Raw genomic sequence first — 72,089 nt, 5'->3', positions numbered from 1 at the left:
CTGTGACCTCATTGACCCACAGGTAAACAAGTCCGTGGTCACTCGTGACCAGAGGACTGTGACAAGAAGAAAAGGGGGGGGGGGTAGAAAAGGGCACATAATTATACAGGCCGAAAATAGTGGGGTAGGCATGCGAGACTGATTCTCGGGCCTAAGGATGCATGGTAACAGCACAGTATGTGCATAACCAAAAACAAGCATAATTATAATGTATATATATGTGCACATATGCACAGGTAAGGAAATGATCTAGACGCGAGTAGGTCCAGATGAATATAAATATGAATAAATAACAAATGCATAAATAGACATTAGGATTAACTAAATTGTAAGGTGGATGTCCACCGTTGGGAATACAGTCAACATTGACGAGTTATTAAGGAACACATGTTCATAGAGATTTACAAATATAATGTTTGGAAGCAAACAAGTATTAAAATGGTAATGATACATGAACGTAAATGTTACAGGCGAAGACACACTAAATAACAATGATAAAGTTTTTCCAACTCACCCGCTTTGCCTTACACAAGTTCCCAAATGAATCGTTGACTAGAGAGTCTTCTGACTTCTCAGTGATTCAGATCTAGAATGGCATTAACCTGAAACTTTCGTCTCCGGCTTTTATAGGTTCCCGAACGGTATGTTAAGAGTAGTGATGATCCAATGGCCAGCGAGTCTTTTGAGTTTAGAATTGTTAAATTGGACCAATCTTTTCATTTGGGGCTCATTCACCTGACTTTTTTTAACCCGCGACCCGGGGGGGGGGGCGAAGGAGGATGAAAGCGGAACCATGCAACAATTATCAGGCTGGACCATCGCTCGATGGTACAGCGGACGAGAACGATTTGAATGGCCCTGGGCGTTAGAAGCGTCGACTCAAAGGGATGTACGTGGACACCAAAATTTAATGTCCCTGGACTTTACGGTTGCGTGCTTTTGTTTCGGCGTTTGGGGCGTAACTTTCAATTTTAATGTTCCTGAACTTAACGGCTGCGTACGTTTGTTTCGATGTCTGGGTGTAACTTGGGATGTGTGTTTATGGCCTATAATTTGGGGGTTGGATCTAACCTTGGTGTAATAGATTGTTTGTGTTCTACCCTGGTCAGTTTAGTGAAAAAAGGGGCTATACAATGCTAACTAGTGGTTGAGAGGGGGGGGGGGTTAGTTCCGCACTGGTCAGTTCTGTATTGAGAAGGGACGCGTTTCGTCACACACCCCTCCGCCAAAGATAATGCTTTGTAAAGGCATTATTCATTTCGAAATTCCGAACTGACCTGTGAGAGGTTGCCTAGTTGATAGAGGGACATGCGGAGCCTCTACGTAGGAGCGTGCATTCACTGATCATATCATCAGGTCCAGCGTGAGCTGGGATGCTATGGTGGATATCAAACTCCACTACAGGATCTAGGGCTGATTTATTGGCAGACGCGGTTGTGCACCAATCAAGGAAGGCGGGATTTGCTCCCTCTTTGTGACTGCAATTAGGGGCAAGAGAGTGGCTAAATAGTAGTAGCCGGGGCTGGGCATTCAATTTGTTTTCATTGTGTTGAAACTGCGGAAGGCCCTTCGAGAACCTAGGCATGGTTAGAAATACCTTACGCCTGCTGCAAAAGTGTGGCCAGCTTATTCTAGCAGACAGATAGCCTAGCAAGAATGTAATGAGCATGAGTGTTACCACCAGTGCTAGTCTGGGAGGCACATGGAGAGTTGAACCATCGTGTGAGGGCCCTTGTGATGCTTTAGGGTTTGACCAGTAGTATTGCGCAAGAAACATCAACGAGACTACTAGGCACAGAAACTTTAGACAGATTTTGCGGTCTTCTTGTTTATCAGCAGAGCTAAGTTGCAAGTTTGATAGTCGGCTGGGTGGCGGGTCGCTTTCACTTAGAATGACCTCAGCGTAGTTAGAGGGTAGCTCATCTATGTGGCTTAAGGGCGGATGCGGTTTTAGACCTTCGGCGTTGAGTAGGGGTGCAGAAATGTGTAAAGTGGGGAACAGAGACACCTCACTATGCGGCTCGAGGGGGAGACATTGTCTTGTCTCATAGCTGTTTGTACAGGCGCTCCTCATGATGAGCGGCCTGGGGTCGGTTTCGGTGGACCGTGAGTCGAGGGCGGCACCAAGGGGTTTGATGCCTCGCACGATATCAGGTGCAACCATTGTGGCGCTGGATGCGATGTCCATTACGCTGTCGATGCCAGAGTCCTGCAGAAGGACGATGGCGGCAGTGCCAGTGCCCTGTGCATTGATGGGTGCGCTGGCAGAATGGGTGCTTCGCTTGATGGCGAGAGCGTTGAGATTGGCGGCCTGCATGGCAACAGTCGTGCCGCTAGAGTCAGCGTTCTTCGTGATAGAACTGCTGATGGGATTCTCGGCCTTTACTCCTCGGCTCTGTTTAGAGTTCTGGGAGTTGGGTTGGCCAGTTTGCTGGGTTTGAGGGCCGAAGCGCTGGGACTGGGCCGCGTGGCTTCGTGCGCCTCCCTCCCCGCCCGAAAGGTGCTGTGGGAGGCCCGGTTTGCGAGCTATTGGGCGCCTATGGATTTTCGACTTATCCCTTTTCACGGGAACGAAAATCTTTGCAGACGATAAATAGCTTCGTGGGTATTCCTTGTATCCTCTGCGGAGAGAGTTAAGGGTTTCCCTTGCGCCATCCTGTGGAGCCTGGGCTCCAGTAATCACAGGGAATGCGCTGATGTGGTCCGTTTCAGGGACCGAGGGGTTATTTGTATTGGGGTTCACCGGAATGACCTCTGAGGTAGTGAACCTTGGGCCTGTAGGAGTTCCCAGGAACACGTATTTATCACCAAGCGTTAGATCAAAGCATGGATTGTCCATGACGGCCGCCTCTATCCTACCGTTGACATATCTAGATCTCACCTTTATTCGGGCGATCGGAAGGGTGAATGGGGGAGAGTTCAAGTCTGCGCCTTGTATGGTGACCCATTTATTGCTAATATAGCGGGGCTTTACCAATGATTTCCTGACGATTGCCGAAAAGGAACATCCGGAATCGTATAGACAATTAGAGGATATTCCGTTCACTAATACCTTTTCGACTGTAGGGGGATGGTTACTCTGTGATGAGTCTAGGACGGGAGTTGCTTGCGTTATCACCATCAGTGGTTGGGCTGAGTAAGGGCGGCTTCTATTATGACACTCGCTGGAGTCATGGGTAGGAGAGTTATGGAAGCTACACCATTTCTTTTGCTGCCTCGGCGGGTTGGGAGGAATGGGGTGGCGGGGTGCTTGGTTGTTGGGCTGGCGTGTTTGTTTGTTGTTATTGTTATTGCTGCTACTTGGAGGGTCGGGCTGCTTATCTACCTTCGCTATCGATGGGCTTTGGTCTGATGTTTTAGTTTTCTGCTCCCTGTGGGCTGCTAGAAATCTATCAGAGTAACTGACTATTTCTTGTGGTGTTGTGACACCGCTTTCATCTATGAAGATGCGAAGGTCAGGGGCCATACATTCGCGGAGCTGTTCTGCCAGAATAAGGTCTTTTAGGCCTTCATAATTTTGAGTGAAGGGACTTAAGGATAACCACTTATCCAAGTATTTCTCTAGTCTAGTAAAGAGACTGGAGTACATCTCGCGTCTTTCAAGGCGAGAGTTCCTAAATTTCTTATGGTAGGAGCTGGCGGTCAAGTCGAACTGGACTAGCAGTGCGTTCTTGAGCGCTGAGTAGTCGTTTTGACTAGATGAGGGGAGCTTAGCATACACCTCGTAGGCCTTACCCCGAAGAGCTTGTGACACTCTAAATGGCCATTTGCCAATTGGTAGCTGGTTGTTGGTAGCCACGTTTTGAAACCTTTCTAAGAAAGTCTCTATACTTTCTTTGGTTTCATCGAAAGGTTCTAAGTTGAAGTGAGGGGTTTGACAGTTAGGGGAGTTTTGATCGGCAGCATTTGTTGTGCGCGGTTCGTCGTTAGCTTTTAATTTTTCTAACTCTATCTCCTTCTCTTTCATACGGAACGCGTGAGCTTCCCTTTCCCTCTCTCTATCTAATTTTTCTTTTTCCCTTTCCCTTTCTCTATCTATTTTTTCTTTTTCCCTCTCTCTATCTATTTTTTCTTTTTCCCTCTCTCTATCTATTTTTTCTTTTTCCCTCTCACGATTTTCCCACTCCTCGAACTTAGCCAGGACGAACGTCGGTCGATCATCAGGCCTGATACCTATTTGGTCTGCTAGCTCGTTGAGCTCGCGAATTTTAATAGATTTAGATGATTCGGCTTTTGATCTAGTGCCTTCAGCCATTTTTGTGGGATAGAAGTGATGGGGAAATATGCTCAGAAGCTGAAGCGGGTGAGAGGCTAACTGAATATTTATTTAATTATGTCTTCACCTGTGTTTTTATCTAAATGTGATACAACAAGTATATAGTTAATATAATATACTATACAGCATTGACATAATCAAACCATACTGAGCAATATGTAGTTCTATGTTATCAATATATATCTATAGGGTCTAGTGGGTGGAGATTTGTGAACGTTCTGCTTATTGCCTTGTGCCTATACTGAATGAGTTAGGGTTTTGTGATCCCGGACTAGGCGTCACAGTTTACCCCCGTTGTGGTGGAATAAGTCCGCCGATCGGTTCGTTTGCACTTCCCGATGGGGACGGTGGCCTGCGACTCCTAGGGGTAAAGTCTTAGAGCCACAACGTGGTAAATATTTGGTTGATGTTATATAGGCACATAGACAGGCACAAGCAAAACGCAAAGCTTATTGGTTTTGTGGAAGAACAAGTATTTAATAAAGATAAATTAAGAAGAAATACAATCGGTGAGTGAGGGGGGGATGTACAGGAAGATTTAGGACTTTTATGATAACGCTTAAGATAATATCATCACTGGGATATTGCTCATAAAGATTCGTGTATGGTTTGCTTATTCGGCTGTCTCTCACTTATCTGTCATGCAAGGTTCTCCTTCGGGGTGGGGTAAGTTGAAGCTCTGTTGTGCTGTAGCCAGTTGTTGGTGCCCTGCAGGTAGGCAGGCGCTAGTGCGATGAATATGAGGATGCCACGCGGTGGGCTTACTCCTGCGGTAGTTGCAGACCGGTCCTGGGACGTCAGCCTGGAATGCCTTCGATTCGGGTCGAGGGTGATGAGTGACTCACCCTCAACGGGAATGTGCGGAGAGCTGCTGAGGTCTGCCTTCAGGCAACAAAACACGCCAGCCCTGGTGTAGGAGGCTATGAAATGAGACATGAGAGGAGCCTGAATCATTAAACCATACAGGCTGGTTGGCGAGGGGCGCATCCTTGATAGGAGCGTCTCCCTCAGACTAACTAAGATACATGTTAACGACAATTCCCTAAGTCTGGTAATAATTGCTATACAAATAATACAATAATAATAATAATACAAATACAAATATAAATGTACAAGGCAGGGGCATAAATGAGGAGGGAAACAGGGGGACCATATTACAGGGTTGTAGCCCCTGTGACCTCATTGACCCACAGGTAAACAAGTCCGTGGTCACTCGTGACCAGAGGACTGTGACAAGAAGAAAAGGGGGGGGGGGGGTAGAAAAGGGCACATAATTATACAGGCCGAAAATAGTGGGGTAGGCATGCGAGACTGATTCTCGGGCCTAAGGATGCATGGTAACAGCACAGTATGTGCATAACCAAAAACAAGCATAATTATAATGTATATATATGTGCACATATGCACAGGTAAGGAAATGATCTAGACGCGAGTAGGTCCAGATGAATATAAATATGAATAAATAACAAATGCATAAATAGACATTAGGATTAACTAAATTGTAAGGTGGATGTCCACCGTTGGGAATACAGTCAACATTGACGAGTTATTAAGGAACACATGTTCATAGAGATTTACAAATATAATGTTTGGAAGCAAACAAGTATTAAAATGGTAATGATACATGAACGTAAATGTTACAGGCGAAGACACACTAAATAACAATGATAAAGTTTTTCCAACTCACCCGCTTTGCCTTACACAAGTTCCCAAATGAATCGTTGACTAGAGAGTCTTCTGACTTCTCAGTGATTCAGATCTAGAATGGCATTAACCTGAAACTTTCGTCTCCGGCTTTTATAGGTTCCCGAACGGTATGTTAAGAGTAGTGATGATCCAATGGCCAGCGAGTCTTTTGAGTTTAGAATTGTTAAATTGGACCAATCTTTTCATTTGGGGCTCATTCACCTGACTTTTTTTAACCCGCGACCCGGGGGGGGGGGCGAAGGAGGATGAAAGCGGAACCATGCAACAATTATCAGGCTGGACCATCGCTCGATGGTACAGCGGACGAGAACGATTTGAATGGCCCTGGGCGTTAGAAGCGTCGACTCAAAGGGATGTACGTGGACACCAAAATTTAATGTCCCTGGACTTTACGGTTGCGTGCTTTTGTTTCGGCGTTTGGGGCGTAACTTTCAATTTTAATGTTCCTGAACTTAACGGCTGCGTACGTTTGTTTCGATGTCTGGGTGTAACTTGGGATGTGTGTTTATGGCCTATAATTTGGGGGTTGGATCTAACCTTGGTGTAATAGATTGTTTGTGTTCTACCCTGGTCAGTTTAGTGAAAAAAGGGGCTATACAATGCTAACTAGTGGTTGAGAGGGGGGGGGGGTTAGTTCCGCACTGGTCAGTTCTGTATTGAGAAGGGACGCGTTTCGTCACAGGTACGTCTTCCGGGGAAAATTTGGCCTAAGAAAGACGCAAGAATCGCATTGGCGAAGACGTATCGCAATGTATTTTTAAAAAATAGAGTCTTATCTTATAAAATACAGACGTTATTTAAAAAAAAAAAAGAAGATGCTTACGTTTCTACTCGATTTTTTCGGAGAGAGGAAAGTGTTACTAAAGTGATGAAACGACGTCACTTAATAATTACATTTTTGACACATTCCTAATAATGTCGTCTGTATTTGATTTTTTTTTTTATCTTTATAAGGATTTTTACTCAACTGCAAACAGAATAAAAGCTTTTGTCAGAACTTTGGAATCTCTAAGGGGGCGCGCCCCACAGTCTGAAAAGCGCTGACTTAGTAAGGTCTACTAATAGTACTCGTTCATATTGGGTGTGTTCATGATAATTGTGAAAAGAAGTCCATTTATGAAATGTTTAAAACGTGAGAACCCCTGTCCTAAATAAGGGATCAACGAATTCATCAAATAGTCACTACTTGCGTCTCACAGGTGTGTGATCATAATCACGTCTAGGCAGCTTGTGTGTTCAACAGGTGATTAAGTCCTTCGTCAGTCAGGCCTACCCCCCCCCCCCACTACTTAAGTCAACCATCGCTTTACAAAAATTCGAATGCGAATTCTTTCTCACCCCCCCCCCCCCATTACACCAGCGAGTCAGCGTCGTCTGCTGGTCGACATTGTGTCCCAGTGTACATGTGTGCACGCACAGTGATTGAATAATTAGGTCAAGCAATGGAGTGACTGGACATGAAGTACAAGTCAGTCATTCTATGAATAATAAATGAGTCAGATGTAGATCTCGTTGCTAATGCGACTAGACGTATTCTCGCTTTAATTAAATACATAAGTACCAGAGTCTGGTTTCCATACAGTAACAATTTTAAAACGATAGAGGAGTTAGGCCAATGGCCTCGGTTAAAACGATAGAGGAGTTAGGCCAACGGCCTCGGTTAGGTCAATGGTCTCAGTTAGGTCCAATGGAAGCTGATAGAAGAGCTTGGTGCACTGGTAGGGGATGTTCCGTTTTTTTTTTCAAGTCACGTGGTGGTGGCGTTTACATTAATGACCTCATTTCATTGTAATTTGAAAAAAAAAAAAGAAAATTGTCTAGATCTTTACATCTTTGAGTAATAAAAAAGGATGTTCCAATAATTCCCTGATTGATATGATTATTTAGTAGATCTACTAGATCTAGGCTAGTACAAGGTCTAGATCTACATCTTAACATAGCCATTATTGTTTTGTAAAAGACCAAAACCACGTGATATATTTTAAAGTAGGTCAGAGATTCGGAACAACCCCATTCGTTCCACTGCAAGTTGAAAGAACTGGAAAATGATGGACAGAAGAATGTTGTTTACTAGAAGGCGATGGACAGAAAAATGTTGCAAATTTTGAATCTAAAATGTCATGACATTTGAAATAAAAAGGAGCGATCGCATAGTCATATATAACAATCGGCGTTAAGATTAAATACTGTTACGATCATCTCTACCAGTCATGATGTAAACACTGCTAAACAACGCAACAGCACATCTAACACAAGAACTTGACAACAAGAGCTTCAAGTAACAAAGTGGCGGTTTAATTACAAATTCATCAACAACAGCCAATTCAACACAACTGACTACATCAAATTCAAATGCTGTCTTGAACTTAACAGAACTGCCTAACTAAACATTACAAGTCTCTCTAGCGCGTACAGCTACATTTTCGAGGACTCACAATGTACCACACAGTCCTTACTGCCTTGCTGTCCTGGACGTAACTGTCTATTGTTACACACTGGCTGGCTGCCTGGTCGTGTGGTTTGCGCGCTGGACTGTCGTTCGGATTTATAGACGGTCGAGGGTTCAAACCCTGCCCGCTCCCATCCCCCGTCGTCCTGCTGGAGGTTTGGACTAGGAAGTAAACTATCTTCAACTCTGAAGGAACATCCGAAACATGTAAAACATTTTACAAACATTTTACACACTGTGCCTCTTCTTTGAAGGCTTTCGGTCACATGACCACAACATGGGTCATATTTGCGTGAACTAGCAGTACTGTCTCTTGTTCAACAGCCGTTGACCCGTTTTTTGACCTGTGTGATTGGCCTGAGTCGTGTGTATCAGTAGGCCGCACATACATTAACCCTTTCGGTCCGCCACTGGAGTTACTACAATACTAATAAGAAAGAGCCTACACAGTCTCCTGCCCAAACACCAGAGGTCAATCTATCCTCTGACTCACGCCCACAGAGACTATCCGTTATAGAAAGCCACAACACTGGGCTATGTCGTCGCAACCTGTGGGCCAGTTAGACCAAAAGCTTGTTGCCACGTCACAGGTCCGACGTCACGATGTGGCGATGAGATAATAGTCTAAGTTGCGCACAAGTTGCGACGTGGCAGGTGAGTGTTCAGGACCACTATAATGATTTGTCTCGTGCTTACACAGTTAAGAGGTTACGTGGTAGAACAAGAGGAACCACGAGTGAAATAAAAGCAAACATGACCAAATCGTTCTTCCGTATTACTAAATTTATTTGTTTGGATCTATCCAGTGCTTCCTTCTCCCAACTGTTGGAAGGGCCCTAGATTACGGATGGTACACGCACCAGAAGTAGAAAGTACTTCAGTGTCTGGTGATTACAGATGCCCAACCTGTGACCGCAGTTGAGAATCAAATCAAGGATTGACCTTTTAGTCACATGAAAAGCTGCTAAGGCAGACGTCAAAGCCAGAGAGAGAAAGCAAGAGATTTATTACGATAAAGTTGGAATGGCTTATTTGTAAATGCACATGCAATGTTACATGCAGAAAGACAACCGGCGTTTTCGTCACACTAGCGTCAAGATGGATCAATCTTCAAGTCTTTTCTGAGTATATTACCTGTCTAATAAAAACTAACCTATTCAAATTAAGTCGCTTTCACTTATAGCAGTGATGACCAAACTATTGCCAGCAGGCAAATCTGAAACGAAATTGATCTTGATACTTTAATCTCCATTACTAGCCGCGATTATTTCCCACAACTCCCAGTTTCTCCTCTAAGCCAGAACGCGCACTGAGACGCAAAAGCGAGCCAAGCCTGCATTCATTGCAAAAGTAGGTCACACACACACACAGCGTGCCATCGTCTGATTTGGAGAAGAAAAAAAAAACTGCTATCAATCGCCACTGCTCGCGCCGAGCTATTTTTAGACAATGACGCTAGAAAAGTGTAGGCAGGGAAATCAATTATTTCGTTTAAAAACTCCCAAGCATCAAGTCCATCCTTAACTTAGATCTAGATGATATTAACTACATTTATGTTCAAGATCAGGGAACATGTTCCTCTTTAAATTGTCTCACGGTGTATGTGTCATGTTAATACATAGGACTTAATTATCTTTTTTTTTTTTTAACGAACGTCCTTAATGGAACACTTTGCACATTTAGCGGAATACTTAGGTTTATTTTTTAGAGAGATAAATTCATGTCTTGGCCTACTAGTTAATTAGTCTAGTAGTTCGTGGAACAAAAACTGATGTTCCGATGAACCAAATATGGTAAACACTGTATTAGATAGTATATGTCTAATGACGTATAGGGCCGGCGTTTGGCATAGGCTAACTAGGCAGACTCCGATTGGTGGGCCTCGCACAGGGCTCTTTTTAGAGAAGAAATAGCGAGACTTGGACCCAATGTTTTTGTTGGAGTACTCTAGTTAGTAGGTATTAAATAAATTGCGATTTTTTTTCGGTGTTTATTTTTTACTTTTCTATTTTATTTCATAACCACCAAATTCACTTCGACTATACTTCTATCTAAGGCCGGACCTGTTACGTAGATCTAGTTAGTTAAATGGTGAATGTGACTTTTGAAACTATAAGTAGTAGTTAGGGTTAGTAGAGAGGAATGGAGAAAGGCGGTCGACAGATCATGTGTGGTGTCCCAACAGTTCAACGGAGAAATGAATATGTGAAGTAGGAGTTTGATGTTACTCAGATGGCATATGTATAAATTAGGACACAGGCATTTGTTTATGATTTTTTTTTAAATGTTTCATCTGCAAATGTAACAACACTCTAACGGACTGTAGGAGACTATCTTTATAGATGTTACGACCGTTTCGCGAAACGATAACGCTTCGAACTTTGGCCGTAACAAAAGTATATAGTCGGGCCTACAAATTACCACAATAAACACTAAAAACGCATGCTATCTAGATCTAGGTCAAAGCTAACCGGGTCGGAATATTTACCGGTAGCACATCTGGAATATTTATTTTAAAATTAAACTATGAAAGGATGGTCTACCTTTCTCTGGACATCCCAGGATAATTACACCCCTGACCTTTGACCAGTAATGCAAGGATGGTTTGAAATACTCTTTGCGACTTTACTGAGTTCATGATTTGAAATAATAAAGAAAAGTTTATAAGTATACGTGGACCAATTGAAGTTTACAGGTCAAGGGTTATACATGTTTTAGATCGAATAAAGTGTAAGGCTTGTGTCACTGTGTCAGTCATTGAAGTGGTGACATTTGTCACGCTCCTGTGTCCTCGATGCATCACAACTTCCTCTCCATCCTGTAATGTGTTGCACACCACAGTAGAAGCACGCCGGGACAAGCCTTAGTTTAACTCAGAACACAATCGATGTCTGTGTGTCTGAATGTGTTGCATGTGTGTGTGTGTGTGTTATCATCGGCCCTACCTGTGGTATAAGACGAATATCCCGAAAAGATGCTAAGAATTTAGGTCACGCCGTGAACTCGAGTCCAGAGCGAGGCTGGAAAGAGATCGTCTGCTAACACGAAGAAATGCAATGGGGAGGGGGGGGGGGGGGGAGAGATGCGGAAAGGGAGAAGTGCAGAGGAAATGAAAAACATGGCTAGGAAATGGAAAAGGGGGGGGGGGGTAGAAGTGGGGACACTTTTGAACATAAGAGATTAGCACACGATCTGGTAAAGGAAATAAAAGCTATAAATAACTGCCGTGATTTCGGTTCCTACAGTTGTTTTCCCCAAATAATAAATAAATAAAAAAGAGGGGGGGGGGGTGGAATCCGAGTCTTAACAATATTAAACAATATAGTCTCTTTATTATACTTCACGTAACACGTGTCTGTAGATTAAATGTAGACTGTGGAAATAACCCATAAGCACCAAACCATATAAAATACCAAAAAATTGCAAATAAATAAATAAAAAAAAAAAGGACATAGGATTGGGACACACATAGGTAGATGATGTAAAGGTCATCTGTTTCTGTGGCTCACGGTTAAAGAGGGTGTCATGTACTTTTCCCCCCACTCGTGTCAGGCTTCCACTGGAGCTGGGTAGATTCAGAGGCGCCCTAAATATTCCGAAATGAAAAATTGAAAAAAAAATCCCAGTTGTCATCTTGATTCGACCACGGAAGCCAAGCGGCCTATCGATCAGCTACCGCCCCCCCCCCCCCCCGTGTAAATAGTATGCAGTCTTTATTTGGATTGCATGTAGACTATGCTGATTTATTTAGCAGACGTAGACTAAGGGCAAAAAAAAAAAAAAAAAAGTAAAGGTACCCCTTTCAGACCCATGGCCTACGGTTAGAGCCAGACTGGCTTCGGCATCGTGGCCAGCACAAAGACCAAGCGCATTTACTTTCCAAACGTAGGCTGAGCGTGGACTCTGGGTGGTACTGAAAATCCCGAAGTTCTAATTCCCAGTCTTCATCTATCTATCTATCTATCTATCTATCTATCTATCTATCTATCTATCTATCTATCTATCTATCTATCTATCTGTCTAAATATAGATATAGATAAAAATATAGATATATTTTAACACACACCGTTCATAAATGGCGGACTCCGGCACAGGGTCGTGTGGTACATTGAAGGAAGAATGGTAGAGGTCCCGTGCGTGCTCAGCCTTCGGCCTCGTCTCTAGTTCCAAGCGTCGTGGGTTTCGAACCATTGTCAATAGTGATGTAATTTAGACATCTACATGGACCCCTCCCCGGCAGACAATTTCTTTGAACAAATTGGTGGAAGGAAACTTTATTTTGGCCTAGAGTCTTATAAATTATTCTCATAACGTCTCGCGTCAAAACGGCCCGTGTCAAAATGTCGCGTACCCTCCACAATGATCATGTACGCCTTTGTATGTAAGTAAAAAAAAACAACAACAAAAAAACACATATCTATGAAGATTTACAGCAGTGATGTCTAACCTTCTTCGGCATGGGGCCACTTGCATTTCCAACACAGAAACGTGATAGCGACGTGATATGGGCCGGAAGTGGACCGCTGGCCGTAGTTTGGGCATCGTTGTTTTACAGCAGTGTTTCCCAAACTTTTTCCTAAAAGGAACACTTCGCACATTCTGAGTAATTAGCGGAACACTTTGCTTGTTTGTTTTTAGAGAGATTAATTCACGTTGTGGCCTACTAGTTAATTATTCCAGTAGTTCGCGGAACACCTATTCATGCCTCGTGGAACACTAGGGTTCTGCGGAACACAGTTTGGGAAACACTGGTTTACAGAATTGGTGCTACTAATCGCATGCTTTTTGGTTTTTGTTTGTACCGCCTGTGAACAAAGGGTTTCATTTTTTTTTTAAAATATATTTTTGAAGTGCTTTGTATTTATGACTCTACATCTGACTCGTTGCTTAGTCAGATAAGTAGAGAGGAACACCGGTTAGTCATTACGTAGTCTTAGTCATGGGTACAGTCCAGTCGTGTTACACTAGTGAGTTTGGATTTTTCACTCATCGAGTTGACGGTGATGAAACAGGGCAGTACGGCTATGTGCAACAGACTGTATTCTGCTATTATTAGAAGCTTTACTACTTTTTTTGGTGTTTAATATATGGTGCCTAACTTATGAATGTATTATTTTATAAAGATGGCACAAGGTAGATACTCGTGTGCTTCTTGGTTTTTTTTTCTCCTTTCATAGTTTTCTCTTAAGAGTCGAGGGTATAAGAACAATCTAGAAACGACCAACCGACTTTACTTTTCCCCAACTAATGTCAGTTATCCATTGGAGCTGGGTGGATCAGAGCGGCACCTTCGACATGGTCACGGAGGTCACGATCAGAGGCGTCCAAAGATGCCGAAATTAAAAATCACAGCCTTCACCAGGATTTGAACCCGGGACCCCCGGTACAGAAGCTAAAAGCTTTACCGTCCAGCCACCTAAATTTTCTTTAGTTTTGTTTCTTTAAAAAATAAAAAGGGAATACATATTCTTGACCGTTCCTGTCCTTTTAGGCCTACTGCATCTTTATCATTCTATAGCCTGCTCTGTGCGCTATGGTCCAATGTCTTTTGCGGACATGTGGTAAGGATTATCTGCTCAAGTCGGGATTCGAACTCTAGCACCCTTGATAAGTAGCCATCCAGTCGGGATTCGAACTCTAGCACCCTTGATAAGTAGCCATCCAGTTTTCTTCACCCAGCCACCTATCCTCCGGCTGTCACAATAAAGAAAGGCGAACGTTGACAAAGGCGACATTTAACTCTTTCTCTCCGTAAATTATTTTTCCACGTTTTGGAAGGAATTCATTTTGCTCATTACTATTTCACTCCCCTGTTATGATTGGGCTTCAAAAGCTTTGTTGTATGTTATCAGAAAATCTTGTATTTGGTCTAGAATTAAAGAGAAATGTATGCTCTTTTTTATATAATTCAAAGTAAAGTTTAAAAAAGTAAACATTAATTTAATTTAACGAGGTCAAAATCAACGATGGTATCGTCGACTTGGAGAGAAAGAGTTAAACAAACATATACTTTTTTTTTCCCCTTCATCTGCATTCTTATCAAAATTGTTTTGCAGACGTCGGGAGAAGGGAGCTAACTCTGATGTACCACTACTGCCTTGCACTCTACAGCGTCACCCACATTTAGCTGTCAACTACGCAGAAGGCCAAATGATTACAATCTTGATGTAGACAAGGAGCTGAAGGAAGGGCTGTGTCAAATACGTTTTCATGGGATCCTCGTAGTAAGCTACCAGTTTAGAGCTAAAATTGGTTTTTTAATTATAATTAGGTGTATTGTCGATATTTTAAGCCTAGGAAAAATTCTTACCAAGATTTCACGGTTTAGGAAAATGGTGCCATGATTAAACGATGAAAATAGTAACTTGGTCTGTATCTATAAAAAGAATCCAAGGAAAGTCTCGTCCTATTTGGCAACTTACAATAAGGTTTGTTTGGTTGTCTGCCAGCTTCCTAGATCTACCATTCCCCCCTTACCCCAAAACAAAAGCCACTAACTGCGATTATAAATACATTTTCTCCTCTTCTAATAGTAGTTGCTATTTCTTGGAGTTTAAGCTCCGCAAAAGTGTGTGTGTGTTTTTTAAGGGTCGGGAGCGCCAATCGTATATGATATATCATAAATGTGCAATAAAATAGTATAATAATAATAATTTTATTTATAAAGCGCTGTTAACTCTTTCTCTCCGTAGTTATGTACCACATTCTGGTGGAATCAACGCTGGTATCGTCACTTAGGAGAGAAAGAGTTAACAAACAAAATGTAGGCTCAAGGCGCTGTAATAGCATTACAAACACAAACACGACAGCTAAAATGAAAAACTAATCTAAAAAAGATTTTAACAGGTACCGGTAGGTCTTAATGTTCTTCTTGAAAGTAGTTTAGCATGATGTCTGTCTTATATCAATGGGGATTGAGTTCCGAATCTTTGGTCCGTGCACTAAAAAAGCCCGCAGTTTATAGCTTTTGGGGGAGAAAATTGGCACCACTAAAAGCATTGAGTCCATTGAGCGCAGGGCTCTTTGGGGGACATATGGAGTGATCAAATCTCTAAGGTACAAGGGCATGTCTTTGTTGTAGATACACTGATGACAAAGTGTCGCCACCTTGTATAATGTATATTATATAGATATAACAGGAAGAATTGTATAAAGAAATTCTTGAGCTGTAACATGTATAGTAATAGATCTAATGGGGTTTAAAATGTATAATATTGCTTTCTTTTTTTTTTTTTTTTTTGCAACAACCCCCCCCCCCCCCTTTTTCCCAAAGCTAATGTAAGAATCAACAGTCAGCCCTGGAAAACTAAAACATTTGCGTCATTATATAGATCAGCGTCCATCAAATTAATGACTGTTTTTCACCGTCTAAATGAGCATTTGCATAACCGTGTGACGTGATTATTAATTAGAGTGCGTGTTTGTATTTCGTTGAAAGAAGCCCTCCTTTAGCGTTTGACGTTGAAAGCAAAACTGAAATGTTGAGAAAATCTGGCTAAAGGCAATGCACACTCCCTATCACCAAACTGGGTCAGCCTGTGCTAAAAATACATTTCATTGACAGATGACGAAATGGGCGGGGCTTAGAGCCAGCCAACAAGAAAAGTCGCCCCGTGGTTGAATGACTCATTTATTTACCGGGTTTTCGTTCGGTGGTTGTCGGGTAACTCCGCCACATCTTTCCGCCTCTCCGCCGTCATTGTCGTATGATGAGATGGTATGGGAAACAAAACAATAACATGTCGTGGGCGAAAGGGAAATCAATTCACACCAGCACACACCACCAGCCTTTGTGATGTGTTGGCGAAGCAGTGTGTATCTGTTTACGGTGTGGCCTACACTCTTGTTCAACGTGACCATGACTTGTAAAGAGGTAAACAAAGCGGCTTCCCCCGACGTCGTAAACAAAACCCGTTCGCTACTTAATGCACTGTTAATATTTGACATTGCTAACATGTAAATAGGTAAATATACAGGCGAAGGTGGCCAGACCTAACTATCAAAAGTCATGTTGTTGTTTTTAAATTAATTTTTGTTTCATTACATACTCCACCTTTTAGATCCAGGCACTTCTGCAAGCATTTAGGGCACGGGCTTTTCTCCAGTTGTTTACAAAGGTGCATAAACATCTGTCCTCCGAGAGCAAGTTTTAGTTTAGGAAAGGCATTTTTTATATGAATGGGTCATTATTTACTTGTATTTGGCTTTATATATATATATATATACATATATATATATATATATATATAGAGAGAGAGAGAGAGAGAGAGAGAGAAAGAGAGACAGACAGAGACAGATAGATAGATAGATAGATAGATAGATAGATAGATTGATAGACAGACAGACAGATTGATAGATAGACAGATTGATAGATAGATAGATAGATAGATAGATAGATAGATATAGTGAGAGAGAGAAAACGCAAAATAGAGCAGTGAAATTTATAACAAAAACATTTTATTAAAATAACACCATTAGAAAAATCAATAAATTTTACAGACACTTCAGGACAGAAGAATAAAATGTAAAGTAGCTATAATACATAAAACATTGAACCATAATCTTCAAATAAAAGAAAATTAAAAAAAACACAACCTAATAAAATACTCGGAAAGACACAAAGGTAAAGACACATTTCTTGTTCCATACGCTAGGGAAAATTCATACAAGTGCTCCTTCTTCCCTAGTGCTCTTAGAGAATAGAATGGGTTGCCTGAGCTAGGATAACCAACGACTTTAAGTCACAGGCATGCCTAGATTGACACATGAAATGCCCTTACGTGGAGTCACGTGGTTCATTAGCCTATATATCATCAACGCAATAAGCCATTAGCCTAGATATCATCAACGCAATAAGCCATAAGCTTCAAATTACGTCATTGCCATAATTTTCCAAATGCGTCTGATCTGTAAGGTGTTCTGACTCTACTAAAACGTCTATCCCTACACACACAATGATTTGAAAAGGTTTGTAAAGTTCGTTTCCAATCGGGCGACAACTTTTAGATATTGTAAATAATTGTGTCATTTCCAATGTGAACAAAAAGCAGACGCCTCCTTGTTTGTTCTGGGAGTGACGGCCTTGAACTCTTACGTAATGTGTTGCAAAACCTTGTCGTAATACACGATTGATGCGACATTCATTAATGAACGCCGTCTAGTGACGTCAGCAGCTGCGCCAGCTGACTTTTGTTTTTACAAATAAAAAAAGGAATATATGTGTGTAGCCTACATATTTGTATATGTGTGTACCTGTTTGTATATGTGTATCTGTATGGATACCCCTCCCCCTCTCTTATAATGATTCTGAATAAAGTTTCCACACCCAGACGGGAAGGGTGAGTTGTGGGGAGTGATATTGCGCTTGGCTTGCAAACCAAAAGGTAAAGCATCCAGTGAAGACTGGGATTTTAAATTTTGGAATTTCAGGTTGCTTCACCTTCACCTATCCCTTAGTCCGTTGAACCGCTGGGGGCTACACACATGATCTGTCGACGTCTTTCTCCATTCCTCTGTTGTTGTTTTTTTGGCCTTGAATAAAATCTCTTTCAAAGTCAGGCCCGTCCATTCCTTAAGTTGTTTTCCCATATTTTTCTCAGCCTCTTCTTTTTCCTGGTACTGTTCCCCGAAGGAAGGTCTTTGCCAGCCATTTGGGCCACAACAGACTCTAAATGTTTTCTTTTGTGCAAAGTTTGTGCATGGTTCGTAGATTCTCTGTGGTAAATCTACCTGCTGGGTTGCATCATTTCCCATTGACAAAGGTTATTAGATACCAGACCGAAACACTATCACCCAACAGAAAAACAAAAAATCATCTAGATCTATCACAAGTGGACGTAATCATCTTCTTTTTTGAAGTAACGTCTGTATTATATAAGATAAGATAAGTGGATATGGGAAATATTTTGGAACACAACCGCCACCCGCTCCACCATAACTACGTCAAGTCGTAGGGAAGTGGGCGACTTCTGCCACTCAAGACTAGATCCGAACGGTTCGAAAAATCGTTCGGTTTTAGACCGTGGGAGGCGCGGTGGCTGAGCGCTTGGCTTACGAACCGAGGTCAGGGTTTCGAATCCTGGTGAAGACTGGGATTTTTAATTTCAGGATCTTAGGGTGCCTCAGAGTCAAACCAGCTCTAATGGGTACCTGACATTAGTTGGGGAAAAGTAAAGGTGGTTGGTCGTTATGTTGGCCACATGACAAGCTCGTTTAACCGTGGGCCACAGGGACAGATGACCTTTACCATCATCCGGCCAAGCCTGAAAGGGGAATTTTACTTATCAGCTCTACTTGTTGACTAGGAAACATGAATAGGATCACGACCTCAGTGTGTAGTCAATGAATGAATTTGTTTATGTTGTCTGTTCTATTTATCTCAATGTTGTTGTTTTCAATTTGAGAAAAAGTCCTTCCAATTAGGAACAATAAAGCCGTCTTATTCACCAACATCCCATAGCTTAGCCCTTGGGTCTTAGTATCTTAAGATAATTCACCAAACAATGTCATTTATTATAGTTAGGAAAAATTTTAATGAGCGAAATGACACTTCCTTAACAAACAAAACGTCACGACTAAAACCTTTTTTTTTTTTTTTGCCAAGTCGCTTTATTTCTAAACAGCTTTCATAAGCACCATAACAAGTTTTCAAGGTCTATTTTTTGTTTTTTTAAAAATTGCTAAAGGGAGACAACCATGTAATTTTTTTTAGTTTCCTTTTTCAGACGAGTTACTTCCCCCATATTAGTAAAATTAATTGAAGGCATTTAGTAGAAGATACAATTGAAACACTTGTAGAAATAATTGCAACAAAATTACTATAAAGTGAAATATAATTTATCATATAACATCCTATCATTTACATTTATAAGTAATTAGAAGTTAACATTCTCCACTTGTCAGTTGCCACTTTTTTTTCGTTTTGAAAGCGGCTGGGTTTCCTCTTATAAACTATTCCTATAGAGGTTGAGGGGACGTACTTCAGGTGCCGTGAGCAGACGATGAGAAAGTCACGTGACCAAACACTTTAAAATGTCCTTAAAAATAACAAAGTGCTCCCCTTCCATCCAGTTGGATATTATTTGTCCCCCAAGAAATACCCAGATGTTTATCACAAATAAAAAAAACCAGGACCTTCATCTCAGTAGCACAGCTTAGCACATCATTTTGTATTCAGAACATTTCAAACAGAGCATAGTGACAATTCCCACAGAATTTTTTGAGTTAAACAAAATCAAATTTTTACAATGACATGTTTTTATTTTTTAATCAATTAACATATAAATGAACTATTGCTATGAATTATTTATATAAAAAGAAGCACAAGATAAGGAGAAATATGCAAATGGATTTGCATAATCATAATTATCATATGAAACACTACACTCATCCTTAATCCTCGGAATCGAAGACAATGCCATTATTATATATATATAGTTTTGCAATGACTGTGTGTTTAAATATAATGAATAGAGTTGTTGTTTGTTATCATGTAGCTTGAAAACATTGATTATGAATAAGTTGAACATGTGTTTGAAGTGAAGCCAGATAACAAACAAATACAGAGACATTTTCTCAGAGACATTTGTTTTGTTTTTACAAGTGAACACAAAGTTTGATCAGATAATAGACCAGTTCTCTTTCCAGATTTAAGGAACACTGCCCGCCAAGCTTCATCTTGTATACTTGGCACCCACAGTAAGTTGACCACTCTCAGGTGTTCCAGAAGGAAGTTACCTTTGCAGAAGTCCTATATCACACACTCAGGCACAACAGCTGGAAGGTGAGCCTTGATGCTTGGCATCTCAAGAAAGAACTGACATGGGCTTGGCACTTCTGGAGAACAGACTGTGCCAGGTCATTATTGCAATCTTTCTGACAAGGAGGAGAGGGTCAAGCCATTCTGACCTGGCAGGTCCAAAATTGATGTCACTTTGTTTAACTCCAGTTTGTGGGTTAAACTCTTCCAGGTGAAATGGCCAAGGAGCAGGAGGAGCTGAGTTCACTTGGTTCCCAAGGGTACGTTTTGGGAGAAGGATATTAAATAGCCAGCACAACAGCTTTTCTCCTCAAGAGATGTCGTAACCATTAAAGATGGTAGGATTCAATATTCTTATCCACAGATGTCAAGTAAACCATTTAAGATGGTAGGATTCAATATTCTCATCCACAGATGTTAACCATTAAAGATGGTAGGATTCAATATTATCCTCAAATGTCAAGCAAAAAGCATCTGTCTTCATCAGAACTGAAACCAAGATTCTCAATGCAAAAGCTTTACTATGTCATTTCCATATACAGCCATTGATTACTCATTCAATTTCTTTTGATCCAAAACCACATTTCCAAAAGCTATGCAAACACTTGAGCAAGCCAAGTGAAAACTCGGAAAGCCAGATTTAGCAATACTTGAGCAAGCCAAGTGAAAACTCGGGAAGCCAGATTTAGCAATACTTTAGAAAGCCAAGTGAAAACTCGGGAAGCCAGATTTAGCAACTCATATAGTTTATAACCTCTCAGTTTAAAGTCTTCTGTTTATCCATTCCTCATTGCAACTCCTGCATGTCTTTAGAACATTGTTTCTAGGTACAATACCCACATGTTCAATGAACTGTCCTGTATTTTTATTATTCACAATGATACAAGGGAGACAACTTAGTTCCTGTCCTGAAGATAGAAATTATCTATCCCTGATTAACCATGAACATATTTTCACTAGTCCATTGAAGCTTTGACTCTACCATATGGGTTTCAGTATTGCTGTCACACCGCCTCGGCAGTATCCTCTTTGTGGACAAATTAATTGCGCCGCAGGTTAGAATAAATCTTCCTCCTCGTACTTGACGACTTCTCTGGAGTCCTTGCAGGACGCTCCTTTCTGTGATGTGTTGGCCGCTAGAAAAGAGGATAAAAAAGTTTTGCATTGTCAAGATTTACAGTACAATATGAGACGCTTCTATACAAAACTTTTCTTTAATATAAATACCAAATTGTGGGAAGTGAAACTTAAAATGCGATCATGTTACAAGAAGTGGTTTTGAAAGTAGTATCACCTCTGCTTTCTGGTGGAGAATGTGTTTTTTTTCTGTGTGGATAATTGTGGATAAAGCAAGCCTGAATTCAACTAGGTCATAGGGGTTCAAATCATTAAATTGTATTCAAAGTGTACCCCCCCCCTCCCCAAAACCTTTTCTAATAACTAATTTCCATCCTTTGTCTCAGCTACTTTGGTTGGTGACATGGACAATCTTTGTGCCAAGAAAATCAAAGTTTATTGAATACACAAATTAAGTTCCTAGCTAAACAAACACACACACAAAGTTATTAACAATAAAAAAGAACTAATCAGTACCCGATTATAAAATGGACAACATTGGTTGTTATTTCTTTTTGTAATCTAATCACATATCTTACTCTCGTCAAAACATATATCTACTGTATGACTTAGCTAACTCTGGGAGCACACTGAATTCTCCTTCTCAAGGTGGAGATTAAAATTTTCCTTTCACACCTTGTGGTCTATAGGGCAGATGATGTAAAGGTCATCTGTTTCTGTGGCCTACGGTTAACAAAGATGTCATGTGGCCAGTACAACGACCAACCGCCTTTACTTTTCCCCAACTAATGTCAGGTACCCATTAGAGCTGGGTGGACTCAGAGGTGCCAAAAGATCCCGAAATTAAAAATCACAGTCTTCAACAGGATTTGAGCCCGGGACCCCCGGTTCAGAAGCCAAGTGCTTTACCGCTTAGCAACCACGCCTCCTGGAGATTAAGTTAATGTTATGTCTTTTGACTTTCAATACGCCAGAAACAAAATTCAAGGTGTCAACGGTGGGACTAAAATTCAGGGCCTCACTGGTTGGGACTAAAATAAAAGAATGGCACAGGTGGTGACCTCCATATAGAACAGGGGTTCTCAGCCTGTGGGTCACGACCCCCTTAGGGGTCAAATGACGATTTGCCAGGGTCGCCTAAGACCATCGAAAATATGGATTGTTTTTGCCTTTTCTTCTATTGCTGTGTGGATGGGGGTAGCCGCAGAGTGGGGATTGTAAAAAGGGGTCGCCGAGCTTAAAAGGTTGAGAACCACTGATATAGTTGTAAATGACATTTAAACTTTTTTTTTTTAAAAAGTAAATGCAATTAGAGAAATTGAGAATGTAGCTGAAAACTTGATATTCTGTACACCTGAAACACAAAAATAGCCACCTACAGTTTAGTTGTTCACAATTAATGGGGGGATCTCCAATACAAATTAAAGTTATAGTCTAATGTTTTGTGCACATCAGATTTCTAAAAGGTTTAATTTACAAGCCTATAACAGCCAGTAAGAAATTGATTTATGAAAACCAAAACTTCAGCCTAAGTGATCAATATCTGCTAATGGAAACATACTTAACCTGGATCAAGTGTTGAAAGGGTTAAGAGTCTCACTTGAAACTAGATTCACTGTAAGGGTCTAATATTAACAAGACTTACCTATGCTTGACCAAGATGACTGCGGTGCGCCTTCCACAGGGGGTTCATAAACAGGCTGCCGCCTAGCCATCTCGACATGTAAGTGAATATTATTGGTCAGACCTCCAGCCATCTGGAACAAGACGAGAACAATGCACTTATATTAACCCTAAACACTCATTTATAAACACACACATATCTCGAAGCGCCTGAGATATGAAACATATTTTATTAAAGGGTTAAGAACTATTCCACCATGATGCCTAGACTAATAATGCATGGAGTACACTCACACACCGAAGGCTGCTTAAAGCTAATTTAACTCTTTAACCCCTAAATGTCTCTCTGTCATCATGTGAGAAGTTTATATAAGCTTCTACTTTAATATGGACATTTTCACTATCAATTAAACCAGTGTTTTCCAAACTTTTTCCTTGACAGAACACTTCGCCCATTCTGAGTATTTAGCAGAGCACTTTGCTTATTTTTAGATAGATTAACTCACATGGTGGCCGAACAGTTCATTATTCCAGTAGTTCATGGGGACACCTATTCATGCCTCGCGGAACACTAGGGTTCTGGGGAACACTGAGCTAAACAACGTCAAGAACGCTAAACTGAACGGGGTAGTAGCCGAGGGATTGAGCCATATTTTTAACAAAATCTCAATGCATGTTACCAGTCTTTGACTTGTAGCACCAAACTGCTGGTAGACAACTTAAACAATTTGTAGGCGTAATATATATCTCAACAAATAAAACTTCAAATAACTTGTTGAACAACTTCCTTCCAAGCGTGTTCTTTGTAGAATAATTTTACCAAATCTGAAAGAGACATAAGGAAGTCTTCATGCAAGCCTGAATTCAAACTTGCGGCTCAAATCATTGAATTACATTCAAAGTGTAACCCCCCCCCCCTTTCCAAAACTTTTCTAATAACTAATTTCAATACTTTGTCTCAGCTAGTTTGGTTGGCGATATGGACAATCTTTGCGTCGAGAAAATGAAAAGTTTACTGAATATAAAAAATGGTGTTCCTAGCTTAACAAACACACACAAAGTTATAAAGAATAAAAAAAAATTAACAACTAATCCTAACCCAATGATAAAATGGAACTTACCCCCACAATGGCTTGCTCGGCTTGTTCCACTTTCTCAAACGTCACAAAAGCAGTTCTGTTCAAACAAGTCAGACACAATTAACAGTCTCATAGTGAATATACAATCAGATTGTTGGTACAAACATTGCTATTAGATCTACTTCAAATGTCACAAAACTCATTAAAATTGCATACTGCTTAAACTATTGTTTTTCCGCTGAATGTGCACTCAATAAAGACTGTTCTATGAACTCAACAAGCTAAGCTTGTATTTGATAATACTGTTCACTAACATTTACAGTTCACTAAAGATGACATCATTTCATAAAACGTCCAATGGACTGGGTTTTGCTTGTTATGTGAAATGTAAAAATGAAACTTATAATTAATGAAATGTTTGCATCAACGAGGAAAAATTCATTCATTTCATTTGAAATTTTTTTTTTAAATTTCATTCTGAATTTGTTTAAAAACAAAAACTACTATGACAAAGCTTGAGTTTGTTGAATGCACTTCGACTCTAGACTTTAGAACATTTAGGAGTTAGAGAAAACAGCTTCAGTATTTTGGGCCTTTACAAATGTAACAAATTACAAAGACATGACAAGACACTACTTTAACATTACACATTACTAAAAGGTTTGAACACAAAATGAGTCAATATTTCCACTCTTGTCAAAGCGAATTGACTCCTTAATTTAATCTTCAGACTCGGAGAGAAGTCTTTAAATAGAATTGAGACAACACACACACAAACCTATCTGAGCACAGAAATGAAACAGGAGAAAAATGTCAACGTAACAAACTTAACTGTTTCTCTGGCTCCATATTAATGTTTAAGATGTTGCCGAAATTAGAAAAACTTTTCTGAATAATTTCCTTCGTGATCCCTTGACCTTTGACAAAAAGTGTTTGACCTTTCTTAGGAGGGTCTCTGTGTTCTCGTTCATAACCTCCTGCAAAAAAAAAAAAATATATAAATAAATTTACTGTTTTTTTTGGTTTATTTTTCTTTTTAAGAATTATCATACTTGAGAGAAGTATTTTTAACAAAGTGGCAAATTCAATATAACAAGAAAAACATTTAAAAATTACTTTTTTTAAAAAACAAAGCTTATATCAAATGTAATTGTATTAATTAGTTTGGATCAGTCACGTTAGTATATACGATCAGCCTAGACATAATAAATCTGTGCGATTTGAAATATTAAAAAATTTTTTTTTGGTTTAGCTTTTAGCTTTCTCTATGCGCTATGATCCTTTGACTTGTCTGGACCAGGTTTGAAGGGAGGTGGCAAGAAGGGGGGGGGGGTGTCTTGGTGAATGTTTACATGATCACTTTTTTTTTAAATGCATAAAAAAATGTTCACTCAGGGCTTGAGTCCTCAAGGGGACTAATCTGTCAAACACGATTTCTTTATCTTGTTCAAGATTCCAAACAAAATATTTAATTACAAATAGTTAATAAATTGGTTAATTTTTTAAAAATTGATTCTTATGTTGTCAGGTATAAGAAATAATTTCAGCTTAATTTGAAATTGGGAGTAGAATAAAAAACATGTGCACATTTTTTACCAGACAGACAGAGTGAGTTGATATAAACTTTTTAAAAATGTTTGGACTAATGGAGACATTTTGACACATAATTTCGTAGCCATTTAATTGTGCAGTGCAGGTTTGTATTAAGTGGAAATGTTCACCAAAAAGTATAACTTACTGTTGTTGTAGCCAGCTGAAACAAAACTTTCACTTAATCCTTTCATCTTTTTAACTGGCTGAAACAGGAAATGCCAGAAAATAAAACATATGAAAAAATAAATTGAGGGTAAAGATGATATTCAGATCTACTGCAGCAGGATGCACTGTTTACGAAAGACAACTTATTCCAATGGATGCATTAGGTTTTTTTTAACTTTCATATAACTAAATAAGAAGAGCTAATCATGTCTCATTGTTACTGTGGGAACTCTTTTAGTGAAAACCTGATGTGTATAGCTTCTTTATTTTTGTTCTGATACACCAGTTTATAAGCCAAACACAGAAAATTGAGCAGTTTTGAAGCTTGGTTCATCTATGGAACAACCAAATAGACCTGTTAACTACCTCACCCTAAGGTCAATGTTAGTCAACAATCACAAAGAGGAGTGGCTCAACCAATGGGCATCAGGAAACACAGGCAGAGTCATGTACAAAGAAATGACTACGCCTAACAAACTGGACAGTATTAACTTCCTACAATTTTCCAACTAAGAACAGGACACACACCACTATTAAATTACCACCTCAACAAAATAAACTCCACACAACTCCCCCTTTGCAGACACTGTGCCCACCCCTTTGAAACCGTAAACCATATCCTCTTTGAATGCCCCTCCCTAATCCACCTTAGGCAGACCCTACTTCCACTAAAGCCCAACATAACCAACACCCTGTATGGCAGTGCTGAACAACTGAAGAAAACAGCACACTTTTTTTCCTTGGCACAGTCTGCAAAAGAGCTTACAGCTCAGCAGCAATAAAGCTGGCTAGAAGAAGAAGAAGCTTGTTTTTATTCTAAAAGTACCTGTATTAAAAGTATTTATTTTATAAACTAGACATATTTTGCTCTTTTTAAAAATAGTTGTTTTTTTTTAACTGAATTTTCTTTTCTTCAGAGTTACATATCTTTGATTAGGCTAATTGGGTAGCTTTTTAAAATCAGAAATATGAGTTACTGAGATAATCAAGGCTTTTCAATCTTGGATAATCAAACACATGGACTTGAATCTGTGTGAATCACTTCATATGAGAAGACAACTGGCCAAACTAAATGTAACCTTTTGGAAAAGTCACCATCCACTTATAACGTAATTTCAGAAACTAGGTTACATAAATGTCAGAAGACAAGGAGCATGTTTACTGTCAATATGAGAGTATCTCAGGTGTTTCCATGGTCCATCTAGTACAGTGTTAAACAAAGTACAATATGAAGCCTAAGTTTATAATCCCAATACAATAAGGTATCAAATCTTCTCTCAGACCTTGCAATCTATGGAGGCAGATGATGTTCATTTTTTTTCTATAGTTAATGGTTAAAAAGGTGTCATGTGGCCAGCACAATGACCGAACACCTTTTTTTCTTCCCCAATGTTAATTGTAGGTTTCCCTTTCAGACCTCGCAATCTATGGGGCAGATGATGTTAAGGTCATCTGTTTCTTTGGCCAACGGTTAACGAGCAGAGTGTTATGTGGCCAGCACAACGACCAACCGCCTTTACTTTCCCCAACTAAAGTCAGGTACCCATTAGAGTTGGGTGGACTCAGGGGGCCCCAAAAATCCCAAAATTCAAAATCCCAGTCTTAACTGAGATTCGAAGCCAGGACCTCAGGTTTGGAAGCCAAGCGCTTAACCATTCGACTATCACACCCCCTAATGTTAATTGAGTGAAGCCCTAATTTTCCTGAATCAAACCTCAATATTCAACAGGATTTTTAAGTCCACTGGCATTTAAAGTCAATAATTTTACCATTCAGCCACCATGCCCTTCCCCTCCCAATACAATCGGTTGAAAAAAAAAATCTAAATAATGCTGTACATTATAACCAATGATGCAGTAGCACAATTCACACTGATCTTTGAACTTAGCCTGTCAATGATCAAGATGATAGAAAGACTCTAAAATGTTCTCCCAACTTACTGGCTGTTTCTCTTCCTCCTCCTCCCCTGTGAAGGACATGAAAGGCTGGAACCCAACAGGACCTGGAGGTTTGTCTGAGTCCTGACAAGAAGAGAAACATAATATCAAATAGCAGAATATTTTACAAAATTTAACTTGTATACAACTTGACATTGTGGGAATGAATGGAAATTAAAAAAAAAAAAGAAAAAGAAAACTGAAGGCAGATACTCCAGCCAATGAACAGCTTCCAAGTAGCCATTCAAGGTAGTTAATAATATTTAAACATGTTTTCTTTGTTTGGTGATTGTATCTAATATTACACCTGTACAAACCCAGAACCAAGATATTACACATTATTTTAAAATTGTATGAAATGAACTATAGGAAATACAATAAGCATACATATGCTGGACCAAGCAGGGAAACATAGATCTATGTTTATTGTATTTTCTAGATTATCTTCACCCCTGCAGCAGTAAATCTTTATTACAAAATGAACTGAAATGAAAAAGCTACTGGACCATTGATACATCAAAAGTGATTTGATCACAGCTTCTTTCATCTATTAGTTATATTCAGCACAAACCCTGCTTATTCCATGAGGTAGTCTTCCCCTTTTTGTCCTGCTAATGTTCATTGCAGAAGATCTTCAGTAGCCTTGATAATCTTCTCTGTAAAATTCTGTGCTGAAACCTAACACACATACTTTTCAATACTTATAATTATTTTGTTCCGTTTAAAAAAAAAGCCCCACACCTTTTTCTTTTCAAAGTTTTTAGATCGTTTAAAACCAAACTTCTCTTTTTGGCTTCTGACTGTGATGGCCTGAAGAAGGAAAAAGAAAAAGAGAAATTAAATGTAGACTCAATTTTTTGTTTTTCTTGAATAGATGTTTAACGTCAGTGAATTTTTTTGTTTTAGTTAACAAATGATCATCTTTCTTTTTTTTTTTATCACTGTGTAAACTATTTACTAGCAGCTAAGTTTCTTTGAAACAAAACGATAGATACCAGTGTATAGTAAAATTAAATCTTTGTTCCGATTAATCCAAATCTTTAACTCATATTAAGTCCAGTGAGTGTAAAGCTGAATAAGGTTCTCGAGGAGAAAAATATATTCAAAAGTTTCCCTTAAGTGCCAGATATAAGCTTCGATTTGTGACATCAAAAGGCTTATGCTCTCATCAATAGGTTTATTTACTCATAATAGGTTAGTTTACTAATCAACAGTCATTTACTTATTAATAGGGTTATCTACTCATCAAAAGGCAAAACCTAATCAGAGAATATTGGCTAGCTCATGTTGACTATAAAATTTGAAAGATTTCCTAACTTGGTATCTTCAAACTCCCAGATACCACATCTTCAAAAAACTTAAAAATAATTCATTGTACAGATGGGGCCATGATTTGGAAGCAGATGCCAAGCAGATGGGCAAGACGTGGGGACAGTTCGAGAGACTCGCCCAGAACCGATATGCCTGGAGTAAGCTGGTTGGTGGCCTAGGCCCCAGAAGGGACCTCAGGCAGAGACGAGACAGATGGGAGTGGGAGTAAAAAGGTTGATGTGGTTTTTCATGAAAATTGGAAAAAACTAACAAACCCATTCACAACTTAGAAACGACTGTGAACAAACCCATTCTCAACTTAGAAACGACTGTGTAGTTCATCTCATATATTGGACTAGTCATCTGAGCCCTTCAAAAGAATAATGAGAACATAGAAGAAGAGAGAAAAACCTTATAGAAATTCAGAATATAACATTTATTTCCAAATCTCTTTGACTTCCACTATCTTGCCCCCTGCCTATTTCCCTAGCAATGTCTGCAGCTTTGAATTCAGAGTCAGATTGCTACACTTTGGTCATTGATGAGAATAAAAAAAAAAACACTATCGTCAAATCATAACCTACCCCTGACTGCACTAGCTTCTTGGCTTGCTCAGTTGCTTTGTCGGCTGAATCCAAAGAAGGGGCAGGAACTGTGAAAAGAAAACAACACCATAATAACAATGAGCGGACACCAAGCTAACTTCCATAATACTGAAATTCATCAACTCGAGTACTAATGACTCTGAACATGAATGTTTTGCCTGAAATCAGGCCGTAAAAAACAATGACTTATAAGTCTCTAATTAACATGGAGCAATGATTTAGCAGACTTTACATTTCTAATTAACATGCACCAAAGACCCTTCTTTAAAAAAGAAGATAATTAGGTCCTACGTGTATCCATGTATTATCTAATTATTTATGTTAATTAGAGACTTAATGATTGGTTGTCTGGCCGTGTGGTTTGTGCACTGGACTGCCGTTCGGTCATCTCAATGGTTCATACCCTGCCCGCTGCCATCCCGCTGGAGGTTTCGACTAGGATGTAGATTATCTTCAACTCTCAAGGAACATCCAAGAGACATGTAAAACATTTTACAATTAAGCAATTGGGGCCTGTTAATTAGAGGCTTGAACTCCTCTAAGTCATTAATGCTGCATCTTAATTAAGGGACTTAAACTCTGCAATAAAAGTACCTGACTTATTAGCTGACTTGCTCAATGTTGTCTCCTTCTCCTGGCTTTGTGCTGCGGCTTTGAGGGACTGAAGTTGTTTCTTCTGTTGATGATAATAATATATGTATATACTGTATATATTGATTTGTTGTTCAGATTTAATTTATATAAATTGATGTCAAGGTTCAGCTAAAATTTGCTGGAGATCTGAATTTCCATGTTTACATGGCACATTAATGCATTGATTTCACCTGGCGGCCAATTAAATACACTCAGTGAGTAAAAACAAATATTCAAGAAGATTCTTAAGTTATTAGATTGTGTGGGTATTCAAAAAAGGAAAAGAAAGATAAACACAGTAGTTTCATGATTATTGGTAACGAATGATCTCTCCTTCTATTGTTCTCAATCCAGAAAAGTATAGAATTTTGTGATGCAACGATTAAATTAAACAAAAACTTCCTTTATTACACACACACTACTTTGCAAAGCTCCTCTTCTTCATTCAACCACAAACTTTTTTGACAAATGACGCCCCCCCCCTCATATTTATACTGACTAGCCTCTTTCCTGTTCTGAATAAACAAAATTAAGCTCTTATTGACGCAGGCAAACCTTTTTCTTCACTTACCTTTTTCTTAAGCCGAGCTAAAGTCTGTTTTAATAGCTCTTCTTCCTCTGTGAGAGCAGCCGGAAAATGCATTTTTATTTTAGGACTTTGAAAAAAGTTTAATCAGAACCTTGTAAATAAGAAAACGTACTAAATTAACACACATCCATAGTGAAAACTCTAGATATTAACATTGTAACACTGTCTAGCGAGATCAGCCACTAAATGAGAGAGTAAATAATGAACAAACCAAAAAGTCACCTTATAAGATCCACAGAACTAGCCACAAATTTTCCTATAAAAATACTAACAGGAAAAACACAGGCAAAAATGGCACCAAAGAATGAATGAATATCACACAAGAGTGATAGGCAAGGGAAGGAACTGATCAATTATAGTGCCACAAGGGTCTGCAGATAGTCTATTTTTATGTTGGTTACCAATCTGAGTGGTTACTACCTGAGGGGATTGTTAAGCAACCTGAAGCTTTCTAGCCTAATTGAAGAATGATATGTCCTAAACTCAAAACAGAACAGTGTTTCCAATAAGAACTATTGTAATTAACAGCTGCCTTGAAAAACGAAACAAGTTGGCAGTTGTTAGCAAATAGGAGATTTATTTAAGATGAAACTTTAAAATGAAAATAGATTGCAAATGTATTTTTCTTTGACAAAAGAACTGATACAAGACAACAATTTAGATGTTTTGAAACATTTATAGTTAATTACACACACTATTATTATTACTTTTTTTAAACTTTCCTTTAAGAAGAGCTCATCATGTCTCATCTAGTGAAAAAACAGATTTTTGTTCAACTACTTTATTAATTATTTAATTTTTTAAATGAACAGGCCCAGTGTACAAGCTCTCCCCCCCCCCCCCCCCCGTTGTGAACTCCTTGGCCTATGACTTTGACATGGACACATAACGTATGCGACAGTTCAAGAAACACCAGGGATGCATTAGGAATAAGATATATTTAATAAAGAAATAGGAATAATTGCAAAGTTCTGTAGATAACGCTAACAAAAGCTGAATCCCTAAATAAACATCAAACTGTAAAACTGCCTTATAGTGTACTCCTACTAGTCAATCACAAACTCTGGTCCCTGAGAACAATACCGTAACAAAAAAAAACTCAAGGGCTGTCACCCCACTTTACCTAGTCAACCAATGAAATACTAATAAATAAACATAGATTTCCTCAACTCTTACAACCAAGGTTCTATCAAGTGCTGTCTACAATGCTCTATACAAACACAATCACCCCCCTCCCCTGAAAAATTGAGCATTTTTTTACCTTTCTTTTATTTCAAAAAGCATTAAAAGTATATAATCTAGACATATTCTTTTATATTTTAAATTTGTTTATTGATTATTGTTCTGTATTATATTTTGAAGTTTTTAAAGCTGTTTGTTGATTATTGTATTTTTGAAGTTTTTAAAGCTGTTTGTTGATTATTGTATTTTTGAAGTTTTTAAAGCTGTTTGTTGATTATTGTTCTGTATTACATTTTGAATCTTTTTTTTATAACATTTTTTTTCCATTATTTTTTATAAATTAAGAGTTACATCCCTCTTGATAGGCAAATTCTGGCTATTTTTTTCAAAATGGAAGTGCCATTGGGTTTAAGGTTGGGAAAGTGACATCACAATGTTGTCTTAAAATTCTAGGCCTACTGACTCTCAGATCATCATCTTCATCAAACTCCATGTGATTGACCATATAGCCTTATCTTGAAAATTACATGGCAAGACAGAACAAGCAATGCTGGGAGAACTTGTTTGCAATGTGACATGTGTTGGCTTGGTCATGTCCCCCCCATATAAGGAATAGCCCTATGTGGAGAGAGAAGGTGATAAAGAAAGCAAAGGGCAGTGAAAACGCTCTGGAAGAAAAGCCAGACGAATGAAAAAATGGCTGGTTACTCTACCACTAGAGCAAATGCGACATTAACATGGATCATACGAGGACGGGATTATCTCTCCAGAATAAGATTCAACAGTCACATAACAAAAAAGTACCCCACAAGATGAAACATACTTATTAAATATAAATGAACAGCAGCGCCGGGGACCAACTTTTAAATGAGAGAAAGTAGTGAATTAAATGCGACGAAAATAAGGGACTGCACCGACGAAGGCTCGAACCACAAGATGAACCATATTCTTTCTATGACTGAAGGAGGCCAACAAAATTTCAGTTACATCCATTCAACACACTGTGTTAGTTTTTAATGCCATCCTGGTTAACTTTTTGTTACATCATTCTAATATAAAAATTTGATAGATATTTAGGGTAGAAAATCTAATGTGTGTGACCTAGTCAACACATTATCATGACCTACATAGTAGCTAATATTGTAACTCTACACATTATGCGATTTTAAATATACCCCATTTATGGTAAAGTCAAAGCAATTCATTTTTTTTAATGTATCTAAGACTATAAGATTTAAATTTTATGTTAAATCTGAAATTAAGATTATTACATTCTAGTTCAAACATATGCAGAAGAATAGCATGAGTAAAATCACTTAACTTACAAACACTTCAGGACAGAAGAATAAAAAGTAAAGTAGCTATAATGCATATATATAACATTGAACCATAATTTACAAATAGAAATTTTAGAAAACCTAATGAAATACTAAGAAAAACACAAAGATAGAGACACATTTGTTATTCCATAAGCTAGAACTAGAACAAATTGGCACAGTGCTCCCTTCCCTAGTGCAATTAGAGAATGGAAGGGGGCTCGAGGTTTAACACCCAACTTGGGCAGAGTTGTGTTTACTGAGCACCTAGCATGGAAAACATTCACCCAGATTCCTCCTCCTCCCCACTGGTCCACAAATGAGATTGAACATAGCTGCTAGCACTCTGAGCATGCTATAAGCATGAAAGTAGCGCTATATTGACTATATATATAAAAGCTATAATTATTATTATTATGGAATGGCTTCCTGAATTAGCCATAAAAACCAACAACTTAGCAGCAGAGTTTGTTGCAGCTGAGATTAACATGCATGACTAGAATATATTGACACATAATTATAATAATAATAGCGACATAAATTGACATAATGATTAGATTATAGATCTATTATTATATGGATAAAATAGAATATTTTATTTATATATCTAGATCTAGATAAGAATTATTAAGATAACATATTACATAGTCATAGACTTATAGTAGATCTAGACTAGATCTATATACTATTATTAATACTAAGTAAGTTTAAGACGTCTACTAAGTTAACTAAGACACTAATTAATACTCTAATTATAAGTCTGTCTAACTAACAGTAGTCTAACTCTAAGTAGTCTAAGTAAGAGTCTAAGTAAAAGTCTATAAAATAACTGATCAAGAACCTTGGCCTTGGGTTACTTCTTATTTACTCTACAAGAGTCTAGATAAGATTCTATAATTATATAACAGATCTATATTAGTATATAATTTACTAACATAAAATATAGATTATATCTAGACTAGGTGTATATAATATAGAGCTAGATTAGATACTATAGCCTACTACTTTTTTATACTAGCCATAGCCATAGTCTACTTTAGATTACAGAGGAAATTAAATAAAGAATCGATTCGGGCACTGGGACTATTAAAAAGTTAGAATAGGAATATAAATGGCGAGCTATTTGTTTCTAATCCAGCTGCAGAGAACTTAACTAGATAGATCTAGAACTAGATCTAGATTTATAATCTACATTTATAAATTTGAAAGAAATATAAATAATAATTTTTTATATAACTAAAAATGTATCTAAATATATTGTTTTTAAAGGAGTTAAATTTTTATAGTAATATTATTACATGGTCTACAATTTAATCTACGCTTTTCAGAATATTTGTTTTTCAAAAAGAAAAAAAAACAACATCCTTGTTTGCTTGTCACCGCAATTTTTAGGAAAGTACATTTTTTAATGTTGTACTGTAGAATGATAAGCCGTAAGTTTATTTCAGAATGCTCTCACCTTATCCTAAGTAAACTAGATAATTGTAGGTTAGATAAACATCAAATTACAAACACGCTGAACGTCTTAGATTGATTAGAAGTTTTTTATAATAATAGTCAGACAATTAGACCTATAATTTCCGTTAATTGATGATTGAACGTTGCATGGTGTCCAATTACCCAATATCGATAAGATCATAAATAACTTTTAATAGTCTAAGTACTAAAGTAAAGTCAGTTGATGACAGTTGCTAACGGAATAGACAGATTAAGTTTAACAGCAGAATTCAATAAGATTAAGACTAATTAAGAGCATTTCCTTTAAAAAAAATGGATGAATCTCATAATCATATTCATAATGAGTTTAAATGAGTGATAGATCTATAATCTAGATCTAATTCTTCTCATATTCAATCATATTGTCATGATATATTCAATTCAATTATAGATCTAGATCTAATTTAGATGTAGAGTATTTAAAATTTACCACATAGAGAGTCTAGACATAACATATCACATAGTCAGTATCATAGTGATAGTCACTATCTATCATTAGTATCATTGTTTCATTGTAAAACATTTTACAAACAAAACAACATTTTAGAAGTATCATACTACTCATAGTATTATAATATTAGTATAATAGTGGTGACAATAGATCTAAAATCTAGATCTATACTGTCAACTATACATCTATAGTCTATACGTATAGAGTATCTATTTAGTAAAATAATTTAGTTAGAGAAATCTAGATATAGAGATCTATATATATTATAAATATTGTAATAACTTAAGGGAGACGACTCAACAAGGTAACAATGTTTATAAGACATCTGCCTTGAGCACAGCATCTTCATATCGGCTCTAGACTTGGGCAGAAATCGTTCTCTCTCCTGTCAACATCCTCCTAGTCTAGTCACTAATAGTGTGCACCTTCTTTCTGAACTATCTTGGATGGGGGTGTGCATGGCAAGGTTATAACAATATTTTATTATAAATATAGATCTAGAATACTCTAGAATATTAATGTTAGATGTGTATAGTTACTAGTAATAGTATTGTTAGTGATGTGAGTGTGACTTACAGTGACTTACTTAAAAAGTTACTTACTGAGACTTACTCAGACTCAGTTACTGGAAGTTATAGTATTATATTCACTTACTCTTTTACTGACTTAGAATAGATCTACTCTAGTGACTTAAGTTACTACTTACTTAATACTACTACTTAGTCAATCGTACTAGTATTACTAGATATCTAGATCTAGTAGTAGATGTAAATATAAGTCAACTAGTCTAGAGTCTAGACTTAGACCTACTCACCTAGGGATTATATTTTTATATATATCTAACATCTAAATCTAGACTCTATTCTAGATCTATCTAGATAATATAGAGTCTCTAGAGATATCTAGTACTAGAAATGGAGTGAACACTGTTAAAACCTTTACACCAAAATTCACAAACGTCTCTTCTATCTTAGAAAGATACAGAAATTTAACATCGACAAAACAATAATTAAACTTTTTTATACAGCAACCATCAGCAATCTAATTAACTTTGCCATCACCTGTTGGTATGGTAATACTTCACTGACACAAAGACTTAGACTAAATCATCATCATCGCATCATCATTCCTTTGGGTTCCTCATGGAACAGAGGGCCTCGACAAAAACACGCCACTCTCCACAGTCTCTTTCTAGTTTTTTTATGGCTTCCCAGCTCTTTCCGGTCCTCTCGGCTTCCTCTAGTAGACTAAATAGACTAGTTAAAAAAGCATTGTATATCACTCGAACACAGCTACCATCTCTTGAAGAGCTTTTTCATGAAAGATGCCTTTCCAAAACACGATTCTTAAAGATAACCTGTGTGAATGTTGTTCGTATTTGCATCTATATTGTTATTGTACAGTAGTTACGCTGCCGTTGTCAATTATTGTCAAACTGAATTTCCATTTGATTGGATCAATACAAATTATCTTATCTCTAGATCTAGTTACTAGTATTTAGATCTATATATTCTCTATATATATGGATTACTGGTTATGTGCTTAGCCTGGTTTAAGGCCAGCTTAGCGTTTTGAAGTTAGAACCCTGCTTGCAGGAGGTTTGGTCTTGGACCTAATAATCTTTGTTTCTGCTGTTACTTAGAAAATAAAAATAAATAAATCTGCATAGATCTACTCTGATCTTGTAGTTTTGTGGGGGGTTTTTGTCTAGAGTCTAGAATACTCTAGAATTTTAAGAATAATCTAGGTCTTGATCTTAAATTTTAAATGAGATCTAGTTACGCAAGTGTATACAAGTGGTAACATTTAAAATGTAATATTTCATGTTTTACTCAAGCCACAGAATAGCAATAACTGTTGTCTAAACCAGTCATCTCCAGACTGGGCTCATTAGGCTTGGTTGGCTACCAACCAAGGAAAAAAAAAAACTATTTGAAACCTAAACATGGGGAAGTCTTTGGGAGTCGGCAATTGACCCAGAGACTGCGTGCATTACACAGTGCTACATTCTGGCAGCACCTAAATGACATCTCTGATCCCAAAATCCTTTGTAAAATGAACCATTGTGGTTGTATGACTGAGGGCAGACAACAAAATAATATTTGATTTTAAATCCGGTTCGGAAGCCGAGCATTTTACCACTCAACCAATAGATAAAAATATAGGAAACCTTGCAGAAGCGTGTCCCATATTTATGTTAATGATATTTTTCTATATGAGTTAAACTAGTGTCAAAACATGATCAATGTACAATTCAATAAAATATATATATATATATATATTTCTCTTTCAGATGCAATAACAATTAAAGACATCTATCCATGGCTTCTTGATTAATTGTAGAACGATGCTAATCGTGGGCACTATAACAGTGCAGCAAGTTTTTTTGCCAGGCTATATTGCTGCCACCTTGAGACACTGCTGGCTGCATCCTTTAAGATGTCCGCCTCAGTCAAAGTGATCACCACCGAATCTGAAGCTGGGGCCCTGCAGATGTTTTTGGTGCCAGATGAGTTCAACTCTGACAGCCCAGAGAAGCCAGCAGAAGAGAATGAAGCCTGTGACCTAAATGAGCATCATTACAGGCAGGATAATCATACACACTCTGAGGCGAAAGACGGGAATGGGCTGCTTCAGAATGAGATCACTCCAGAAAATGAGTCTTTGAAAACTGAGGCTCGAGGTACATTTGATAAACCCAGCAGGCGAAGCTTGCGTCTCAAAGCAGGTAAAAAACCGCTTAACTACAGTATAAAATCAGAGGTGAATGATATCCTCGACATTGAGGCACACCTGTCAGCCTTGGTGCCAGCCAAAAAATCTACACCTACTAAGAAAGTGAATCCAGATAACAAGCCATTTTCCTGTTATTTATGTGGCTTGAAGTGCAAGACGGCAGCTAATCTTAAACAGCATGAGCAGACTCACACAGATGTGGATAGACCTTTCATCTGTGGACATTGCAACTATGCCTGCAAACGAAAATCTGATTTGAAGAAACACGAAGAAACCCATGGACCAAGCAATGCCTTTAAATGTCTTGAGTGTGATTACTCTGGGAAAAGATTGAAGTATCTTAAAAAGCACATGAGGATACACAACAGGGACTCATCATTTTCTTGCCACATTTGTCAGTATCGGTGTCTCAGTAAATCAACATTTGATAAGCACTTGGCAAACCACTCAAGTGATGACATTCTCAGCCTGACCGAGTTGAAGCCCTTCACCTGTGAGCACTGTAGCGAGGGATTTGAAAACAAGTGGGCCTTAAATAAACATTTAGAAACTCATTCGGGCAACACCCCTTATTTCTGCGTGGTCTGCGGTGCTGCTTTCAAGAGTAAGGAGTACTTGAGGAAGCATGAAAACCAGCACAAACCTGGTAAGACCTCGGTAGTTAAATCAGAACCTGATGATGGCATGATAGTTGAGATTAAGGTTGAGCAAAATGAAAACAGTAATAGCTCTGATGCGACAATAATTCTGGAGAACAATTTAAACCACACTGTAGAGAAGCTCAAAAAAGATACAAAATTGATCATACCTAGGATGAAAGGAGGACCGATCCAGTGCCCTATGTGTATTTATTCTTGCTCTACAAAAAATTTGCTGAGGCGACACATGCGAAGGCATTCTGATGTGAAACCTTATATTTGTACCCAGTGCGGTGCTGCTTTCAAGCGGAAAGACCATCTCAAGGTTCATAAAAATACGCACAATAATGCCAGACCCCACACATGTCCTCACTGCAGCTACGGCACTCATCGCAAATACCGCCTGAAGCTGCACATACTGACACATCAAACAGTGAAGCCGATCACTTGCCCTTCGTGTGACTACAGGTGCCGCCGCTACTGTGAGCTCAGCTACCACATGAGGAACAAGCACAAAGTGGAAGTTGAGGGCGATTCGGATGTTGATCAGAAAGTTGACAGCTCTGCTGATGTGGAGCTCAAATGTGACAAGTGTGACTACACCTGTGATTCTGTCAAGCGGCTCAAATATCACATGGCCAGACACGAAAACAAAACGCCACATTCTTGCCCCCACTGTGATTATAAGTGCAGCTCTCGTTCCAGCCTCTCGGATCACCTTCTACGGCATGCTGGGATCAAGCCTTGCCTCTGCTCAGTATGTGGAGCCGCCTTCCGTAACACTTCCCGTTTGAATCGCCATAAGTTGGTTCACTCTGACATAAAACCGTATGGCTGTCACTTTTGTGACTTCTCCTCCCGGTCAAAGTATAATCTGAAGCAGCACATGCTGAGGCACACAGACCAAGAGAGAACACGCAGGAGACGCAAGCCTAAGACGCAGATTCCTTATATCAGTCCCATGGACACGACAACTGAGATAATCAAAGAGTCTTTTCAGTCAGACCTCCAGCCCCTCATCAACCAGCTAACTTCCTCGGCCTACTTGGAAACTATTTCCTCAAAAGATCTAAACCCAGTCTTTCCAGACCAGCAGGATCCAATAAAACTAACAGAGCATCAGCTGAGCCTAGCTAATCAATTGTTTAACAGAAGCATTAGTGACCTAACCATGCTGAGGGATCAGGGCAGCAACTCCAGCTTCAGTTTTCCCGGTGGCTCAGCCATGGGTCAAACGTCAGCCTATCAGGATGCATACCAGCAAGTGAACAGTTTGTTAAGTCAAAATAATACCATGGCCTACAGTCCTGGCATAGCCAAGAATCATCCAAATTTCAATTACTTGGACAGAAATGGTGGGTATGCCTTTTCTACTCCTTATATTTACAATGAGACTGTATTTCCTGGCAGCATGGGTGCCAACATGAATTTTTACATGAATCCTGGCACAAGCTCACCTTTAAACTCTGACACAGTTAGTCAGAGCGCGGCTCAGAATAGCGTCCCACTTAATCATTCTTCTGGCAGCGGGCTTGATGAGCACCCGGTACTTTCACCATCTGCAGCAGAATTAGCATCCAATGTCAATCATAAACATGAAAATGAGAGCTCTCACATGGGCAATGATGATATGGTTTTAAGTGATGACATTTCGGTTGACATTCCAAGCAACAGTAATGACATGTCTGAGGAGGGGGAGTTTTTCCATAGGGCTAGTAGGAAATATGGAAATAGTGACAATTCATCAAAACCTGCACACATCTGCTTTGAGTGTGGGTACATTGCTGTTACTAAAACAATGCTTCAGCGCCACAAGCTGACTCACACGGATGTTAAGCCATTCAAGTGTGAGCAGTGTGAAAAGGCATTCAAGCGACGGGATCACATGAAAGCTCACATGCGAACACATAACTCGGACAAGCTTTTCAGCTGTAACATTTGCTCGTTCACCAGCAACAGGAAGTACAGGCTGACTATTCACGAGAAGACACACACCCTTGAAAGTGTTTTCTCCTGTTCGGTGTGTGAGACCACGTACCCCACGGATGAAGATCTGAAAGAGCATTTGAAAACACACGAGGATGGGAAGGTGTTGGAGTGCGACAAATGTGACTTCAAGTGTGCAGACAGCGAAGAATTCAGAAGTCACAGTGACGGGCATAAGTCGTTCCTCTGTGATAAGTGCAGTTATGTCTGCCGTTCCAGCAGAGAGTTTGCCAGCCACAAGAAAATGCATGAAGATAGAGAGGAGTTGACCTGTTCCATCTGCAATTACACGTGTGATTCCCAAAAGAGACTGCGGTACCACATGGAGCGACATGATAACAAGACTCCCCTGGCCTGCACGCAGTGCGATTACAAGTGCAGCTCCCGGTCCAGCCTGAGCGACCATATACTTCGGCACGAGGGTGTCAAGCCATTCCTTTGCTCAGACTGTGGGATGAGCTTCAGGAATGTTTCACGCCTGAATCGACACAAGCTTACCCACACTGACATTAAGCCTCATTCCTGTGATTATTGCTCCTTCTCATCGAGATCAAGATACAATCTTAAGCAGCATATGTCAAAACATTTCAAGTGACACTGTCAAGAACTTTGGACAAGTCAACTGACTTGCCAGGTACTGTCCAACTTAAGTTATACCATAGCCTTTGATTTAAAACACTGTCGACCTTATAGTTAGTATTACAAATATTTTGATATGACTGCATCGAGTAATCCTTGCCTGTAATTTCACCTTCAAGATGTGTATATATTGTCATGAAGTCATTTCCCATCTCCCATTAATTAGCTTTACATTATTTAGTCAAAATTATTTCATATACATATGAGTGTATATTTAATTACAATATTATTGTTTTATTTATAAAGTATTCACATTTATGTATAGATATATACATATATATATATATATATGAGATATAACATTTTGTGATCATTTAATGGCTATGTAGTGGACATCAGATTCATAATTGTATTTTCAAAGTGGTGCCCTGAGAGATTATATGCATTCTTTTCTCATACTGCAAAAAGTTTATTTCTAAAAATTATTTGTTCCTTGTGAACAAATATATGTATGTTTTGTATTTTTTTGTTTGTTTTATTTTGTTTGAATTTTCTAATTATTTTTTTTTACCGACTATTTAAATAGTGTATTTCTGAACTATGCATCATGACTTCTCAGTATCAACTGCAGCATTCTATCGTTTGTGAATCAATCTGCACATTTTGTAGTTGTACATTGCTTAGAGAAAGTCATTACAGAGTCAGGGCTAACAGGTTGTCTCATTTCTGTTTTAAAAATTAAACATTCTGGCAATAAATGAGTTATATGAGAGATCCACATCATTGAATATATTGTGGGCCATACTTTAGATCAGTGGTTCCCAAACCTTTTTCCTTAATGGGACACTTACCCACATTCTGAGTATTTAGCGGAACACTTTGTTTTTTTTTTTTTAGAGAGATTCACTTGGTGGCATGCTAGTGAATTATTCCAGTAGTTTGTATTCAGGCTGTGGAACACAGTTTGGGAAACACTTGTAGACAAAATCCCACTTGGCTCATATTTTTTTTTTTACAGGATAGAAATAGTTTGCCCTTGTTGTATTGTTAAGTTCTAGACTCTCTTGTTATATTCATTAGTGTTATATTCATACTACATATAAAATTGTTTCTTAAAATTTTTTTTTTTTTTAAAGTATGGCATGTTAAATCAATTTCATACAATTTTTTTTTTGCTTGTAACTTTTTATATAAGAAACAGATTCTTCTTCTCCTCTGTAGTTAAGCAAAATTCTTGAGTAGGAAATGAATTAGTTCTGCTAGAGTGTGAATCAAGTTCAACTATAATCTGGTTGGCCTAATGCGATATTCATTGACTGAATTGAACGTCCCAAGTTCTGGGCACTTCTTGCTGACCGTACAAATGTAAACTTTTTTTTTTTTGTTCTAATTACTTCTGTATAAAACAAACCATAGCATGTTCAGTGCGGCTAATAGTCCAATGTCGTATGTGGACCTGTGGGGGGTATCTAGGAGAAGGTTTCTGTGCTGCCTTTAGGTGCTCAGCAAACGCAGCTCTGCTCAATTCAGATTTCAAACTCAAGACCCACATGATTGGTAGCCAAGCGGTTAATGTCACTCAGCCGCTCATCCCGCACTTTGAAGGATATAGCCTTAGAAGTGCTAGCAGACCCTAATTAAATATGTTCAAAGTAAAAACACCTTCACTTGGGCTTCATTATTTGGTACTGGGTACATGTGTTTACCTGTTCACTTGTTCTGATTGTTTTATATATTTTTTATTTTATTTTTCTTGCTTGTAAATCACTATTTGGCAATTTCTTATTGCTCAAGATGTAAATGACATCATTTGTAAACACAGCAGCGCTGCTTCAAGGCCATTTCAATTATTTATATATAAATTCTTTTGTCACTAAGAGTTGGCAAGACTGGCAAGTCTTGTTTTTAAGATGACTTTTTGTGTGTATGTTGAACACCTGGGTGCAAATGAAAAAGGATGTACATACAAACAAACCTTGTTTTATCTTTCATAATATAATAACTAAACATACATAGAATCTATATTAATATTTTATCTATAGATGTAGAGTTTCCAATTTTGTATCGCTAGTCTTCTAAAACAAAAATAAGTTGCCTCATGTACATCGTATAATGATTCTACTGTACATCTCTATTGAAAGTTTGAAGATCTGAAGTATTGCTGATTTAAGTATTTTAAAACATTCAAAAAGGCCATACATAAAATTATTTTTCCATTTCAGTTTGAAACAGGACTAACCATGAATGCAGGACATTCTCTCCTCCCCCCCCCCCCTCCCCTCACCACCACCATTTCAATTCGAAACATGCATACATTTTCCATTCTAGCTGTTTCTGCAAGTTAAAGAATCACTAACTCGTAGTGTAGTTTTGATTAGGTTATAAAGTTATCAAAACTTTGATAAGCTTCTACAATACAAAACCAATTAATTAATTTTTTTTTTACAGTTTTTAAAAAGTCTTATTTAAAAGTTGTGTAAGGGTTGACTGGTCCAAATAGTTTAGCAGAAATAACATTGTCGTGAGGTGCATGTCTGTAGATAGAGGATTATATATATTTATTGTATCCATTTGTACTCCCTTAACTCAAATTTTCTTCCTGTAACTTCCTGCTTGACGCAGTTGATTGTGGTGTACTGCGTGAGGTAGAGCACTACTGGTGATAACTCTGTTGTACAGTACAGTGATGATAAGCTGATAATTGTTGTACAGTGCAGTGATAATTCTTTTGTCTAGTTCAGTGATAATTGGTTGATAACTCTTGTTTTGTTGTACAATGATGATAGGCTGTTGACTCTTTTGTGTGTAGCACGTTGAAGATAGGCTGATAAAATAAATACCTCTGTTGCTTAGCTCATTGAGGGTAGGCTGATAAAATAAATACCTCTGTTGGTTTAGCACATTGAGGGTAGGCTGATAAAATTAATACCTCTGTTGTTTAGCACATTGAGGGTAGGCTGATAAAATAAATACCTCTGTTGTTTAGCTCATTGAGGGTAGGCTGATAAAATAAATACCTCTGTTGTTTAGCACATTGAGGGTAGGCTGATAAAATAAATACCTCTGTTGTTTAGCACATTGAGGGTAGGCTGATAAAATAAATACCTCTGTTGTTTAGCACATTGAGGGTAGGCTGATAAAATAAATACCTCTGTTGTTTAGCACATTGAGGGTAGGCTGATAAAATAAATACCTCTACAGCATAAAATAGGGATGATGGGCTTTGAACTGTCAGCATTGAAGAACTGGTCTTGTATGTCGATTATATTCTTGACTATTTTCTTACTTGTATCAAAGCAAACTGTCAAAGTATAAATATTTCAAAACATTGTCATGATTTGATTTACAAAATCTTATTGTGATTTTTTAAATTATTTTTTATTTTAAAATATTTCTAAGACCTTTTTTTTTTTATTTGTGCATGAATTGAGACATTTATTCAAGTCTTCCACAATGAAGAGTTTTTATTTTTTTATCTCTACGTTGTGACAACAGCTTTTTTTTTCCCCCATTCTGAAAATCCTTCCCTTTTGAACTGATTTTTTTTTTCTTTTTATCAGTACCAATAGTTTGTTCTGTGACCCAACACTGGCCTATTATAGACAAGTTTTTGTTGACTCTGTGTAGAGACTAAACTGTAGGATACAGTATTTCTGTACATTGAGTGGTCTGTTATGGTCATTAAATTTCCAGTGAGTTTTGGTGGGACATTTCTATTGAGCTTTCAGTACGGTATCAGTTTCAAGCCATGATACTACAGTGTGCTGATGGAGACTACATAGATCAAGTTTATAAACATTTCTAGTTGTTGAACTAAACAAATCCCTATCTCATAGGCCTTGTGAAACTCTGTAAGGTTTCCAGCCTGAACCAGACATGAGAAAATATGCAGCTTGCAGCTGGGTTTGCGTTAAACACCAATCTCGTTCTTAATCTTTGGAATTGAAGACATTGTCATATCTTAAATTCAAATTGGACTTGTTGACTGCTATAACAGTATTTATTTATAAGGATTAAAAGTGTGGTCAGTACTTGTGATAAACACGCCACAGAAAATGTCAACTATTTAAAACATATACTCAATTAGAGAAAAACAACAAATGTCTATCTCTTTTAACATGAGGTTATTTTCAGAATAAGATTTGTCAGTTAAGATCACCATACTGATGTGTTGTAAAAGACTTGTAATTGAAATTGTGCTTCATATGAATTTACGTTGAAGTTTTACTTAAGGAATGGCGTAATGTACCTTGATGGCGTTCAAATGTGCTATAAAATATATTTTCTATGTTACTATACATATTCCTTCTGATATAGTGTGTTTGCTGAATAATGATTATTTCTGAGAATGTTGTTATGATCACAGTTGGACACTGTGATCTAGTTTTAAAAATCTGCTATGAAATAGAAACACTTTGAAATATCAATTAGAATGGATGCAAGTGTGTATTTGTTTCTGTGGGGACATTTAATGTGACAGACTTGTGTTTCATTTGTTTGAATAATTGTCAAAACTAGCTGGGATGAATGATTAGCTGATGCAACTTATGATTTCTGACAGTCGCACCTGTTGGCAGCGGACAAGTGACACCGACATTTAAGTGTTACACACCATTGACTGGTTCTATTGGTAGTTCAGGCAATTTTCTTTCTAGGTGAAAATAACGTACAGACACATCAATGGTCTAATCGAGTGATTACTAAAGTGTCGATAGGATTCAGCTTCTGTCATGAAACTAAACATGTATGACTGCGTTTCATTTCACTTGATATGGAATTCCACTTTGAATTTATTTCTCATTGCTTCCACTTTCCTCTGGTGATGGTCTTTGTTCATTTCGAAGTGTGTGGTGTGTCACTTTATTTCTACCATTGTTGGGGCTGATGTAAAAACAAAAACAAAAAAAGTTTTTATTATCTTCATTAATTTAATAATTAAAATAAATTTCTTCAGTTTTGCTTGTCTTGTATTTTATTTTGTGTCAGCCATTAAATCTATACACATGCAGGTTTTACAAGGAAACATAAGTAGTTTTTGTAATCCGTCGAGCCTTGTATATGTTTTTTTTTTGTTTTTTTAAGGAAATAATCTATATATGGAGTACAAATACTGTCAAAAAGTTTCATCTTGTGATGAAAATCTCTGTGTTGTCAGAAACCAGCTGTGAAGATTGTTTTAGTTGTTGTTTGACAATATTTTGTTTGTGATTTTAAAGTGAGCGCTGTGCAAGGAACTGACACTAGACTTTAGCATGGAACCTATTTTTATTTCAAGCTTCTTTGAGTGTAGTAGTGAAAGCTTGTTTTATTACTCAGTACAAGTTTTATTATTAATCATTATCTGCTCCTCTCCAGGAGTCCGTTGTTGTTTTTTTTTTTCTCTTCAAATTCATCTTTTATACACTTTTTTTTTTTTTTTTGTTCTGCCATCTTCATAATTTATTTGTTGTGATTCTGTCCTGACCATTTGCTGTACCAGAAGTTTTCACCAGACGGCGACAAAACAAATTGTATCGTACATATTGTACCCAGTGTGTGATGAGAAATTTTGGTACCAGTTTTTATGGTGACCTTGGACTTCAGCTCAGATTGGTTCTTTGTGTGATATGGTCATTATTTTTAAGTTGTATTTATTTTTTGTTTTTCCTTTTTATAAAAATGTATGACATTAGCTCATATTATAAAATTATTACATTTATGTATTTGGAATAAATAAAATATAAAATATCTTCAGATTTTTTTTTTTTTTTTCATATATTTTTAGAAGCAGAACTTGTATATCTCTACCCTGCTACAGTGTACACATGACCAACACCTTTAATAAAAGTTTTGTTGTTTTTTTTTTCAGAAGAAACATTCTTAACATTTTAAATTTTCTTTTTCACCTTGTTATCTAGATCTATTATTAACATCTGTAATGAATCCAAAATAAGATCGCCACCAGTTTAATCAATGAAGTGAAATTTTTCTAAAATGTCAAACTGTGTTGTCAATGCTGCACAAATTAAAGAGGTTGTTGAAAATTAGAACAGGTTTCAATGCAGAGTTGGTGCAAGAGAAACACTTCACACTCTGGTCTAGGAGAATTTACAATAGAAAATGTTTAAAGTTTGTATGTCACAATAGTGGCTAACGTCTGAATGTAAATGATTTCTTCTGCATTCTCAAGTTGTGCAGAGTTTGGGCCTATAGCTAAGATGAACTGCAGCAGTGCTTTCCAGATCTGACAGCTCTCCATATAGTTTTTTGTTCTATAGATGGGGAGTCAGTATCATGGTCAGTCCTCTGGATAAAGCATGCAGTTCTGGAGGACATAATTGGCTTTCTAATTGTGAGATACCTGTACTTATATTTTATTGGTAGCTGGGTACCATAGGCAGTAAGAAATTTCTGCTAGGGGGGAGGGAAGGTTCTTTTAAGGTGAATGAAGCATTAAGGTCATCCAGGGGGCTGAGGGCTTTGCACTGGGGTTTTGTGTCGCCTCATGTGGCTGGTGAGATCTAGGAATGAATTGAACCAACAAAACAACTAGAGACAAATATTTCTTTATTAGGATGAAGCTGTTTACAATAACATTTGAGAGTGAAGCCATAGTTTAGGAACAGATTTAATGATTTAAAAAAAAAAGGGTGGTTGGAAAGAAATGTGACTTGAACGAAACTTTCATGAAATATTATCTACTGTTAAACAAGACTTGTACAAAAAAAAACGAAGTTTGGTGTTCAAATGTTGAAACAGTAAATTAAAACAACATTTGGGGGGGGGGGGGGGATCCTCTTTCCTTTTTGTTATTTCAAACTTCTAACTACTGTACAATCATTCTTCGAAACAGCTCAATAATAATTAGCATACTTTAAAAAAAAAAAAATAGAATGACCATCATGTTTGGATGAGCAGATAACTATGAAGAAACAAAAGTGAAGCACAAAAAAAAAAGAAATCCAAACAGTTACCAATTAATATTATACACATTGGGGGGGGGGGGGGAATATATTATTTATAGGAAAAAAACAATTTTTCTAGCAAGATATTTATCAATGTCATTCATACTCTTATGCAAAATTTTAAAACCTTAAGATAATTACAATTTCTGGAATAGATAAAAAAAACTAATGCGGTGCTCTCTGCACTGCGAAATTGTACAAATTTAGTACACAGCCTACAAGTGAATCTGTTGCAATACTTGAGAAGCACTGAGGGGAACAAAAAAAATTTAGTGATGGTTTGCATAGACCAACATCCACTTAGTATAGCCAGGACAGCTTTCTTCTTATACACAGCATAAACCTTGTACTCTCTCTCTTTTTTTTTAATAATAAATCCATAGCAGAGAACTGTAGTTACATACTTGAAGATTTTAACGTACAATTCTGTATCACAATAAAGACATCCGTTTCACTTGTTTCCAAGAAAAACTTCAGAAAACATTGAAGACATTCAACAAATAGTTAGACTCTTTTCATTGACTCAACAACTCTCTTGTACACAATAGTTAAGGTTTGTTATAATAAATATATAGACCTTAGTGAACTTTTTAATACAAGAGCTGATTTAATGAGGGCAGAAATAATTACACTATTAATATGAAATCTTAAACAATTTGAACAAATGATTTAGTTTGAATGAAGTCAACCTATTGGCTCCTTTTTTTAGCTTATAAAACTCACTTTTAATTCCTAAGTAAAGGGAAATATTCAAATTTGTTTAACCAGAAAAAAATGTAATTCAGAAATATGAATTGTTGGCCTCTATGATTAAAAGAGTGTACATTACATTGCAAAGCATATGAAATGAAAGGCAAATCGTAATGAAGTCGCCTACACTTACACAGCAGTTCACCTCTCTCCACGCAGCTCATGTGTCTATTGAAACAGCAGTAGTTTTGCCAGTAACACAGCGTGCTTCAGGCGGCAAAATTGTCACCAACTCTCTAAGCCTTTCTCCTATATTTAAACCAGAACAAATCCGCATAAACACATTTTTATGGTATTGATACTTGTATTTGAAGAATAGAAAACAAAAAGTAGAAAAAAGTGAAAATACTGGTGCATCCAGTTTTCCTATTATAAAAATAGAAGAATCTTATGTCTCTTGTTCTCTAAGAGACAGAAGGAGCTCTACATTATGAAAACTTCTGGTAACTTCACTATCTCATTAAGAATTGACCGCAAGTACTGCACTGTGACTGTATTGCAGTAGCAGTTCATGGATTACCACAAAAGAAATAAAAAACCAATCTATGAAATCAAATCAGCAGAGATACAAAGACAACAAAACAAACAAAAAGACAATCTATGGAATCAAATCAGCAGAGCTACAAACACAATAAAAGAAACACAGAGAAGGAACTAATGTACCGGGAAATAAAGAAAAAAAAATATAAAAAAAATAGTTAACTATTTTATAGTGCGGACCTATGTTCCCCAAAAAGAAATTTGCAAATGTGATAATTGTATAATTGTTTTGTCCATCTCCACTATGTGCAAGACTGTCTCCTTGAAAATATACAACGGTAGACATATTAAAAAAAGAACAGTATAAATATTCAGGGCAAACATTATTTACATGCATTTCATCTTTCATCATCAAGTAATAGCTCCGAAGTTTAAAAACCAAAAAATATATCAGTATACGAGAATAGCTGTTGTACCACAGACAATGTGAAAGAATGTCGACGAAAACAACTATTTCTGATTAAGAAAAACAAATAGCTCTAAACCCATGTAGACAACGAAAAGAATGAAGTGTCCAAAACTACATCTAGGACTAACTATTTAAAGTTATCCAATTTAATTGTAACCATATTAGCTTTTTCCCAAGGCGGCACCAGGCATCTAGAGCCATGTATAATTTTTTAAAAAATGTATGGACATCGAGGATCACTAAGTGAGGAGTAGGGGTACAAATAAGGGCAATGTGAAGTGAATCCTTATTTTTTTTCCCCATTAATCTCGGTTATCTCTTTCATAATGTCATTTATGTTACTCAATGGCTTAAACTCTGCCAAGTCGTTGGTTTTCATAGCTGATTCAGGCAAGGCAACCCATTTTATTCTCTAATAGTGCCAGGGAATAAGTAGCGCTTGTAAGAATTTGTCCCAGCATATGGATAAATAAAATTTTCTTTATCTTTGTGTTGTTCTGAGAATCTACATGGGTTTAAAGCTGATCAACAATGTGCCTAATTCAAAATAAGGTTATGGAAAAAAAAACAACACCACCAAAATCTCAAGGAAATAAAGTGAGCCATAAGAACTTCAAAGTTGTTGACAAAAAGCAGCAATGCTCAGAGTATCACGTTCAAGATTTCATTGTTCAATCACAGAAATCACTGTTTAAATATGTCTTAAAAAAAAAGCAAGAGAAGTTACTAGGGTACACAAGATATACAAATTTAGTAACTTTTCATCCAACCATAACACTTATTCAATGCTCATTTCATAGTGTTAAAAGTCAACATACATATTCACCAGATATGAGCGTAAAGGGCAGTTAACATTTCAGCCAACCATAAAATAAATAAACGCTGAACAAAAAAAATTATTTAAACCCTACATAATTTTGTTAAAAAAAAAAAAAAAAAAAGGCCAAAGGTCAAAACTATGTCTATATGTCTTACTAATTTCCATTTCATTTTAATCTTTTATATTTTCAGATTTATCTCTCCTAACTTAGAGGGTAAATTGGGAGGCACAGTGGCGGTGGCTGAGTGGTAAAGCGCTTGGCTTCCAGACTGGGAGTCCCGGGTTCGAATCCTGGCAAAAACTGGGATTTTTAATTTCAGTCTTTGGGCGCCTCTGAGTCCACCCAGCTCTAATGGGTATCTGACATTAGTTGGGAAAAAGTAGAAGCGGATGGTCATTGTGCTGGCCACATGACACCCTTGTTAACCGTAGGCCACAGAAACAGATGGCCATTACATCATCTGCCCTATACACCACAAGGTCTGAAAGGGGAACTTACTTGGTAAATTTATCCTGAAACCAGTTACCAGAATTAATAAACACCACAATGCAATCTGACAACTTTAACTAGGGGAATAGATTGTTGCTTTCCTTACAAACAATCAATTCTACACAAATTGGTTTAGTTTAGAATGTAATAGTGTTATTAAATCATATAGTGTCACTAAAACTATTGTTTTAAAAAATAAATAAAGTAAAAACAGTGCAATAGCAAGAAAAAAAATGTATAAAAAGGACACACATATTTTTTTACTCTCTTAAAATAGTCACTTGACAAAAAAAAAAAAATCTGGAATCAACAAAAGCAATTAAAAAAAAATTGAAATGAAAATCTTGTAAGCACACGTAAAAAAAAGTGTTCTACACAAGCTTCTGTTTAGTAATTGATGTGACAAAACCAAGGTACGTCTTGACAGTTTTTCAGTCACCAACTTTCAAACCCATTCAAACAAATAAAGATAAATTATGCAAGAGAAGATATATTACAACACTATACACACTCTGGAACTTTTTACCGGTACTCAATTGTGCAAAAGGGACTCATAAAGCTGCATGAGCCTGGTATAAATCAGGCTTCAGGACCCTTAAGCGCTGCCTTTAAATTTTCGGGCTACGGTATCAGCCACACATGTCACCAGGAAAAAAAAAAATCATGATGCCACCAATTCATTATTTTAGTCATGCTAGCTACACGATTACTGATCCCATTAAAAGCCAGATAATACAATTAAAAAATAATAATTTCTCTTATTTTCTGCTGTAATTTTTATGTTATAAAAAATATTAGGATTGATTAAAGTGTCCTTTTTTTTTTTTAATTACTGTTATGTATCATATTAAGATAAGCTAAAAGGACATTTTCTTCTGGTGGTAAAATACACCAAATTGCACAATATTGCATTCAAATGAAACTAAGTACCATATTTGTGTATTGAAAATTTCTGAATATGAACATGGAACATCCAAGTTACAGAACATCTGCCATTTTTATGTCTATGATTTTACAGTGACCAAGCTTATATTAACACTGTCTTTCTGTATTCTCCTACACATTTTGCTCTCCCTTCCTGTTTTCGGATCAAGTTGAAATTTCGCCCAATTATTCATTTCCATGACAACACAAGTATAAAAATAAAATTAACCAAATAGTTATTCAATTAGTGGTGGTTAATTAAGTTTGTTTTATGTAGAACAGGGAGAGATAAACCTTGCAATATTAAGAGATATTGCAGCGGCTGAACCGTGCTTTCCCTTCACTCAAAAATATTAAGCTTTTTTTTTTTAACAATTATTTTAGATTATATTTTGCTTGTTTTAAAACATCCTGTCAAGTAGTATTTATTTTTACACTCTGAAGCAGAAGCACGATCACATTAAAATTCAATCACACAAGAGAAGAATGATATTATATATATATATAAAATTCTAGGTTAAATGGTAATAAAGACTATTATAAACGTTAACAATGTACAATTTAAATATTTCATATATATATATATATATATTTAATTAGATTAACATTTGCTGCTATTATAGCAATTTATAAAAGAAAAACAAACTAAAATGTTTGTTTAAAAAAAGAATAAAACATAAAAAGAAAAAAAAAAAAAAAAGAATTTCATGTTACAAGACTTGTGTCAAATAGCAAAGTCAGCTAGTTAGAATATTAGATGACGAACTGTAAGCATAATTTGCTGGATACAATACTAAATATTTGCTGGATTCTATACTTATTTCTTGGATGGCATTGGGAAATACCACTACAGAAGAAAAATGCTAAGAGTTTAATTTAAATCCACCTTTATAAACATAATATCAGTGTTTCTCAAACTCTTCAGACTGCTGACAATCTTATCACGATTCGGAGACCAATACTTTAAAAAATTACAGCATTAGCCATTTATTACGAACGCAAGTCAAATAGAAGCAGGTTGTGTGCAGTCACATCAGCGATAACATTTCATCCCCTCCGTCAAACAACACATTAAGAACCCAGCAAACTACTTCTTAGTGGCTGTACAAATTTGAGCACAAATTTCAAACTCTCCAACCATTTCACATCAATAAAACAGGGTGATTGGTCATTTGCCAAGTCACACAAAAAAAAAAAAACATATCAGGTACAAGGTCAATAAATAAAATAAATAATGTTAAATGTATACATCCAGTTCACCCTATAATGCAGTTCAACTATCATTACAGAAGAGAAATAATAGGTTAACACAAGCCAGATTACTAAATTATGACCTTCGATTAAAAAAAAAAAAAAAATCAAAATTTTTAATTGTCCTCTTTCAAAACTAGACCTCATGAATGACAGGAATAGAATGACTGTAGTAATGGTGTTATTCATAATAGGTCACAAGTTGATAAATATATTAAAGACAAAGAATGTAGGAGAGAGAAAGCAAAAAAAAAAAAAATCTCTCTGAAACAAAAATTTAGCTCTCAACAGCTAGATGGTCCCAAAATATTCTATTTACAAATTAAAACATCACAAGAATGATCACCATAGGAACTTGAAAAGGAAAACCAGATTGAACTTTAAAATAAAAATGTTTGGCTTTACAAAAATTTACTGTCATAACAAGGGCGGTGAAATCATTGATAATGGCAAGGGCATCTGCATGGGAGGCATTTGCATCATGGGCATTGACATCTGGGGCAGGAGGATTCCATGGCTTTCATGCTTAAGCATGTGTAGCTGGAGGGCCTTGTTCCTGCGGCAAGAGAAACTACAGTACTTACAGGCAAACGGCTTCTCACCGGAGTGAGTCATTTCATGCTCCTTGAGGTTGTGCTTGGTACGGCAGGCGTAGCCACATTCGTTACACTTGAAGGCTTTCTCGTCTTTGTGGATGAGCAGGTGCTGGTTGAGGTGTGAGGTTTTCCGGAAGGCAGCGCCACAGAAAGAGCAAAGGTATGGCTTAAGCCCAGCATGCTTCAGACGATGGCAATCAAAGCTGGCACGGGAGCTGCACTTGTAGTCACAGTCAGGGCACTGGTAGGGGGTTTTGTTTTCGTGCCGCAGCTTGTGGTACTTGAACTTCTTCATGGTGTCGCAGGAGTAGCCGCAGAGCTCGCAGCAGAGATGCTGCACCAAGGTGTGCTTCTTAATATGCTTGGAGTAATCCGACCGGTCATTTGTTGTGTATTCACACTCTGAGCAGTCAAAGGTCGAGTGGGTGAAGACATGCTTCTTCATCTCCGGCCGGGAGTAGCAAACAAAGCTGCACTGCGAACAGGTTCTCGGCTCGTGCCTTTTCATGTGGTGGTTGAGCTCATAGTTTGTTCTAGCTGTGTATGTGCAATGCTGGCAAGAGAAGGCTTTAGTCTGAGAATGGCACAGCATATGAATCTTAAGTCTATGTTCCGTTTTCGCTGCATATGGGCACTCCTTGCAAGTGTAGGGTCTTTCATCAGAATGAGTGACCATGTGTTTTTTCAGATGTTCATTTCTTCTGAATGACTGTCCACACTTTTCGCAAGAGTATGGCCTAATGTCATCATGCGCCATAATATGACGCTTTAAGCTACGCCCGTCAGTAAAAATCAAATTACAGCGAGGGCATTTCATATTTTTACCCATCCTGGATCTTGTTGCCACATAAGCTTCTTCTTTCTGAATGCAGGAAATGGGGTCACCATTGAAATCAACCTGTATCTGCATCTCCGTTTCCATGCCACCAGGAAAGGTGTCTTGAAGTTCCTGTTTGATGGTGGCAGCTGTTAAATTTAACACTGAGGCCAAACCGCCGTAATCATCGTCAAGGAAGGAAGACTCATCTTCACCATCATTGGAAGTTGACAAAGATTTATTTTTTGAACCACTGGATAGTCCATACATGTTCCTGTATGACTGAAGAACATTGCCAGAGATGACTGCCAACTCAGTGGCCATGGTGGATATCTCACCCAACTGACTTATGACTTTATTTTTCTCATTCAGGAGGGTCACTACTTTGGTCATATCGGCAAGGCGGGCAGATAGACTGGACATTTGAACAATTTTGGCCTCCATTGTAGGAGTGTCCATAACTAGCTTACTTTTCTTTGGTGAGATGGCAGTGTTGAGCGGAAAAGCTGTGGCCCCATTCAACAGCAGGGACATGCAAAGATCAGGGTCATCTTCCGTCACGTCTCTGTGGATCAACAGGTGCATCATATACTCATAGTTTGTGGAGAAGGACTCGTCACAATTCTTGCAGGTGTTGTCCACATCATTAGAGTGACTCATCAGATGCTCCAGCAACATGGTCGGCTTCTTCACCACAGCACCACAGATGATACAGGCCATGGACCTAGACGAGGCATGCAGAGCGATGTGTATTTTAAAACTATCTACCGAACTTGTCTTAAAAGTGCAGACCATACAGTCGTACATTTTCGACATGGAATGAGCAGTCTTCATGTGCCGCTGCAAGCTGTATTTACGCTTGGACGAAAATTTGCAGAACTGGCAGTTATGAATTTTCTCCGCCGTATGCACCAGCATATGCTTGGAGAGATCTTTCTTCCTTTTGGCCGCATAGGGACACTCAGGACAAGCAAAATTCCGAGTAGAGCTTAAGTGAGTGAGCTTGTGATCCGTAAGCTCCTGTTCAGATTGGCACACAGTGGAACACTCTGGGCAAACAAAAGGGACAGCATCAAGATGAGTCAAGACATGTTTCCTGAGCAGAGTTTTTGTTTGGAAGCATGTATTACACACCGAACAAGAAAACTTTCGAGTCACGTGGGTTTCTGTGTGTACAGCCAGCTCGTCAGAGTTCGAAAAGTTCTTACTGCAGTATTTGCATCGGAATTTTCTTCTTAGGCCAGTAGTTGAGGGGGGTGATGAAAAGCCAGATCTGGCTGAAGCCCTGCTATTTTTGTCCCCATCTTCATCCGACAATTTTGGCCTCTTGACATTACTCTCATTATCACTTAGGTTTTCATCACTTTCGTCAGTATCCATCTCCCCATCCTGATCACTTGTTTTGCTTTCATCATTGGCGATGGAGACCTTGCTCACTTTTAGTTTACCTCCGTGGCCTGTAATTTTCAACTTGCCAATGGGTCTGAAATCATTTCTTTCTGGACTTTCGTTACTATCATCCAGCTCACCTTGGTATCCATTTTTTGAAATCTGCTCGTCATCCTCATCACTAGAGTCATCATCTTCCTCGTGCGTGGGTAGGCCATTACTAGGAGAAACAATTTCTTGTTTGATAGAAGACGGTGAGACTAAATCATCCCTACAGTTGGACGACATGTCGTCTGACATCGTGGTGTCGCCCACGCTGTCCTGATCAGAGTAACGACGGGCTACGCCTTTTCTTTTTCTACGGGGCCTAATTTCCATGTTTGAGGAGAGAAGCAGTCTCTTTTTCTGCAACAGCTGGCGCGAGCTTGAGCCTCCGAAAGACTGGTCTTCACTCTGAGAAGCATTGTGCAGGTCCTCAGTTTCTGCGTTGGAATAGCTCTGCCAGTATTTCTCATCCTTTTGTTTCTCCTTGGTTTTATCAGATGGAGCCTCACGCTGATTAAGATCGACAGATTTGCTATTTCTCTGCCTCAGCTCTGCCTCATCCTCTTCTTCATCATCACTGCCGCTGGAGTCCTTTTCCGATTCGGCTGACGGACAATTGTTATGGTACTGATCTGATTTCTCGGCACTCTCCTCAGTGTCATCACTGAAGGCAGCTATTGACGTAGTACTATTCTGACCAACAGGTTTTCTTTGGCCAGAAGCTTCCTTACATGTTGTGGATCCTTCTGGGTTATTTAAAGCAGTTTCTGAAGTCAGAGTATCTATAGTATAATCCATCTTGGTTTAAACCTGAACATTGACAGATCTCAGACTAAGCTTGACCAAAGAATAAGTTTCTTATTTCAAAGAGGCCTTTATACCGTTGAATTCTTCAATGGGACACGTCGCAGACGTGTGAAGAGCAAAGTTTGAGTGATTTAATAAATTACAATTATTATTTATCACAATCCATGATGCCATCACAGTTCTAAGCTTCAAAATATTGGAATGCAGTGCTCCGAAGTGTGAGATGCAGCATTTTTCATCAGGCAAAATTTGAATTTTCAGCACTAAGCTTGCCTCCCCTGATCATACACTGAAATAAAGAAAAGCAATTTGTTAAAAAAAAACTGGCTAGCGATCTTTAACTATAGAAAGCAGCTAAATATCATCATAGACATATAGAACAAAATATATTAGTAACAAGTTTATCAAGGTTAAAATTAATATTTGATTATAATATTTAAAAATTTAATAAATTACAATAAAAGAGCATATATAGAGAGATATAGATAGATAGTTACAAATTCTCTCGGTACAATTTCTATTTCTACTACATGAATTTAGGTCATGACTCACATCAGTTTTGAACAACAAAGACAGATTAACACAAGTGGATACATGAGATTTTTTTATCTGACCATAAGTAGCTCAACGCAATCAAATTTAGTTAAACGTAGGTCTTAATCCATTAGCTCAGTTTGCAATTGGAAACGTTTTACCCGTTTTAGCCCACAACCGTTGTAGAACATTTCTAAAATCCCCTATTCATTATACTTGCTTTAAACTTTTTAAAAAGAAGATTTCTTCTTGTCTCATTGCAAGCATGATTACAAATCATTTAGGAGATTACCAATTCTATTTTTAATAAAATCGAGAAAGATTTTTATTACTTAAATAATTTTTCATACAAACAGGCCCATAGCTCCAATGGGTATTTTTTAAGCTTTTTTATATTCTAAAGGTATTAAAAGAATATATTTTTTTTAAACTAGACATATCGTTTTATTTTTTAAAGTTGTCTGTTTGTTTACATGTATTAGATCTTAAATTTGATTATTTTTTCAAAAATTCTGAGTTATCCTTCTTTGCTTAGGGCCTGGCAAGGTTTTTTCTTAACCGGAAATAGGAGCTATTGAGTTAAACCTAAATCTGAATTCATTGCAGCAGCTTTAACGTTATAAAGTCTTTAACTTTGGGTAGGGGCTTCGTGGATGAGTGCTGCTGCTTCCAAACTGAGGGAGTTCAATCCTGGTAAAAACAGAAATTTTGAATTTCAGGACTTTTAACTCTTTCTCTCCTAACCGAAGATATCATCGTTGATTTTATCCCATTATGCAGCCTAATCAATGATATTATCGTCTATGCTTAAAAAGTCAGTTATTTTGTTATCTTTCCTTACAAAATGCTTTTAATTGCTTACAATTAAATCTTGAGTGGTTTCCCTTTGAAAAAAAAACCCAGATTTTTTCCATTTTGATTGTGTTTTTACAAAAAAAAAAAAAAAAAGGCTCTCTTTTCTATATTAATTTTCATAGGGAGTGTGAAATGGTATAGTGACCTCAATATATATGTTATATAATTAGTTTTGTGAGAATATAAATAACTATCATAAAAAAAGACTTTTTATTAATTGGATCATAATATATTGCCTAGATCTAGTTGAGATCTAGTCAATACGTTTTAACTTTGAAGTTTTGCTATCCAAAATAAACTTTTATTTTCGTTTTATAAACATCAATTTAAATTATCTTCAAAGGGAGTGCCCTTTCCTTTAATTATATACCAAATATAACATTTTCGGATAACAAACAAAAAGGTGTTCATGAGTCCAGCCAACCCCAATGGGTACCTGACAATACTTGCGGAAAAGTGAAGGTAGTTGATTGTTTTGCTGGCCACATTATACCTTTGTTAACCTAGGCCAAAGAAACAGATGACCTCTACATCATATATGCTCTATAGAAAGTAAAGCCTGAAAGGGGATACTTTACTTACTGTTTCACTTCATAGAAATTGTGTAGAAATGTCAGTCTCAAAAACTGTATCCACTTCTAGGATTTAACATCACTAAATAAATGAAAAAATACAGTGCTATTATTTTAAGATATATACATATATTTATATAGCTATTATATAGCGCTACTTCATGCTTATAGCATGCTCAGAGCGCTTTGGTCCAATCTCATTTGTGGAGTAGGAGTTGGTTTTCCGTGCTGCCTTTAGGGCTTATGCGCTCAGTCAACACAACTCTGCCAGAGATATAATATAGTGGTATGTAACATACATTTTAATTGTATGTATATATCATATATAAAATATATAGCTAGAGATATGCCAAGACTGATTTAATCTAGAATCAAGTTTAGGACAGTCTATAGTCTATAATCTAATATATATATATATATATATATATATATATATATATATATATATATATATATATATATTAATATATATAGTAATATATACGTAACAGGGAACGAAGGTTTTATTTAAAGTTTAATTTTTTTATTTGATTTCTCTGGCCTACTTTCTGCAGTATGGCTATGTAGTATGGATCTCTTCTAATTATAATGGGATTATTAAATTTACAATATGTTGTAAACTGATTAAACCTCCATACACCAGAGTTCACCAGTCCAGTTTTAGTTACTAGATTTGCTTCTATTGTACAAGTATGTTTGTTTTTAGATCTTGATCTAAGACTATCAATACTAGAAATTAATTATCAATGTGTGTCCATCTAATCATTTTCTAGTGAGATATATTCTCAGTTATTTTGATTACTCTGTCTGATTACTAGATCTAATCATAATCTATATATATATATTATATATAAATTTGATCTAGTCACAGTTTTATAGAATATTATAGATATATATTAAATAATTAAATATATATCATATATGCTACTCTAGATCTGCATTCTGTAGATTCTATCTAAAAGTAGTAAAAGATCTAGATCATTTAGAAAGAGATGTATAGATCTAGATCAATACACTATAAGTGACTATACTAGTGTGACTATACTTTAGTCTAGTAGACTCTAGAAATCAATATTTGTGTTGTTGTCAAGTCCTACAACTTAATCTACAATAACAAAGTTATCAAAGTACAAGTAGACCACCACTACTAGTGACTAGTCACTACTCATCTTTGATCTTATAAATATAATGTATGATCATGACCTAGAGATATTTTATCATAATGAAGCTAATTCCTTTTCTTAATAGGGTATTGGTTTTTAAAAAGTTTATTTGGGCTGGGAATTTTCGACAAATTTGTTTGGAAAGGTGTACCAGATAAACTAAACCAAACCAAATCGAGGTCAGGGGCGGATGACATGGCGGCGGCGGCTGACAAGGGGGTGCAAGGTTGGCTGTATTTGTTGCTTCCAAAAATAACGAAATCCTAAAGTTTTTAACCCCAAAAGCATCGAATAAATGTATAAAATGTTGATAAATAATAGTTGCAGATACACAGAAGGAAGGCAAGAACAGCAATTTAACACTTACAGTGAAATAAACTTTGATTAATTTCCTCATACACAACAGGAAATGAACACACCACACAAGCAATTAGCGTTTCTGCAGCTTTTAGCAGTTAAAAATTAGGACGTCACATTTTGTTGATTTTCCCGTATTAAAATGATTGTATTGTAGATATATCTACACGATGTGGGAGAAAGCAGAATAAAAATACAGTTGAAGGGAATCCCTCTAGATCTATTTTATAGGTCCATAGTATAGAGTATCTTTTTTTTTAAAATATATTTTTATACTAGCACCAATCATAGTAATATCATTGTCATTGGGGAGGGGTGGAGAGGGTTGCGCACATAGACATAAATAAATATAGACTGGAAAAAGGAAATAACTTCATGTAACTTGAAAACATGTATATCTATTGTATTCGGATTTCCGAATTCTGAAAAATTGCATGATCTTCAGTCTTAGAGATTAAACAAAACTCCTAGACATAAATAAAGTACACAGAAATGCAAGTCACAAATTTTCGTTTCATAAAACTCTATTATCGGCCAGTCTATATTTATTTATGTCTATGGTTGCGCAACAATAATAATAATAATGCGGCTTGTCTTCGAGATTAATGAGGAATGCAGTACTTCCCATGGCTATTATACTCAGCCTCAACTGTGCAACACAAGACAACTCTAACGAAAACAAATTTGGAACGCCATTTATTACGTAAGAAAAACGGTGCTGTACTGTCGCACTCATGGGCGTAGCCGGGGGGGGGGGGTTCAAACCCCCGCCCTCCGAAATGAAATCCCACCCGCAAGGGGGGGGGATCGGAATTTAGCGACTGATTTTTTACTTTGATTTTGTTTATTTTAGGTGAGATTTTAATACTAAACCATCACTTGCCCCAACACAGCCAACGGTTTTTGAGTTTAAAACCCCCTACCAGGGGGTTTGCGTTTAAAACCCCCCTAGGTGTTTTAGCAGTTAAATCCCCCTCTTCTATAAAACAAACCAAAGAAAAAAAATGCAAACGACAATCCCCAAATTCCAAGAGCACAGTTTTAAGGAAGATTTTGATTTTAAAACCCCCCTCCGAAATGTACGATAACCTTAACCTCTTCAATATAAAAAAAAAGCAAATTTCACACTCAAAATTTTGAAGTGTTTGAGTTTAACCCTCCCCCATTCAGTAGGGTTTGAATCTAAAAATACCTCTTCAATATATATTTTAAAAAAAGCTAAATGGGTTTTCTTATCTTATCTTATATAATACAGACGTTACTTCAAAAAAGAAGATGACTACGTCCTACGCTTCATGCATTTAGTCATGCATATTAACCAATGACTTAAATTCTGCCAAGTCACTGGTTTTCTTGGCTAGCTCAGGCAACCCATTCCATGTAAAAAAAAAAAAAAATACCTCTTTAATATTAAAAACAAAGCAAATTATACACTCAAAGTTCTATGAGTATAGTCAAAGGGGTTTTGAGTTTAAACTCCCCTCTAGTGGATTTTAAAGCTAAAAAATTCATTTTCAATATTTAAAAAAAGCAAATTACACACTCTAAAATCTATTAGCGTAGCCAAAAGGGTTTTGAGTTTAAACCCACCGCCAGCGGGGTTTAAAGCTAAATAATACATCTTCAATGTAAAAAAAAAAAAAAAAAGCAAATTAAGCATTCAAAATGCTATGAGCCATGCCAAAAGGGTTTTTAAGTTTAAACCCCCCTTCAGTGGGGTTTGATGCTAAAAAAAATACATCTTCAATAAAACAAAAAGCAAATTAAACACTAAAATTATTTGAGCGTAGCCAAGCCAATTGAGGGTTTTGAGTTTAAGCCCCTCTCCTATAGATGGCTTTTTTTTTAAAGTTTAAACCCCTCCAGATGGTTTTGAGTTTAAAATCCCCTTACAGAGCGTTTTGAGGTGGAAAACCTCTATCTTCAATATTATTCTAAAGCAAACTACAGTTACCAAATTCTATGACCGTAGCTAAATGGGGTTTTGAATTAAAAAAAAAAAAAACAACCCCAGAGATTTTTTAGTTTAAAACCTCCAACAGATGATTTTGACGATAAAACTTCCCTTTTCGATATAAAATCTAAAGCAAACTACAGTCACCTACCCCTAATTCTAAGAGCGTATTCAAGAGTGGTTACACATTTCTACCAGTGGCGGGGCTCCATTAATAAAGTGCAGTGAATAATCATCTGCGAAATTGAAAAACACTAAATATGTCTCAACAAAGATGGCTAAGACATATTTTAGGAGTCAGTTATAGAGATCGGGTCTCCTAGCGCTTCTCCAGACCCCCTTGCTGGCAATGGCGGGGAGTCTACAATTTTTCCACTAACTCCAGAAAGAAATTCTAGGGCACGAAAGAATGAAGGGTCAGAATGTAATAAAGATTATGTTCACGCAAACACACATACATACATAGGCCTATAAATATGTTTTTGCCGGGGGTAGGGGCGAAAAAAATCCCCCTCCCCCCGAAAAAAAAAAACCTGGCTACGCCCATGATCGCGCTAGTGAGGAAATGTACATAGATCTTATCTCCGCCTGTCGTCCCGTCTATGGCATAGGCCACCAACCAGTTTTCTCCAGGCGTCTCGGTTCTGGGCGAATCTCACCAACTGTCCCCACGTCTTGCCCATCTGCCTGGCATCTGCCTCCATTTTACCTACAAGAAGCGAAGAATAATAGGCCTATATAATTTTCATTTCTTTATATCGGTATCTAGTAGGCCTACATGTAGGAAAGTGTATCGGAGACAATTGTCGTGTCCTTTTCTTGAATAGACTTTCAGATCATACCACCGTAGTCTCATTGTAGCATCTTCTGTAGGCCTATACTTCTCATTGATTAGGAAAATCAAAGTTGATTCAGATTTCTCCAGAGTCCAAAGGTTTGGGATCATTTTAAACTGCCCCTTCTTTATCAAACATGTAGCAGGGAAATTTGGTTGTCGATTTGAAGTAATTTGAACGTATCTTAATTTGTTTCTGGGTCTTGATGCGTTAGACCCTCCTGTCTCTCAGTCTGTCGATCTTTACTTGCGTGATTGCATCAAATTCAAGTTCTACATTCTTGTTGTCAGGTTGTTGACATCATAATACGCTAAATGGTGTTTCAATTCTTGAAAACCATTGTTCTGTTCATGATTCCTTTGGATGAGACAATTATGTTTCAAAAGCTTTCTTAGTGGAGCATCATCTTGACTGCTGAGGTTAGGAATAAACTGCCGCTATTAAATAGTTTGAATGGCTTTTATGCAGATTGAATAATTGTTTTTTTTACTGCTATTATAAAATTTAAATGTTTGACCACTATTATTTTGTTTCAAATGTTTCATCGCTATTAAATAGTTTAATCGTGTAGTCGTTGAATAAACTCTCTATGTTGTCTGTTGTATTTATGAGTTGTTTTTTCTGTTGTGTTGTCTTTATATGAGAAAAGAGACTTTGTAATCACAACAAATTTTCGTAAGGATCAATAAAGCAGTCTTAGTCCTAGTCTTTAAATGTGTTAATAAAGATCTAGGTCCGCAGTCAGCAATAAGCAAACAACCATTAGTGTTATGGCGGAGAACAGGAGATCAACACTTCATTATCTTGAACGAGTGCACCTTTGTGCACCATATCACCATCGCTTTTTCTTAAAAAAATATGTTTTGGGGAATATCATAAAAAAAATCAAAACAACCAAAAATAACAAAACATAATTAGGCCTAACATATACACGCTTCAATGAATATGAAACATATCACATTTAAAGATCAACATTCAATAGTTCATTAAGAAACATGGTCATTGAATCTTGTCGGTTTCTTCATCTGATCCCTTGGTCGCAGGGAATGACGGGTAGTTCTTTGTCGCATCCAAAGTTTGTTTGTAATGACCTATGGCGAATGTTTTGATCTTCAGTTCTATTGTCCTGTAAATTAAATTGTCATCAGTATCGGGGAATATCTTGTTCTGTTTCTCTGTTAGGGTTGATATGCACTCTGTTTCTTTGGTATACTGCACCATTGTCACCTCGAATAATGTAAGCTCTCTGGTTTACTAGGGACTATATTCTTCTTCGTCTCCTTGAAGGGTCATTTGGTGATTGGAAATAGACCACCTGTCCAGTTCTCAGCTGACTCAAACTTCTTGCCCTCTTATTGTAAGACGTTTTTACGCTCATCTGACATTTTTCTTTCCTTTTAATTGCGTCTCTTGACTCAGATTTGTGTATTGTCTTGGGAGTATTTCTAAGTGTCGGCTATGAACACTGTTTCTCCTTTAATATAGCCTACTGACAATGGAGAACATAGCGATAGAGACGCACTTATGAGACACTTGGAGCAGAACTGAGTGTTTTTTTTTCGGAGCAGAAATGAGTGGGTTTTTTTTCGGAGCAGAACTGAGTGTTTTTTTCGGAGCAGAAATGAGTGGGGTTTTTTTCGGAGCAGAACTGAGTGTTTTTTTTTCGGAGCAGAACTGAGTGTTTTTTTCGGAGCAGAAATGAGTGGGTTTTTTTTCGGAGCAGAACTGAGTGTTTTTTTTTTGGAGCAGAACTGAGTGGTTTTTTCGGAGCAGAACTGAGTGTTTTTTTCGGAGCAGAAATGAGTGGGTTTTTTTTCGGAGCAGAACTGAGTGTTTTTTTTTCGGAGCAGAACTGAGTGTTTTTTTCGGAGCAGAAATGAGTGGGTTTTTTTTCGGAGCAGAACTGAGTGTTTTTTCGGAGCAGAAATGAGTGGGGTTTTTTTCGGAGCAGAACTGAGTGTTTTTTTTTCGGAGCAGAACTGAGTGTTTTTTTCGGAGCAGAAATGAGTGGGTTTTTTTTCGGAGCAGAACTGAGTGTTTTTTTCGGAGCAGAACTGAGTGTTTTTTTTTTGGAGCAGAACTGAGTGGTTTTTTCGGAGCAGAACTGAGTGTTTTTTTCGGAGCAGAAATGAGTGGGTTTTTTTTCGGAGCAGAACTGAGTGTTTTTTTTCGGAGCAGAACTGAGTGTTTTTTTCGGAGCAGAAATGAGTGGGTTTTTTTTCGGAGCAGAACTGAGTGTTTTTTTCGGAGCAGAACTGAGTGTTTTTTTTTTGGAGCAGAACTTAGTGGTTTTTTTTTAGCAGAACTGAGTGGTTTTTTCGTCAACTTCAACAATTACTGTCCTGCCAGACGTATACTGGTCGAAATGTCAACGGACCTCATTCACCAATCGTAAACAAACAACATTTAGCCACGTGGTGCTCTATCTCTTCTATATAATTTACGATCTCATTTTAATTCATGATGGTTGTCACGTGACAGTTTTTTTCCGTTGTTTTATCAATAAGATCACGTGACTAAATGTTGTTTGTTTACGATTGGTGAATGAGGTCCATTGTGAATACATTAATTGTGTTAAGAATTTATCTTGCTGATTATTTTGTGTGTGTGCATTTTTGATTTTAAAAAAAATCTATCCCTGATTTTTTTTTATTAATATCCTCAAGCCAGCGCATCAGATTCGTCAAGACTAGATCTAGTTTTATTATCTAAGTGTTGACCTCAAATTGAATCTATATAGGGTTTAAAGTAAAAGTTAAGTTCCCCTTTCAGACATTGTTGTCTATAGGGCAGATGATGTAAAGGTCATCTGTTTCTGTGGCCTACGGTTAACACAGGGTGTCATGTGGCCAGCACAACGACCAACCGCCTTTATTTTTTCCCCAACTAATGTCAGGTACCCATTAGAGCTCGCAAGGCATTCAAAGAAAACGCTTTAGGGACACCCTCAAAGCTTCTCTAAAGGCGTTCAGCATAGACCCAGCCGCCTGGGAGACAGAAGCACATGACAGAGCATCATGGCGTCGCGCTGTGAAAACTGGCGCACAGGTTGCTGAGGAAAAGAGAACAACTCTGGCAGAAGAGTAAACGCCAGAGAAGAAAAGCAAGGTCAAGGATACTAGCTCCAGCTGGAATAACCTGCCCAGTGTGCAGCCGAACATTCCAGGTTCACATGAGGAGGCACAAAACCCCAGTGCAAAGCCCTCAGCCCCCTGGATGACAAAAGTGGTCATCATCGAACCACGATGGACGAACTATAAGAGTTCGGGTGGACCCAGGGGCGCCCAAAGATCCCGAAATTAAAAATCCCAGTCTTCACCAAGATTCGAACCCAGGACCCTCGGTTCAGAAGCCAAGCGCTTTACCGCTCAGCCACCGCTCCTCATATAGGGTTTTTAACATTTCATAATATCCACGCTGGCCTCTAGCAGATTATGGATATCTGTAAGGTAGTCTTACCAAAGTCTGCCCATTATGGAGCGCAGACACTCTTGATGGAAACGTTTCACACAAGAGACAAATTAGTACAAGTGCTCCTTAAAATTCATCTCTAGTGCCATTAGAGAATGGGATGGGTTGCCTGAGTCAGCTAGGAAAATCAATTAATTACCGATTCTAAGTCAATGATTAACATGCATGACTGGATCGACACATGAATTGCATAAGATGTAATTATCTTCTCTTAGGAAGTTACGTCTGTAAGATAAAGAGTGTAGGAAGATCTAACGTGTACAAGATTCCACCCAGACAAAAGGGGCGAGTTAATCCAATTTAAGCTTTGTAAAAAGACCAAGACGCCTGTTGTAGTCCCACAATGAACTTCTCTGTATGCTGTGTCTGTTTTATGGAATGTTGTTTTTTAACTGTAAAAGTAAACAGTCCTTGAAATCACAACTAATTTCCAGCAAGGATCAATAAATCAGTCTCAGCCACAGTCTATCATGTCTCTCCCAGTCTATCTAAACCAACTGCTGCTACAGTATACAAACATTGAGAAATAAACACTTTTTTTTGGTTGAAATGGAATACACATTTTTTAATGTAACCATTGTTTGTACTACATTGCACAGAGTTCCTCCCACCACTGCACCAGTTCTATACGTAAATACATGCTTGATACAGTACTGGACAAGTCCCACAACAGACATGCATGAATACAATGAATTCAGAGTCATCAATAGGGACAAGGAAGTTAAGTCACATGAAAAAAAGGGGCCAAATTGTTGCAGCATAGAAATGACCTGGAATGATCCTAATAACATTTTGTGAACATTAACATTTCTATAACTATACACATTTTTTTTTTCGTAGTTGATGAAATAGCATTACATGGTAAAGTGAAAGATCCACTTTCAGACCTTGTGATCTATAGGACAGATGATGTTAAGGCCATGTTTCTTTGGCCTACAGTTAACGAGCAGGGTGTCCTGTGGCCAGCACAACGACCAACCGCCTTTACTTTCCCCAACTTAAGTCAGGGAGCCATTGAAGTTAATGGACTCAGAGGTGCCCTAAAAATCCAGACATTCAAAATCTGTCTTCGCATGGATTCAAACCCAGGACCAAGAGTTCAGAAGCCAAGCGCTTAAACACTTAGCCACTATGCTGGTGTCATATGGCCAGCACAAAAACCAAGCGCACTTACTTTCCCCAACTTAAGTCAGGGGCCCATTAGAGTTGGGTGGACTCAGAGGCGCCCTAAAAATCATGAAATTCAAAATCTCAGTCTTCACAGAAACCACGTCACCATGGTAAGCAATATCAAATCAACCAACTTTGAAACTAAAAATTCGGCTGTTAGTATCTGGCTCAATTGGCTAAAATTTAAAGGTAGAGATCCTACAAAAATGTCTACTGCAGGTGGGATTGTACAACCACAGTAGCTTAAAAATTCTCAAACGCATTTTAGAAAATGACAATCGTAATCTTTCAAGACTTTAAGAACCTATCATTACTTTGATATGTAACATCCTTGATTGGGATTTCAGATTCAGTAAAATTCTGCCCTCTATTTAAAGACTTTCAAAAAAAAAAAGGGCCAGAAACAAGAGGTTCTGAGTTGAAGACAAAGGTTTGTGGTTTGGTACAGGCCTTTCAGAATATTACCACACAGACTAATGGTCAAAATTGAAATAGAAAAAGGAATTGTTATTCCAATGTACAAGTGTTGAGCCTCAGTACAAGTTAGAATGTGCATTTTTCTTTCCTTGATATATTTCTACCTTCAGCTAATGTCCCCACACCTGACACCAAAAAAAAAAGAAAAGTCAAGGGTTGAAGAACCATTCAAGAAATATTGCCAAATATCACAGCATCTCATGGAGATCTAAAAGGCTGAAATATCGCCAAATATCACAGCATCTCACGAGATCTAAAAGGCTTTTCTAGGCCTAGTAGGGAGTCGATGAAATTTCGTACCAATCAGTGTAAACAAATATTGCATCATACCTTCAACTTGTTATCTTTCTGGCTCTAACAGCAGGCAAGCCAGAACTTAGTCTTGTGTTTTTAGATATTCCAGGATAATCCTAATTGACTACCAAGCCTACGGAGAATAGCTTAAACTACTTGCACAGAGGATAGCCGTTACTTACTAGCATGCACATCAAGAGGAACAGCCATAGCTTACTATCAGGCATATTAAAAAGGATAGTCATAAATACTAGCTGGCAAAAAGAGGATTACGTTACATAATCATATATCTAGTAGCTCCTTGGAGATAGCTATACAACAATCTTTTGTTTCAAAACAAGGGAAAGAACACACATAAATGCTGATCCTGAATCCCTGATCTAAGTTAACAACCACCTTTTTTTTTTAGCCAAATACAAAATACATTTGTTTCAACACATGATGTCCAACAACAATTATCACAATACTGAAAACTAAGTTGTTCAAAATTTTAAAATGAAAAAACCAAAAACATGTAAAAACAAAAATGATATAATCAATGTCCAATAATCCAAACAAAATGCATGTCCAAACTGGCACACAAAAAATAAGATATCAATTTTTTTTTTTTTTACCTTTGTAACTCTGCCCTCGTGAAACATGGTAGCAGACACAAATAGGAAATAACTATGTACATAAAAAAAAAAAGTAATGAAGCAGTCCTATTTACAAATATCAGATACTAATGAGCCATTACTGTTGAATGACTAAGTAATATTAAATTTAAAAAAAATAAATTAATAAAAATTGTAGGTTGAAGTGCTCTGACAGTTGAAATAAAATCAGGGTATTTAGTTAAGTTATACTGTAACTACATGATCTAACTCTAAAGTAAAAAAAAAATAAAAATAAATAAGAAAATGTGTCCTGACAAACACTGTTAGTTCTCAGTATAATTCAAAACATCAAAAACTGATTTCAAATACTCAATTTTTAACAAAAATATTTTTTGTCTCATGGCAAAACCAATTGCAACACCTCAGATATAGTACTTCGGAAACATTAAATTATTTGTGTTGTGTGAATCTGAAGTGAAATTGCAGGTGGTATTTTTACTGACCAATTACAGAATACTTAATTTGTTTGCACCCTTCCCCCCAAAACAAAACAACTCATGAAGTTAACAAGTGCCACACCACACACTGAACTAAAGGTTCAATTTTAGCCACAACAAACTTGGTATCAATTTAGCAAAAACTAACTTAAGATTAATTTGACAAAGATTACAGTATGGCCAGTAAGGATTACCCATCCTCAGCAATCTCAAAGAATGTGACTTTTCTAGAAATGCTAAGTTTGGCTGATTAAGTTAAATGATAAACAAAGGTCTTTTTCTGCCTATTTAAATGACGCTTGAGTCTTGGCCGGGCAAACTCACCTCCGTGAGTTGAATTTTTACATCAACGTAGTAATGCTTGTTCTAATTGAAATGAGTCTTTACTTCTTTTACACACAGATGTTCTATCCACTTCTTCTCTCCCAAACCTCTAAGCACTATACTCTTCATTAAGCTATGATAAGAATGAGACACAGACAATTGGAATGTAAGTGTTCGGCTTGGTCAACAAGTAAAGACAATCTTAGTTCGTGAAAGTTTCAACTAGACATAATGTCAACCTAGACTACAGGCTCCCACAGATACTGGACTTTGAATTCTTTCTAACTTTCTTAAGCTCACACTTTGTGAAATATTTGATATGTTTCGTCTCTTTTCTTCCGAGTTGAAGATAATCTACTTCCTAGTCTAAACCTCCCACAGGACGAGGGGGGATGGGGGTGGGCAGGGTGAGCCAATCTGTAACCAAAGGTTTCATTACACATAATTTGCATCGTAATGGTACGCAAACACAAAATATTATCTTCAGCTACAATTAAAAAGAAAACACTAACAAGAATAGTAATCCAGGCATGTTTAAACGAAAACTTGATTCAGACTTTAGAATTATTTGTCGTTAAGTCTGCTGAATAAAATAAACATCTATAAAGTTAAAACACACAAATCTGTTTTACAGCAATCACCAATAGCATAATACCACAATGATTTTTTTCTTAACAAAGTTCGTCTTGTATGGTTTTTATACATTCTTAATATTCAGAATTTATTGACTTAATAACTGTGAGATATTTCAAAACTGGCCCAAAGAGACACTGAATAGGAATACAGACATAAACCTGCAGCTTATTGACTCCAGGTTTTATTGTAGGATATTTTATTTGATTATTTTCATTCTAATTCGTTTTTTTAGAATCTATTAATGTTTGTAAAAATGTTTATAAACATTAATAGATTCTAAAAAAAAAAAAAAAAAGAATTCTTTTATAATCTGGAAATTATTTCACTATTTTGGCATGACCCAACAAAATAGTGCCAATATTTATTTATTTTTTTCATTCAATTTTCAGTAAATACTTCAAATATTGTAAAATATAAATAGGCAAACATAATAGATTACAATTAATTATAGTCAAAAAAAAATAATGTATCCTATTTATTCCAAAAATGCATTTGAAAAACTTGCACTCATCATCACACAAAGAATAATACTTCCAGATTTTCAGGAAGGCTTACGCAGAGTCAAATAGTATGCTATGTCATGTAGAAACTCCATCAGTGGCTTGTTTCCATACATTGGCAATATAGCTTCAAGACATCTGTTAAGTTGGAGGTACTTTGTCTTACTTGTAGCTTGACTTCGTTCTCAATCATTGTATCTAAGAATCCTGTTCTCAGTGGACTGCTGTTCTCTGAGGAGATCAGCTTGTTCACATTGGGGTGATGGTTGTCAGGTGATGGTAAGCTTGACTGATCCAGTCACTCCTAAAAGATAGCTAATGTTGTGACGTCAGATGACCCAGTTTGATTAAAGAGAGCTTCCACCAGTAGATTTCTGATTATATTGTAACATGTATGTGTAACCCACAAATCATTATATGAGCGACCAGATTACAACAGTGCAAGAATGAGCCTCAACTTTAAACTGGGTCCCTACATTAAACAAATGTATAATTTGTAACAAAATATGCAGATTAAACACAAAAAAAAAAAAAAGAAGGAAATGATTCAAGTACTCTCTTCACACATATAAATATACTTTTAAAACTGTTTAAAATAAGCTTAAAGAGGGAAGGGGGACACAAAATCCTGCCCAGAGCCTTCACTTCAAAAAATCAGACATTTATTACATATCATCAAATAAACCAGCACTATTTTGTTGGAAAATTTTGCGCTATTTTGTCGGGTACAGGTAATCCTATTTTGGACATCAAGACTTCAAAAATTTTTAAGTTTGAATTCGCTGGATTTTTCAAGTGCTAGCCCCACAAGATATTTTCAGAAAAGAAAAAAAAAACAAACATAAAAAAACACATAAAAAAAAAACAACATAAAAAAACACTAT

General features: G+C 37.3%; 3 protein-coding genes across 7 annotated transcripts; 1 reads left to right on the top strand and 2 right to left on the bottom strand.

Moving 5' to 3' along the window:
* Positions 1–18,490: 18,490 nt before the first annotated feature.
* On the bottom strand, positions 18,491–34,364 carry LOC106068449 (negative elongation factor E-like). Of its 5 annotated transcripts, none has more exons than XM_056039978.1 (11): positions 34,346–34,364; positions 30,785–30,893; positions 30,175–30,256; positions 29,560–29,627; positions 28,406–28,474; positions 27,668–27,748; positions 25,708–25,765; positions 24,802–24,946; positions 24,012–24,066; positions 22,913–23,024; positions 18,491–21,326 (listed from the first exon to the last, which is right to left on the bottom strand). In XM_056039978.1, exons 2-11 carry the CDS (start codon positions 30,854–30,856, stop codon positions 21,247–21,249), a joined length of 822 nt encoding a protein of 273 aa, XP_055895953.1. In that variant the 5' UTR covers positions 30,857–30,893; positions 34,346–34,364; the 3' UTR covers positions 18,491–21,246. The 5 variants fall into 5 exon arrangements, with proteins under 5 accessions (XP_055895953.1, XP_055895952.1, XP_055895950.1 ...); XM_056039977.1 differs by lacking the exon at positions 34,346–34,364 and adding an exon at positions 34,236–34,322; XM_056039975.1 differs by lacking the exon at positions 34,346–34,364 and adding an exon at positions 34,142–34,252.
* A 157-nt stretch (positions 34,365–34,521) lies between these two features.
* LOC106068448 (zinc finger protein Xfin-like) lies at positions 34,522–46,916 on the top strand. The gene is made up of 2 exons (XM_013227809.2): positions 34,522–34,733; positions 37,542–46,916. Exon 2 carries the CDS (start codon positions 37,688–37,690, stop codon positions 41,201–41,203), a length of 3,516 nt encoding a protein of 1,171 aa, XP_013083263.2. The 5' UTR covers positions 34,522–34,733; positions 37,542–37,687; the 3' UTR covers positions 41,204–46,916.
* An 800-nt stretch (positions 46,917–47,716) lies between these two features.
* LOC106068447 (zinc finger protein 780B-like) lies at positions 47,717–60,524 on the bottom strand. The gene is made up of 3 exons (XM_013227808.2): positions 60,461–60,524; positions 58,941–59,012; positions 47,717–57,258 (listed from the first exon to the last, which is right to left on the bottom strand). Exon 3 carries the CDS (start codon positions 56,958–56,960, stop codon positions 53,733–53,735), a length of 3,228 nt encoding a protein of 1,075 aa, XP_013083262.2. The 5' UTR covers positions 56,961–57,258; positions 58,941–59,012; positions 60,461–60,524; the 3' UTR covers positions 47,717–53,732.
* Positions 60,525–72,089: the final 11,565 nt, after the last annotated feature.

The sequence above is a fragment of the Biomphalaria glabrata genome, chromosome 9, assembly GCF_947242115.1.
Source record: "Biomphalaria glabrata chromosome 9, xgBioGlab47.1, whole genome shotgun sequence".
NCBI classification, from domain to species: domain Eukaryota; kingdom Metazoa; phylum Mollusca; class Gastropoda; family Planorbidae; genus Biomphalaria; species Biomphalaria glabrata.
This window is presented reverse-complemented; position numbering and strand designations above follow the sequence as displayed.

Coding starts and splice junctions, on each gene's coding strand:
- LOC106068449 (XM_056039978.1), bottom strand. CDS start 30,856: ATGCATTTTCCGGCTGCTCTCACAGAGGAAGAAGAGCTATTAAAACAG. Junction 30,257..30,784: donor TAGCTCGGCTTAAGAAAAAG/GTAAGTGAAGAA, acceptor TATCATCAACAG/AAGAAACAACTTCAGTCCCT. Junction 24,947..25,707: donor TTCAGCTGGCTACAACAACA/GTAAGTTATACT, acceptor TTTTTTTTGCAG/GAGGTTATGAACGAGAACAC.
- LOC106068448 (XM_013227809.2), top strand. CDS start 37,688: ATGTCCGCCTCAGTCAAAGTGATCACCACCGAATCTGAAGCTGGGGCC.
- LOC106068447 (XM_013227808.2), bottom strand. CDS start 56,960: ATGGATTATACTATAGATACTCTGACTTCAGAAACTGCTTTAAATAAC.